The sequence below is a fragment of the Athene cunicularia genome (genome assembly GCF_003259725.1).
Source record: "Athene cunicularia isolate RWA chromosome 2 unlocalized genomic scaffold, athCun1 chr2_part1, whole genome shotgun sequence".
Classification (NCBI taxonomy): domain Eukaryota; kingdom Metazoa; phylum Chordata; class Aves; order Strigiformes; family Strigidae; genus Athene; species Athene cunicularia.
In genome coordinates, this window is record NW_020799095.1 from 145,821,437 (window position 1) to 145,893,525 (window position 72,089).

General features: G+C 41.7%; 1 long non-coding RNA gene across 1 annotated transcript; it reads right to left on the reverse strand.

Moving 5' to 3' along the window:
* Nucleotides 1-19,834: 19,834 nt before the first annotated feature.
* LOC113477109 lies at nucleotides 19,835-37,737 on the reverse strand. Its single transcript, XR_003397845.1, has 3 exons — nucleotides 37,725-37,737; nucleotides 33,297-33,300; nucleotides 19,835-19,997 (listed from the first exon to the last, which is right to left on the reverse strand). It is a non-coding gene; the product is annotated as an uncharacterized LOC113477109 (long non-coding RNA).
* Nucleotides 37,738-72,089: the final 34,352 nt, after the last annotated feature.

Sequence of the window (72,089 nt, forward strand, 5' to 3'; positions counted from 1 at the left end):
AAAGCAAAAAGGAAATGTCAATAACATTTACCAGTATGAATACTCTCGGAATTACTGCTCATTTAATTACTGTTTTGAATTTAAAAGTCACTTTTCTCTCACTCTAAGCAAACACAGGTTATTCAACCAGTAACAGAGTTCCTCTCTCATCAGAAACAACACAAAAGGTCTCAGATCTACCTTCATGGGAAGCAATCTCAAATATCTGTGAGGTCAGAAATCATTCTGGGGTGTGTTTTAACTAGGCTTTGGGCTGCTTGACTCTCCTTCCTGCCTGGTTACTTCAGCTTTCCCTTCCTTCCTAGCAAGCCCTGCTCCCATGTCATCTACTCTAGCTTGACGATTTGCCACTGCTTCTTCCACCCTCTCAGCCTGGTGATGACAACCCTGCTCCCAGGAGTGACCACAGCAGAGGCAAGGAAGCTCGGGCATGGGCATTGCTCCCATCATGGGCCAAAGACTTTTTGAGCGCTGGGTTAAAGTACAGTGACAAGAACGGGCAGCTCAGCAGCCTGTCATTTAATTGGTATGAAAGAAAAGTCAGGCTGTAACACAGCATGCAGCACAGCCACGAATGTACACCCTGAGGTTGACAACAACTTGGCACGGTCTTCTTTATTGAGACTTGATGAATGGCAGTTGCAGAGTCACCCCTACCACCTCTTTCTTGGGGATTCCATTCTCATTTAGCTTCTCCACATTCTCTTGCTTTGTTTTTGGACAAGTATGTTGTATCATGGCTGTAACCATAAGCTGAGAATGATCCTGTTATTAGTGAAGATAATTAAGACAACACAAGGTTGTCATTGCTTGTCTTGAGTTTTACTTCTTTTCTGTAGTATAAGGTAAAAGCTACATTTTCCAGCCCTTAATCTCTAGGACACTTGCTTCTAGTTCTGCATGACTTCTTCAGTGTTTTGAGTCATTAAGTCATTCATTTTTTCTCTTAGTTTCATTAAACAATATGACAAACTGTGTACAGAAAACTGCTTCATTTGCTAACCATTAATTTTTTCAAGTCTTAAAATAGTACTTGATCAGCTTCTCTTGCAACAGTTAGCTTGCCTTTGTTAATGTTTCAAGATAAAATTTGTTCTAGATGTTAGATAGAAATACATACATTTATATCGTTCTTTCTCCCAGCAGTCCTATGACAGCCCAAAAGAAGGATATAGGCAATAACTATAAATCATTAAAGGCCTGCAGAAGGTGGACAGGAACTGGTTTGTTCAGGTGGTTGTTGTTTTTTTCAAGCAAAAACTGGATTACATCAAACACCATGGAGAGGTAAAAGCACACAAAAAAATAACTACTTCTTCACACAGCATATATCTATACTGAGGAGCTCCATTCTGTAGCTGAATTTTATAACTGATACAGCCCAGACAACCACATGTTTGCACTCAGAAGAGTCTGTTCTGCTGTTGACATTATGTTTGCGCTGAATGCAAGCCACATGTGCTTTTTCTCCTTCGGCCCAAATGAGACAAAGTAAAATTCCCCCCTTCATGGAAATTTTCACATTGTCTCTTGATACAAATACTACCTGCTCTTCCTTTTGTTACAAGCCTGGACTGTGTCCCCTGGGATACATGTTTTCCAAAATTCCCAGAAAGCAAGTAACACATCTGGTAAACTTTTGCCCAATTATCAGAAAGTAGAACCGAAGATCTTTTCACCCACTGTCTCAGAAGAATCTCTGAGTATTTTCATCCAGTATCTTCCCCTTCAAAAGTTCCATCTCCACTCAAAACATTTTTTGAGCTTTCATGTTTGCATTTAGACAGGAAAATTAGTCCACCTTAGGGTTATGCAGTATATGAGGAGGCTCAGACTTCAGCATTATTAGCTGAATGTTTTTTGCATAGAAGAGAGAGGCACTCCGGTTTGATCTATTTCCTGTTTGAATTACATAAAAGCCTGAAAACCATTAGAAATGGGGAGAAATTTCAAGCAGTGTTGTGAGTTGCATTTAAGTGCATTTTACAGTAACACAAGGCAATCTCCAGGCCCCTGCTACATTATGATTTACCTAGCATGATTAGGACTGTGTAGCTCCTTCTTCACAGAAAACAGTATACCAAGAGCAATATTGTACCATCCATAATATACGTGTCTTGCGAAAGAAAACAGTTGGATCCTGATGTGAAGGAACCTTACTTGGAGTGTCCATTCATTGTTGGTCATGTTATATCGTTGTTAAAACAGTCTGCAAGCACAGAGGGAAAAGGGACAGCCTCAGAGCATCAGGATACATCAGGCACATGGGAATACTCCGTGTGTTGAAGAACAATGTGGCTCTGGGGTGCAGCAGCTGGGTTTACCACAGTGTCTTTGAGAGCTTTCTAGCAGTTAACATAGCCCATCAACACATACGGTCCTGACTCCACCTTAATGATGACTCTTAAAATATTTTGTAGACATAGTATGGCTGCCATACATCATGAGTCAGTAATTTTCAGTATACTTTGGGAAAGTTTATAATTCTAATGTCTTGTGCATGTGTAGTTGTGTGGTTAGATGAACATGCTGTAGCTTATCCAAGAAGATATTTACAAATCCTTTTGCTTCTGTGATCCCTCTTTGCCTTGAGCTGGTCGGGTTTACTGAGGACCCAGTAGACACAATACAAGGCTACCACAATTCTGATCACCTTGGCATAAATGCATATGTCCCTGTTGTCATCCTAGCCACAGCTGAGTGTCTGTGGGGAGAAGGTGGGAGTAAATCTTCATTGCATGAGATTGCCAGGTTCCATGAATCCTAGGACACCTCTATGAAACCTGCAGTGGTTGAAAAGGTCTGTTGATTCAATAGGTGGAGAAAATGGTGCTGGGACACTTTACGCAATGGAAGTGCCTGACAGAAGGTGGCTCACACTTAATAGAAAGAATCACACAGAACAACTGACTCTGCACAAGCCAGTTTAAAAATATCCATGTGCCGATGTCAGCTTCCTTTTATTTTTTTTTTCTTAGAATAGCAGTAATGACCTTGGCACAAAGCACAGCCTAGAGACAAATGACCAGCTGGGATTAATGGTCCTTGACTTAATTTCTGCCCATCAGTGCCTCCCAGCTAGTCATTAATCCTGCTGAAATGCTCTGTGCATTGATTATTATTGATTCATTCATTGATTATGACCAGGTTCTGAAGTTAGATGCTGAAGTACCAAAGGCACCCTGGAGACTCTTCTAATAAGATGAGTTTGCTTAATTCATAGACTGTTTGAGGTGCTTTAGAGAAAAGCATCATAAAAAGAGGTAGAAAAGGCATAGAGAACTTATAGGACAATAAGATCTAGACTCCTCTGGCTATTAGAGTTGATGGTATGTATCAAATTACTTTGAATAGGCCTGGTATGTAAAGCAGAAGCATAGAGGAATCTGACATGTATTATATGTGTCACCTCCCAAGGGGACAGTAAAATTTCAAGCAAGAAAATCTATCAGATAACCCGTGCCTAGGGCAGAGAAGGCGTTTGAGGGGTTGATGTCCAACCTCTCTTATTGGAGACATCACTGTTCTCTTTGCTTTCAAAACCAATGATGCTCTTTGTTTTCTGCAGATTACTTGGACCCATTTAGTTCCTTTTCCCCTTGCACTTGTTGCTGTCTGACCTCATCTGTTCTGCAAGGAGCTGCATCTGAATGATTAATGTAGTACCCTTCAGGAAATCAGATTGATTGTTTTTAATACCTGCTTTATGACAAGATTTGCAAATTACAAAAGAGAGGAAAAACGGTTTAAAAGATGATATGGCTTAATAACCTGCCACCGTCATATTTTCCTTTTCAAGTTGCCCTCCTGGGATTCAACACAAACAATAAATTAAAGTGAATAGCAGCATCTTTGGGTGAGTTCTCTCATGTTTTTTGATGTTCCAGTCTGCATCAAATGGCAAGAGTGTACATGAAAGAAAAGTTGTGGTTGACAGTGTTCCCAAATACACATTGCTGAAGTGCTTCCAAAGTGCTGACAACTGCCAGGCACCACATGGTGATGCAAACACTATCGGTCAAGTTGTCCTGCTTCTGAAGAATGTGGGTAGATCTTTTGTAACAAGAAAGAAATGGGGTAATATTGGCCTAGGAATTGCTTCTGTGTTCTTGATTTACAAAGCACTTAAAAGAAGGAAGTTATTATAAATAAGTCCCAATTTTGTTCACTACTTGGCCAACAGGAGGAAGAAGTTCAATGTCATAAAGGACAGAGTTCTAGTTCCTGTCTATCTCTACTCATTCATTTATAGGTGATTTTGTGACCCTGTTTAAGTTTCATAATTGTTTTCTGTTTCACATACCTTGCCATTAAAATCTGATTACTGTTTTCTTCTTCCACAGGACACTTACATATTTTAATGGTGCAGAGTGCACTGAGGTCTTTGCATAGGAAAAGTCTCCTACTGTGTTATTGTAAATAAGCAATAAAGGATTTTGGTGAGATTAACTGTCTCCAAGCTATAAAACTGTGAACTATTTCTTCAGAAACAATCAAATTCACATAATAAGTTTCTTATAAAAATACCTTCTTGTTTGTGAGAACAAAAAATGGACTTCAGAAAGTTGTGATCTCTGTGAGTCTGAGGTCAGTTCCCTATAAAATTTTTCTTCTGAAATTATGGGTCTATAATGAAAACTGTGATGCCTTAGAGACATTGTGGGTACCCATATAAATACATCTGTGAGAGCTCATTAGGGTATTCCTCAGTCAATGGGGAGAAATAGTGGATAAACAATTGGCTGGATGGTCACACTCAAAGAGTTGCAGTCAACAGCTCATGTCCAAGTGCAGAGCAGTGATGAGTGGCATTCCTCAGGGGTCAGTGTTGGGATGTTTAATATCTTTGTTGGCCACATGGACAGTGGGATTGAGCGCACCCCCAGCAAGTTTGCTGATGACACCAAGCTGTGTGGTGCAGTTGACACGCTGGAGGGAAGGGATGTGGCATCAGAGGGACCTGGACAGGCTGAAGAGGTGGGCCTGTGTGAACCTCATGAAGTTCAACAAGGCCAAGTGCAAGGTCTTGCACGTGGGCTGGTGCAGTCCCAAGCACAAATACAGGCTGGGCAAAGAATGGATTGAGAGCGTCCCTGCCGATAAGGACTTGGAAGTACTAGTGGAGGGAAAACTGACTATGAGTTAGCAGTGTGCACTCATAGCCCAGAAATCCAACCTTGTCTTGGGCTGCACTGAGAGAAGTGCAGCCAGCAGGTCGAGGGAGGTGATTCTCCCCCTCTATTCCACACTAGTGAGACCCCACCTGCAGTGCTGTGTCCAGCTCTGAGGCCCCCACCATAGCAAGAAGGACGTGGACCTGTTGGAGCACGTCCAGAGGAGGGTCACAAAGATGATCAGGGGGCTGGAGCACATCTTCTCTGAGGACAGGCTGAGAGTTGGGGTTATTCAGCCTGGAGAAGAGAAGGCTCTGGGGAGACCTTCTAGCAGCCTCCCAGAACTTAAAAGGGACCTACAGGAAATGTGGGGAGGGACTCCTGATCAGGGAGTGTAGTGATAGAACAAGGGGTAATGGCTTTAAACTGAAAGAGGATAGATATAGACTATATATAATGAAGAAAATTCTTCACTCTGAGGGTAGTGAGACATGGGAATGGGTTACCCATTGAAGCTGTGGCTGCCCCCTCCCTGGCAGTGTTCAAGGCCAGGTTGGACGGGGCTTTGGGCAACCTGGGCTGGTGGAAGGTGTCCCTGCCCATGGCAGGGGGGTTGGGACTAGATGATCTTTAATGTCCCTACCAACCCAAACCATTCTATGGTTCTATGAAATAGGAATTTTCAGCATGTGGTTTAGTGCATCTGTTCTGTGTATCTGTCTTAAGATGAGGTGGCATCTATGATCCACTGCTTTGTTTTCTTTTAACTCAAACAGGAGCTTGGGGTTTCTAGGTCCCTAGTGTTATTTCAAACATAGTTAGGTAGTTTATTCTCATCTATGCCAAATGGCACCAAGACATCCACAGTCTAATCATTAGAAGATGAATTAACATAACAGGGGTGCAAAAGAGAGACGGGGTCCATATTTTCTTATAGAGCAACATGCTAGCAATTCAGTTTCTTAATCCTCTATTTTTTGTAGACAATGAGTGTCCAACTAGCCTGCTGGCCTTACACCTAGATTTTCAGTCTCATGGATAAGTTTCGTAATCACTGAGCCTTTGGTTAAAGGAACAGGAATTCCATTTTCTCCTGTTTTATAGGAAAAGGATGCAGAGTGGCTGCAGAGGTTTCCTGGCAATGTTGGTCCCTGAGAGCCCCTCCCTGAAGCCCCAAATTAAACACCTTGATTTGGAGAGCTGTGACACATACAATCATATCTTCCTGAATAACTTAAGCATCCTTCCAGCTAGATTTTGTGTATCCCACTCTAAGAGGTTTGACTTTTCCTGACCTACAACAGCCTAGGTGTCTAATGTGTCATATGAATTCCATGAGGTGGAAGACACCTAAAATTTAAGTGCCATCATGACAAGCTATGCAGAATATGCAGTTTCTGTGCTTTCAGTCTTGCTTGTTTATCTCTGCATATAGCAACAAAGCCTTGCTATCTCCTTGCAGCGAACGTTTTATCTCTGTGTGTTTGGTTAGCCTCATTTCCCTAGTGGCATGGGATTGAATCCATCTGGGGAAATACCAAAAAAGGCAGGAGTTGGCAGTAATAATGTAGTCTTTGTTTTAACACGTGGAGACATCCATGCGCAAACACTGATGAGTTGTAATCCATGCTTTGTGACCACCTACTTTCTTCCCTTCAGTTGAATCTACTGAACTTTGTGTGGCTGTTTTTGTTGCTTCTGAGATACTGCCTCTGATTAATAGTAATGTAACTTGGCCATGCTCTGCAATCTCCACGGGAGTCTACTCTCTCCTCTCAGATATTCAGATAGTTTGCTTTTCTCAGTATGGCTTTCCTACCATTCTCATTTTTCAAAACTGCTGGAAGGCTTTTATAGTCTGCACAGTCCCGTACAAAGATATCAGTGATACAGGGAAATGAGTGTTCCTGCTAGTGCCATCCTGAGCAGTGAGCTGCCACATCTTACACTCAGTTCTAGTGCCTGTAAATCCATAAAGCTGTGAGATTCCCAAAGTAAACAAATATAATCTTTTTTTTGGAAGACAGAATACATTGGCAGGTAAATCTTAATGATAATTGCTTCTAATTAGCACTTCTACCAGATGACAAATCTTTCAGTCACAGCAGAGTGTCAGTTGAAAATGTGCATATTCTTGTTTTGCCTTTGAAAACATCAAAGAAAAATCATATATATTGGCTTTATTCTATTGCCATAGTTGTTCATTAGAAGCAGGGGTAAGAAATGAGGGGTGAAAGGCAGGTTATGACAAAGTGACAAGTGGTTTTGACAAAATGTGGTCTACCTTGAATGGAGGATTGTACTCCATTTTGCAGTCAGTTTCCTGCTTCTAACAGGTATTATCTCACCCTGTTCCATTCACACCCAAAGCTTCTTCATGAGCAGTATGGAGAGGTTTAATAGTTACTGAGAGACATTGGGTTCACTGCGCCAGGCTTTCCCTGACTGAGGACTGAACATATCCAGTGGGGAGTCTCCATGACTAGCAATATTGAACGAGTGTAAGGTGGGATGCAATGCAAGGGATATTTCAAAGTGAGATACCATCAATAAAATACACAAAAGACATATTTTTCTCCTTTTCTTTTTCTTACATGGAAACTAGAATGGCCTTAAAATTAATTTCTATGACAATCCGTATCCATCTGAGGTAATTCTTCACTGGGGTCAATGGGACTGAGTGGAGCTGCTGTTCTAGATGCCCATTTCACAAACAGTTGACTCAACTTACATTTCTGAGGTTTCCTTGGAAGAGTAGCTAGAATATTTTCTTTAAAAATTTGGTGAAATTGAGAAGAATTGAAAGTATCATCCTAGAGAAAACTGGGCTGTGCATTGCTTCCCTCCTGCCTCTGCTTCCACATGCACAATGAGAAATGTGGTAACGTGTTCCCTTAATGCAGTGCAGTCTACTTCTTCTTTAAATGAGAAAAAAAGGTGCCATATACTGCCTTTTTAACAGGTGCATGATTAAATACTGACATAGGTGCATGGTAGGTATTGACAGTTTTGAAGAAATCATCTTTGAATGTGGGATAAGGACTAATGAGATTCAGAGTGCTATTTTAGTTCTTATGGAAGCAATTTCCATTTAGCTAAGGACTGTTGTGCCCAAAAAATACGGTTACTGATCTCAGGTGGCAGTGTTCATGTAGGATTTTTGCCTAACCCACTTCTATCTTGTAGACTGATTATACCTATCCAAATATGGGACTTTGATCTCATCTTTAAAGAATTATTCTCTATTTTTTTTACAGCACATCCTATCCATTGTCTGAGATCTTTCTGAAGCCTCATTTTAGTCTCCAAAATGTTCGCAAACATTTTCCAGTTTTATGTGACCTGTTAATTCAATTAGGACATTCTATATTTCTTTATCCAAGTCATTAAAGAAAGCACTTAACAGGACCAGATGGATTCCTGCAGAACCCCATCTTTCAGTTTGACACTAAACCATTGATAATTAGTCTTCAAATGCACTTCTCCACCCTTCACTTAGTCTGTGCTGTACCCTCACTTCTTGAATTGTAAAACAGGGATGACAACATTCCTGTAACTCACAGGATTGCTCTGAGGATAAATCTAACTGTGGTTGTCAGATCTAACATGCTGTAGTGGGCTGAAAAACAGATTTTGTCCACCTTCTTATGATCTTGACTGCTAAAGCGACCTTTCTCATCATGCACAATGAAGTATAACACTTAGACATGTTAATTCAGATCCCTTATCTAGACCTGGAAATGTTAATTGTGGAATTCCAGCATTACTGGCATTTCCTGGAATATGTCCAGACAGAGTTGGTTTTCTTTGTCAGGGGGAACAAGTTCCCTTTTAACAGCCTAGGAAGGGGAGTTACAGAATCACAGAGTCATCTAGGTTGGAAAAGACCTTGAAGATCATCCAGTCCAACCATTAACCTCACACTGACAGTTCCCAACTACACCAGATCCCTCAGCTCTATGTCGACCCGACTCTTAAACACCTCCAGGGATGGGGACTCCACCACCTCCCTGGGCAGCCCATTCCAACGCCCAACAACCCCTTCTGGAAAGAAATGCTTCCTAATAACCAGTCTGAAACTTCCCTGGGGCAACTTGAGGCCATTCCCTCTTGTCCTGTTGCTTACTACTAGGTTAAGGAGGCTCATCCCCAGCTCTCTGCACCCTCCTGTCAGGGAGCTGTAGAGGGCGATGAGGTCTCCCCTCAGCCTCCTCTTCTCCAGACTAAACCCCCCAGTTCCCTCAGCCGCTCCCCGTACGACCTGTGCTCCAGACCCTGCCCCAGCTCCGTTGCCCTTCTCTAGACACGCTCGAGTCATTCAATGGCCTTTTTGTAGTGAGGGGCCCAAAACTGAACACAGGAATCGAGGGGCGGCCTCACCAGTGCCGAGCACAGGGCTCAGATCCCTTCCCTGTCCCTGCTGGCCACGCTAGTGCTGACACAAGCCAGGATGCCATTGGCCTTCTTGGCCCCCTGGGCACACTGCTGGCTCCTGTTCAGCCGGCTGTCAATCACCCCCCAGGTCCCTCTCTGACTGGCAGCTCTCCAGCCACTCCTCCCCAAGCCTGTAGCCCTGCTGGGGGTTGTTGTGGCCCAAGGGCAGCCCCGGGCATTTGCCCTTAGTGAAACTCCCCCAGTTGGCCCCAGCTGAATCATCATATTCTCTCATGCCAAAACACAATGAACGACAAACGAAACAAGAAGTAGGTAAAGGAATGACCAAAGACAACACAGAATAAATCAACTTTCCCTCCTACACTCTTCCCCAGATATCCAAAATGCTAAGTGCATATCTCCTGTTGGCTTACATGGCCACTGAGTAACTCAGATCTGAGAATGTATCCAGTTCTGTCTAAGTCTTTTTATCCTGACCACAATCTAGCCTTTGTTTTGGCACTGAAGAATGAAATAATTGACTGTAGTAGATTATGCATTCCAGTTTATACCATGGCCAAATTATGACATAGTAAAACCCGCAACAGTAAGGGCTATTGTTTAACTACAGAACATAAAGAGTGTGAGGGCCTCAGAGAAGAAAAACAGAGTTCTTGTTTCAAGACAAAAGAGGAATAGGTTCATCCCAATTAGAAATTGTCCATAGATCAATTTATAGCCCCCCAGGGCACTCCGCCCTTAAATGTCATTATTTATCTTGAGCACTCCTACTGTTACATGTCTGCTAAAAAGTTATACACACAAAGGTTGATTGCCAACCCATTCTAGATGTGTCAGGCTTCCCATTTGTCATCAGCCAACATTCAGGGACCACACAGACTTTGCAGTAATCACAGAGAAGGAGCTTGCCTTCTTTTGCTCAAAGCTCAGATTTATCCCTTTTTTTGGTCCTATTTTTGTTCCAAGCTACAACTCTGGTGAATTAAAATGGACAGGTATCTCCAGAGGGCAACTGAAATCTTCAGACTGCTGAATTGTCTTTAGGAAATGTCACCTTCATTCTATTGTCTAGAGAAGGAACACAGCGTAGCTCCATGTTTAATTTAGATTCCTTTGTTAATTTTTTTCAGTCTGGGTGAATGTGAGGCTATCCATAAGTGCCCTTCTATGATAGTCAACGAACTTAAAAGCAGCCAGAAATCTCAGATGATGTGTCCTATGTATCCTAAAGTGGTGCCAGGCCATTCCATCCATCAAAATATTTTTTCTTATCAATATTTATTCTTTCTGTCTCTAAATCCAGCTGGTGGGAGAGGGAAAGTCCATTAGAGCGCTTTACATTCTAAACATTTAAATTCTACTGCTTTACTAGACTGAAACATTTTTTATTGTGCTAAGGATGTCAGTAAAATAATTACATGATTTAAAAATAATGGGATTTGATAAATTTGTATTTGTGAAATTATCTTTACTGCCAGCGAGTCCTGATCACATATTAAGGGATTATCAGAGGTTGTTTTAGGATCATTTTTAATTATTGAAAATGGAAATCTGCCATTGTTACAAGTTTTTCTTGTTATTTGCATTTCACTCATTGTAATTATCCAGACTGGGATTAGACAATACCTTAAAAAAGCATGTACCCGCCTTCCCAGTCTAATTATCACAATCCCACCAGCTGCAGCAGTTATTAAACCTAAGGGGCTGCACAGGTGGAGCACCAGCTGAGCCTACCACAACATACATCCTCACTCCACGAAGCTGTCATCCACTGGGACCACACGCAATAAAAGCCACATCACCATACTGTCCATACGTCACTATTGCAAATATCTGGAAGGTAAAGTTAACCATGTGGTTCTGCTTCCTTTTCCATCTCAGTTTCATTTTCTGGTTCTCCTGATTTTTGCTAGCACAAGTCTCTATGTTGCTAATTCTCCATATGTGAACAGTTGCTTTTCTGTGAAATAGATTTCTTAAGTGTAAATATTTGAAATAAGAACCTTTCCTTCCATATTTTTATATCAGATTTTTAATTTAAAAATCAACTGACAGATCTCTTTACATTTATAATTTCCTAGTGTTTTTTCCTAGCAACAGCTAAACAGTAGCTTAGCGTACTTGTTCTTTTTGCCTAATGATAGGTCATGGTTTTTGCTTCTTGCTTAACTGCATTTTGTTAATTGCTTTTCTGGTTCTTTTAATCTTGAAACTATATTCTGTCTCCTCCTTGATTCCCTCTTACTATTTTATTCTTTCAATATCTTTGCTCTTTATTTATTTTCAGCTACTACAGCTTTGTTCACTTTCTTTTTTACACTGTGTCTGGTTTTGCTCTCATTGCTGGAGTGAAATCAAAAAATATTCCATCATAGTTTTGAAATCTTTTATTTTCATTTGGAAAATATATGAGTTAAAGTCAGTGGAACTTACTAAAAAAGAAAACAATGCAAAGTTTTATGGCTGAAGAAGCAAAGAGATTTCAGCAGTTACATTCAACTGGAGGCAGTCTTGCTTAGCTACAGACAGCTTATTCCAAAGTTTAATTTCATTTTATGATTTCTTCCTTGCATACTTAATGTTGCCTGAAAGTACACAGGGGTTTTTTTTGTTTGTTTCTTGGGAAGATGCAATCACCAGAGGTTGCCAATATTTCAAAATACCTTAAAGAGTGACAGGATTAGGAGAGCATTAATCATCTCAGTTTGGATTGAGCCTTTATTTCTGCTTATGTGCTACACACAGGTTTTTGCTTTTCCTAGTGCTTTGCTAAGAATAGATAACTTCAGACTCCTGATAAATATTGCTGCTTTCTGAAACCTCTAGGTATTCTCTCATTCTCACTTGCATTTTAGACGTCTCTCTCTTAGATTACCTCTGAAATCCTGACACAACTGCATTGTCTGATGCAGCTGCAACTCAGCTGAGTTTTCCTGTGGGCTGACAGAGAATCAGGCTGCTGTTCATGAACAGATGTGTCAAGCTGTTCAAAGACAGCATCTCTGTCAATGTAAATTCCTCTTTAGGCACTGACTGTAGTGCTCATTACCATAGTACCTGCACCTCCAAAATATTAATAAAGTAGACACTGCTCCAAGACAGAGAAATATCACCACTTCAGCTTTCATGATGCAGGAAATGGAGCTACATTAAGCTAGAATCAGTGGGAGCCTGTAAATAGTAGCCTGAGGTTTTTCCCAGATTAAAGACTGAAGGAAGTAACCAGTGCAGCTCTGTTAAATTCCTGCTCTGAAATTTGCCCTGGAGGAAACTTCCACTATTTACTGATTAAGCGTAGAGCCTAAGAGACAGTGTAAGTATAACGGTGTCATGCTGGTATCCTGAACACAGCAGGAGTCAGCAGAGAGAGAAAATTTTTCTTATTTCTGAAACCAGTCTGCCTTCCCAGTTACCTTGATGCCCAGGAGCAGCTCAGTCTCTCAGCTCACTCTCCCCTGCCCCAGGAGAGCATCTTTGCTCCGTGTTACACTATCTGCTAATTTTGCGATAATTCTTTCCTCCCTTTCCCATGTGCTCAGACAGCCAAAGCCAGCGGGTGCCAAGGTCAACCCCTTGGGGTACCTCTGACACCCTCATCTTGGATTTTGCTGTTCAGAGCAGCTCGCAAGTGCCGCAGGCTGGCACCTCCAAGCTCTCGTTCATCGATGCAGTCACTGTATTTACTCTTCTGATTTAGCCCAAACAAAATGTGTCATTTACGCCACTTGACTTTAACCAGGCCTGCAGATGATCTGTGCTGAAAAAGGCAGTCTTTGAAATATTCCTGCATAACACTATAGGCAAGATGTTACTTGTGTGAATGCTAATGAAATTTAAATGTCATGAATACAAGATCTCAATTAGAAATTGCTAAAGATTCAGAACAATCCAAATCCTCAAAGGCATTTGAGTACATAATTCCTTGAAACCAATAGCACCTATGCAGGGACAGACACCATCTATGCCATTGTGGGATGCTGGAATGAATGGAGACCAGGCAACTTGCTGTCAGGCCTAAAGGAAGCTTATGTTGCTATTGACACAGATGTATTCCAGTTTTCTCAAGAATTATCTTTCAGTCAATTGCTCAGGATTGTGAGTCTGAGCAGTCCCAGTGAGTTTCTAACCCTCACAAAAACCAAAAACAAATCTTGAAAATAATACCAGGCTACTTGGAATATAGGATACAGGCCCACAAGAAAGGGAAAACCTCTTTCCCATCTCATGAGTATTCCTGTCTTTAGTGAAATAACACTCACTGACAACCGCTTGTTCTTGCACTTCTTCCTTTTTTGGGTCTTTGCCATCTGGGATGTCTAACTGTTCCTTTTCTAGGAGAAGACATTAACATCTGCTGACATTGACCTTGACCTTCTTTACATTGTAATGTTCTTGAAGCATTGCAACTGCAAGTACTTTACACACCAAATCCCAGCAGATGTACACTTAGGTTTCTTCTCTTGGAAACTCATATTTTATGACTAGTCAAGTCCTTAGGCTTAACTGTCTAGGAGAATAAAAATAAATTATGTTTATGTCACCAAACTACAGTCCTGATGTTTCCTAGGCTGTTCTGTGACTCTCTCATGCATTGTATTTCAGAGTTGGGTGTAATATGAAATGAAAAATAGGTATATGAGAGCTTTCTTATTTTAAATGCATACTAGAGGTGACTGTTCTTGCTGTGCTTCTTCACACCTTTTCCAGGATGCGGTATCAGAGTAAGCAGCCACAGTAGGCAAAATCTGTTTATTTTTAATTTACTTTTTATTGTACCAGGCTGAAACACTTGGCACTCCATAAAGTTTAAGACAACAACATCAAGCACATCATTGCTCAGCAAACATAAATTAAACAAGCTTATAAATCTCCAGGTCGTATTCCACAGTCAGCTGAGATCAGCTCACAAATTGTTGGGCTAACTGCTTTATCTCTCCATGTCTTTACTTATTCTTCCTTTCTTTCTCTGCCTTAGATAAGTCAGATCTAGGCTTTGAAGCAGGAAGTTCCTCTTCTTGTCATTTGTACAGTTCCGAGGGTAATTCAGTCCTGATCTCTTCCTTGCAACTTCCACCACAGAAGGCAACAGCAGTCATGAATGGTGTTTCACTAATCCATAATGCCATAGCTGGCATCTATCTCACCTGCATTAAGACATCTCCACTGTAGATATGTCCATCTGAGCTGGTCAGCCTTGGCTGCCTTTATACTCAGTATGGAGAAGCAAGTACTTTGGGGATATTAATTCCTTTGGCTTGTTTTGGCTATCAGCTTTAAGATAAAAGGAATTGTATCTTAAATTGTCTGTACAATAGTAGCCAGATCTTAGCAGTTCAGAATAACCAACTATAGCAGTTCAGAATAACCAACTCAGGCAGAAGTGACTGGTTTTTGTCAAGAGAAATTATGCCATTTACAGCTTAGCAATCATCTTCTGTTTAGAGGATCTCCATCCATTTGAGTAAGGCAGTTTTCTGCCTGATTTGCACCTCAGGAGAAAACCAGAAGTTCAGCCAAAATGTTACTCAATTACTATGAGCCCTCCAGGAAATCTCACAGACAGGTATGAAATCAATTCAACTTGACTTTGTTATTTTGAAGGACAATGGGGGCAAAATAAGATGAACTTGAGGATGACAGCATCTGATGGTTTTGTTTCTCTGCATTAACACTACAAATAGAAGGAGGAGGAGGAGTTACAAAAGAAGATCTCATGTGAAAGGTGAGGTAGATTCAGTGCACAGTGAGGACACTGTCACCACAATAAATCCTTCAGAAATTGTGATTCTTGCATGGTCAAAATAGTCATGAAGGATGACAGGAGGGTGCCTCACAGTGGTTCCAGCTGTCTGGGACGTGACCAAAGGTACAAAAACTATTTCTTTTTTTGAGACTTCTTTTTATTTTGAATGTGAAAAAGATTAGAGACATGGAAGCTTTGCATCTAACAGAGCCTATCCAAGCATGGCTCTTCACCTGGTACTAACTGGTGTCACTCTTTCTAAACAATGAAAATATTTTGCATTAATCTCTAAGTTAGTGCCTTTGTTTTCAAGTGGATATGTTTTCAGGTTAGAGGAAAGGGCAGAGGATGCCAGCTGAATAAAAAACCATTCCAAATACTGGCACTTTTCATGGTATCATGTCTATATTCCACAAAGGCAAGCAACAGTATGATGGGTGTAACATTTGGATTAAACCCATACTTTGTCAAATCCTGTATGAAATTTCATTATTTTAAAGATAATTTTACTTTTTTAAGCACATGACTCAGAATTTTTGTGTCTTGAGAATATAATAATGTACAATGAAGGAATCTGAAATGCGCTAAGACTTGGTGTTACAACTACTTATTTGTGCAAAACTACCAAAGGAGAAACCATTTGCTGATGATCAGTGCAGTGTATTTACTGCACCACAGAAGGTGACTCTCCATCTAATTTCATTTTAGCCCGAGTTTAAATTTCACTTCAATGTTTATTTGTAAACATCAAGATGATATGGACCAGATCTTTCAGATGATACTGTTCTTGAAACAATAACTATGTGTGATTACAGGATTGAATTATCTTCAACTGCATCATCATCTAACTTTACTGAAATGTATGAATATATCTCCTTTAATAATAGCTTGCATCAGTCATTTCCAGGCATTGTCTTTTTATTTCTGAGATTTATTTTTTTTTTCCGTCTTAAAGAATCAAGATGAGAAAGAAATACTTCTCTAAACAGCAGTTATCTTCAACTGATATCTCTTAGTTCACAGGACCAGGGCATACACTCTGCTTCCTTTACCAAGAAATATCTCCTGCTCTAAACTGACAGCTTACATGCAGTCTACACACACATGAATAGTGTCACAACATTTTATCAAGTGCAGGAAATATCCATGACACATACAGTCATGGCAATATTCATGACCTTACAATAGGGAAAGGTGATTTTTCTTAAAATACAAACTGAAAGAAAAAAAAAGTTTTCACTGATTCATGTTCTCAGTCTCACACTCATGAGCAGCAACATGTTTGTGGTGACCTGACATCTGCACAGTAGCCATACATCACAATGCTTGTGTCAAAATATTAGATCCAGGAACAATTGCAATGGCATGGAGGACAAGTAACACTAACTGTCAAACCATTCTTGCGTCTTCTGAGTTTCTCTCAGGATGTGTAGGTTTTTGATATACATTTTTGTTCTCCTTTGGGTCTGGCAGTGATCAGTGTCTCCATTCTGTTCCGCTTCTGTGAATTACCAGGTCACCACCATTCTTCATCTCCAGGTCTGTGTCTTGTAAAGCTGGAGGTAGATGTGCTGGGGTCTAGATGACCTGCTAATCTGTGTGCCCTTAACACAGTCCATTCTGAGAGCCCTGTCCCTGCTGTATGCTCCTGCCTCCGCACTCAGCCATCCCCACGCATTCTCCATTCACACCAAGCTTAGTCTTCCTATTACAATTCTGTACAGCCTGACCAACAGAGATCTGTGATTAAATTGTAATGTCAGGTTACACTGACTGATAAAGAATCATGCTTTGCTTCTTGATAATCTTTCAGCTCTCCTGGTGCACTACATTTCAATCTAATACAACATGCAACCCAAGACAAAATTTGATTATGCATTTTCTACGTGTCTAAAACCACTGAGAGTTTGCTTTGATTTTTCAGGTAAGGTAGATTTTAATTATCTTTAGCTATCAAGAATGAAATTTGTACTTAGTTTTTTTCCAACTGGACATGGTTGCTACAATAAATCATATATAAGATTAGCTGCCCCATCCTAAAATAAATCTTTGAGGTAGAAGAAATCATCCTCTCATGAAAAGTATGTTTCCTTGTCACTGACAATAAGTTAGAATTGGGTTGCTCCAGTCAGTTGACTTTTGATTGGTTGAAGCTGCATAAGAGGAATCCCACTTCTAACAGAAACACAACTGGAAATGCTTCTAGATGTTCAGAGAACTATAAAGACCCAGAGCATATTCTGACCATCTAGCACTCACCAGAGGGCCATGGCTGGACTGAGAAGATACAGAAAATCAATGGAATTCAGGCACATAAGGCTGTAAATAATCTATTTAATAAATTTTAATAGTTTGAGTCTTAGAATGCTTGAAATGACTAATCTACAAAATAAGATCCTTCCTGCCTTGTTTCTGCTGTTCTAGCACTAGAGAAGAAAGACAACCCACTCCCCCAGACACTGTGGACAACCAAGGCATGGAAAACCTCAGCCAGAACCTACACCTGCCTTTCAAGAGAAAAAAAAACCAACACAAAACACTATCCCAGTTCCTAAAACTTTAGGAAGATAAAGGTCTGGATCTGCATTTTGATCAAAATGAAATTCACCTGACAGTTTCTGGTTTTGGACCAAACACAGGAATTTGATTAACTAACCTATAATGAAATCTTGCTATTCTTTGGAGATGAGGGGAACAAGCCACTACACTTGGTTTTTTTGTGGTTTTTTTTGTTGTTTTTTTTTTTTTCCTTTTATCTTTCCTCGGGTGTCCAGACACTTTCTGTTCAAGCTATGTACTGTAATGGCCTACAGTATGCTCAGCATTGTCTAAGCACAGAAGGGAACATCAGGAATGCCATTTTTGGAATAATCTCACTCTCTTACTACTTGTAATCTGACAGTATTACCAACTCTTGGAAATCAAAAATGAATTTTGTGTTGGATACACAATGTATGAAGTGCTGTTGCCAATACATGTTTAGGGATAGATGTCCCACAGGAAAAATAGGCTACAGATTGAGATATTTCCTTACAGAAGAACTGATATTTTATGTTTCCTGATGTGATGGAAATGAACCTCTTGTAAAGCTGTCATTGCATTGTCCTTATGAATGGCAACAAGTAGTTTACATTTATGGAAAAAAGACTCAACCTCTCATTTGTAACTGCAAGGCAACACAAGCACCATGGAAAAGCAGTCTCTGAAACAAAGGCAAATAACTTTTGCAGTGGTGACCACTGACTCGAAAGCCTTATGGAACAGCTGCTTCTGAATATCCTTTTAAGTCCATTGAGCCTTGATCCAGCTGTTAAAAATAACAATGTTTTTCATCCTCCATAGTAATCGGATATAGCAGGGCAGTGCTGGAGGACCAGTTGCATAAAAAAGCTTTAGTTATATAACTAAAACCAGGAAACTATAGGCCTGTCAGTCTGACCTCGGTGCCAGGGAAGGTGATGGAGCAGGTCATTTTGGGTGCCCTTAAAAATCATATCATGGAAAACCAGGTTATCAGGCCTAGACAGCATGGGTTTATGAAAGGCAGGTCCTGCTTGACAAACCTGGTCTCTTTCTATGACAAGATGACCCGATTGTTGGATGAGGGAAAAGTTGTGGATATTATCCTCCTGGATTTCTGAAAAGCATTCAACACGGTTCCCCATAGGATTCTCACAGAAAACCTGTCTGCCCATGGCCTGGATGAGCAAACAGTCTGCTGGGTCAAGCATTGGCTGGCTGGACGGTCCCAGACGGTGGTCAGTGGAGCTAAATCCAGCTGGTGGCCAGTCACAAGTGGTGTTCCTCAGGGATCAGTGTTGGGACCATTTCTGATCTTGATAAGGACATGGAGTGTATTATCAGTAAATTTGCAGATGACACCAAGTTAAGCGGGAGTGTCGATCTGCATGAGGATAGGGAGGCACTACAGAGAGACTTGGATAGATTGGATCGGTGCGCCAACGTCAGTGGGATGAGCTTCAACAAGGCCAAGTGACAGGTCCTGCACTTGGGCCACAACAACCCCCAGCATGGCTACAGGCCTGGGGAGGTGTGGCTGGAGCTGTCTGGAAGAGAAGGATCTGGGGGTTCTAAGTGACCAGCAGCTGAACATGAGCCAGCAGAGTGCCCGGGTGGCCAAGAAAGCCAACGGCATCCTGGCTTGTGTCATAGTGTGACCAGCAGAAGTAGGGAGGTGACAGTCCCCCTGTGCTCTGCACTGGTGAGGCCACACCTGGAGTGTTGTGTCCAGTTGTGGGCACCTCAATACGAGAGAGATCTCGAGGGGCTGGAGCGACTGCAGAGGAGGGCAACGAAGGTGGTGAAGGGCCTGGAGAACAAATCCTATGAGGAGAGACTGAGGGAGCTGGGACTGTTCAGTTTGAGGAGGAGAAGGTTGAGGGGAGACCTCATCACTCTCTACAGGTACCTGGAAGGACATTGTAGAGAGGTTGGTGCTGGTCTCTTCTCACAGGTGATTAGTGACAGAACAAGAGGGAATGGTTTTAAACTGCAACAGGGGAGGTTTAGATGGGACATTAGGAAAAATTTTTCACAGAAAGAGTGGTCAGACAGTGGAATGGGCTGACCAGGGAGGTGGTGGAGTCACCATCCCTGGATGTGTTTAAGGATTGTTTGGATGAGATGTTGGGGGATATGGTGTAGGGGAGAACTTTTTAGAGTAGAGCTGATGATTGGACTCGATGATCCAAAGGGTCTTTTCCAATGTGAATGATTCTATGATTCTAAAATGGATCATAGCTCCCAAGTCACAGAGATGCCAGGCGAGTCTGTGTGACAGCCTCCAACCACCCCATTAAAACTCAGTGTGCTCCAGCAGCATTTGCTGAAGGACTGACACTGATGCACCTATGCAAACAGCTGCAGAGCATTCTGCCGTGCCCAGATTTGGTTTCCTCTCTGCCCTTCTGTGTAGGAGGGTCATGGAAAGAGGCTGCATGTCTGTACCTCATAAGCTTACTCCTCTGGTGGCACTGGGTTTGTAAAGATATTCTGGACTTTGCACTGGGGCACCCAAGTCACTGCTCCACTCTCTGTGCTGCAGTGTCCATTGGAGAAGCAGGGTACATTGCTGAGACAGTTGCATCTCCTGATGTCATGGATGCATTCGCAGTGGTCACCTCTCAGACCCCCTGGGTTGTTGTCTGGACCTCTGTAGCTTCATGCTAACAACCACCCTGAGATGATGCTCCACTTTCCTTTCTCCTGCTTCCCCAGGAGCCAAATTGGCACCCACCTGGGATACATTCCTCAGGTCACATTTTGAGATCAAGAGATCAGAAGTTCCCCAGCAGCAAAGCACTTAAGCATAAGCACAAGCTGAAATATTCAAGCAGTCCCTCTGGAAGTCAGTAGGACATTTCACACTGTTAAGAGCTTCTCTGGATTGGTCTCAGACTGAGTTTGAACTTTGCTGTTTTACTTACCATAAGATTAACTAAGGATGAATGAAAGCGGAAACAGATAAAACTTACCTTTTAAAGAAGCTGAAAATGAAGACAAATATTTCCCTGAGGATTTACCAGCAGTAAGGTTGGAGAAACTGGCGTGGAAAAATGAGAGACCTATTTCCACAGAGGTCTGCTACCTATTTTTAGCAGCAAACTTTCAGCTGATATTTCTTTGTATGCTTAGAACTGCACTACATGTTGCAGTTCGGGTTTGCAGGATGTGAAAATCCAGAAGTCCCTGGCAAAGTAATAATCGTCTTAATTAAGAGAAATTAATTCAGCTGATCTTAACTCAATGCACATAGGCAAGATGGGGTTTGTTCTATTATTATCTCATGCCAGGAAAACTCCAGAGTTGAGAGAGAAGAGACTTATCCAGTAAAACACCTGATAAATGCATTATACCTCAGGGCATAAAAATGTCTTTGAAGTCACATCAACCCTGGTTTGCACAAAACGCAGTAGAGATTGACATTGGTAGGCACTCAGAAAACATTTTTCCCTCCTCACTATAACCCTCCTTTTCCAGCGCTGACCGTGACTGAAGCCAGCCTGCTGCTATGAGAGTGGGAATTGCTTCGATGCGGGCCCTTTGGGCAGATGCAGTGTGTGTAGAGAACATTCAGGCATTTTGGGTACTTACCCATGAACCACAAGAATGCTGAAGAGTTTCCAGTTTGCAAAGTACATACCAGGTCCAGACCTCTGAACATCTTGAAGAATGATTTTAAGGAAAAGAAGTTCATTTTCAAAGACTTCATATTAAGCCAAGCAGAAATCCTGAGGTTAATATATTTGTGTGGGGATTTGACTTTGGCTAAACGCCAGGTACCCACCAGGTCGCTCTATCACTTCCTCCCCTTTTCCCCTTCTCAACAGGGCAAAAGAGGGGAAAGAAAATAAGATAGACCAACCCTTGTGGGTAAAACAAAAGCAGTTTTAATATAAGCAAAGCAAAGCAAAGGTCTGCGCATGGAAGCAAAAATAGAATAAAACAGATTTAGTCTCTACTTCCCATGAAGAGGCGATGTGGGGCCTTCTCAGGAAGCGGGGCTCCAATACGCGTAGTGGTTGTCTCGGAGGACCAAGAGTGACCCCCACCCCCTTCCTCCTTTCTCCCAGCTTTATACTGAGCAGACGTCATATGGTCTGGAATATCCCTTTGGTCAGTTTTGGTCAGCTGTCCTGGCTGTGTCCCCTCCCAAGATCTTGCCCACCCATCCCACAGGGGAGGAAAAATGTCGGAAAGAGCCTTGGTGCTGTGTAAGCACCACTCAGCCGTAGCCACAACACCAGGGTGCTACCATCACCTGACAGCTCCCAGTATAAAACACAGCACCGTGAGGGCTGCTGTAGGGGAAAACCAACTCCCGCTCAGCCAGACCCAGTACAGTCTGTTTTCCTCAAAGGCGTCCTGTCTCTGACCTTATGTGGTACCCACCCATGGGTACCAGAGCCTGGAGGAGGATTGCCAAAATCTGTGTGGCTGAACATGTAGTAGATAGAAAGGCCGTGCTTGAAGGAATGGTCAGTCTGAAGCATGTACCTTCCGATGGGTGAGTAAGATTGCTGCTTGTCTTCGGAAGACTTTGGAAGAAAGAACCATTGGAAGCTACTCAGCTCCAGGAAATATCCAAGTGAAGGTAAGAAGAGCATCCTAAAACTTGCTGAAAATGCATGGTAAGTCTCACCAGTACAAAGATGCAGCTGGTAAGTTCACCAGACGTTTTCCTTCTCTTTTCAGCTGTACATGAGGTGCTGGGCTCTGCCTGATGCTATGGCTTCAGTGAGACCTCAGAGAAAGCAAACCCACCTCAAATAAAACCTCACAGGTTTTGATCTGTCAAAATCATGAGAACTTAAATTGGCATATTTCACACAGCTCTGGTATTTCCCTTCCTCCTGCCTGCAGTTTCCTATCATCTAGGGTACCATTTGCTCAATCTATTACAATGCACTCTTGATTTCAATCTCCCACTTTGCGACCTTAGAGCATTTTCTTCCCGCAAAGGATCACAATATAAATCACTAGGTCAGGGAATAATGAGTCTAGTATTTTTAAAAAGCCTCCCACACACAGGCAGGATTTCGACTGATGATTCAGCAGGTGATGGGCTGTAATAAGGGGACATTTTTTTCCTTTAATTGCTGTTGAAAAAGAAAAAAGGAGTAAGAGAAATACTTCATTTTCTGAGACAAGGATCTTAACTTCACTGGGCTTTGGTTCACTAGAATCACCTAATAAGCTTGAGCATAAAGAGCTGGACAAAGCTGAAAGGATAAACAAACTAGTGAAAGACTCCAGCATGACTTTCTCTTTCAAATCTGAAAAATGGATTAAATATGATTCTACCATTATGTAAAGAGACAGTGAGAAAAGGCTGACCTAGTGGTCTGTGAACTGGATGGGGTGCAGGATTTCCCAGAATCTAACCCTGTCTCTGCCAGACCTGTTTGCCCCTGACTGCAGGGGTACATGTTCAAAGAATCGCAAACACAAAGTCCAGAAAGGACCATATGACTCACCTCACTGAACTGCTGCAAAAACTATCAGGCATTTTTGCCCAGTAACTTCTGCACTGAGTTAGCTAGTTCTTTGAGCAAGGTGAGGGTCACCAAGGACACACTTGTGTCAAGCATGGCTGACAGGAGCTGTGTGTGGATCATGTTTTCTTTTTTAAATTATTGGTTAAAGATGCTAACATAAGCTCTGTGGAAGGCAGTAGAAGCTTTCTCAGAAGCAATATGCAGACAAAATTTCTGCCAGCAGCACCTGGTGTCTGCATGAGAAGTGAACTCCCAGTTCCTACCCAGCAAGCAGTGGGAACAGAACCATCTCCTCTTAACGATCTCATTCCTAACCATAGCGGCTGCCAAGTCCATCCCTGGCCCAACCCAACTGCGTCACCCAGAGCCTGCACACGTCATCTCTGGCTGTTGAACCTACAGCAACCCCACAAGATGTCAAGATTTGGCAAAGAATTTACAATTCTTGCAGGTAGATTTTGTAATAACTAATTCTTTCACTTTACAGAGGAGGAAAATCAAAGAGTCAACCTGGTGATTTATGGTTTCTTATAACGAAACCTTGTTTTTAGGTCTTCATATTCCTTTAAATAAAAGTTAATAGACATCACGCTGCCAAAAGGGCAGAAAAATTCATTGGGTAAGAGGTGGGATGACCTTGAAATTAAATGTTGCAGAAGTGAAAATGTTTCGACTGACAAAAAGTAACATTTTAAAACCCCCTATGCACAGATGTTAAAACATCTGAAGGAACTGAGTGACCATTTCAGTGGAAAATATGCTAAATCGTGGTAATCTACAGCATCTTAATGTAATATGCTGTTTACGGTATGTAAATCCAAGGAATTCCCCTTCTTCGTCAAATATGTATCAGATATACTCAAAAACGCCCCTGTTCACCTATCACTTTACAGAAGTTTCTTTATTCCTTGAAACAAACAAAAACTCCTCCAAACCTAAACCACACAACCTCCTTCATAGAAAAGTTCAACCAGACATTCAGAAATTAAAGCTCAAGAACAAAGAATGTATTTTTACTGTTTGTTTCTACCCTGACCCTGTGTTTTCTCCTCATATTTTATACTCCCTCCTACCTGAAGCTTTCTTATCTGAAGCTCATTCTCTCTTCAGTTTGACCTGAGGTCAAATGTATCATTTATTTCCATGATACCCTTCAGCATTTTGCATTTCCCTGTGAAGTCCTCAGCCAGCTTGCTCTTTACTAAAGATTAAAGAAGGTTGTTTTTCATGCTGTTTTGAATAACAAGAGTGTAAATCTGCAAATGCCTCTAGTACATTCTCATGCCAGTCTTGCCATCTGCACCCTTTCCTCTTCATTTCCAGGAGAAGAAACTGCCTTCAGAGTTTCTGTGGTATTGGCCTTTTGTACACCAAGGGAGGTGAGCACTTTTGCAGAATTTACAGGCTGTGATAACGTCCCAGTGATCTTGAGAGAGTTACTAATACACTCAGAGACAACAAGTAAGATGACAGATAACATACTCGAAATACCTGAATCCCCATCCGGCAATTCCTGATTTGCAGAGACTCAATTCAGAAGTAAACTCACAGTCAACCAGTTTACAACTCCCAAGCTGAGCAGAAGGGGAAATCTGATATGAATCTTGTGTCAGATGCTATCTCCAGGTCAGTATCTTCTCCACTAACAATGGATATAGAGTGCCACAACTCAGGGATTCAGTCTGTTGTAAAAAGTGTACATGGCTTTCAGGATGAAAGAGAGATGTTTACTAGGATACTGCTTTAGAGAATCATAAAAATACAGAATCATAGAATCATAGAATGGTTTGGGTTGGAAGGAACCTTAAAGATCATCTAGTTTCAACCCCCCTGCCACGTGCATGGACTCCCTGCACTAGACCAGGTTGCTCAAAGCCCTGGCCAACCTGGCCTTGAACAATTCCAGGGAGGGAACATACACAACATCTCTGGGCAATCTGTTCCACAAATTCTCTGGTGAACCTGTTCCACCCTCACAGTAACTAATTTCTTCCTTAAATCTAATCTAAATCTACCTTCTTTCAGTTTAAAATCACTACCCCTTGTATTATCACTACCCTCCCTGAGAATGTCCCTTCTCATCTTTCCTGTAGGCCCCCTTTAAGTACTCGAAGGCTGCTATAAGGTCTCCTCAGAGCCTTTTCTAGGCTGAACAACCCCCCAACTCTCTCAGCCTGTCCTCACAGAAGAGGTGTTCCAGCTCCCTGATCATCTTTGTGGCCCTTCTCTGGACCTGCTTGAGTAGGTCTATGACCTTCTTATGTTGGGGGCCCCAGAGCTGGAAACAGCACTGCAGCTGGGGTCTCACGAGAGTGGAGTAGAAAAGAAGAATCACTTCTCTTGACCTGCAGGCCACACTTCTATTGATGCAGCCCAGGATAGGGTTGGCCTCCTGGGTTGTAAGAGCACATTGCTGGATCATGTTTGATCTTCTCATCAACTAACACCCCTAAGTCCTTCTCCTCAGGGCTGCCCTCAGTCCACTTGTTGTCCAGCCTGTATTTGTGCTTGGGATTGCCCCAACCTGCAGGACTTTGCACTTGCCCTTGTTGAACATCAGGCTTGCACAGGCCACCTCTCCCGCCTGTTCAGGTCCATCAGGATGTCACATCCCTTCCCTCCAGAGTGTTGACCGCATCACAGAGCTTGGTGTTGTTGGCAAACCTGCTGAGGGTGTGCTCAATCCCACTGTCCATGTTGCCAAGAAAGGTGTTAAACAGTACCAGTCCCAACACCGACTCCTGAGAAACGTCAGTGGTCACAGCTCTCCATCTGGACATTGAGCTGTTGACCAGAACTCTTTGAGTGCAACCATCCAGCCATTTCCTTAAGCACTGAGTCATCTATTCACCAAATCCATGCCTCTCCAATTTAGAGACAATGATGTCATTCAGGATAGCGTCAAGTGCTTTGCACAATCTAGGTCAATGACATCAGTTGCTCTTCCCTTGTCCACCAGAACTGTAACACTGTCTTAAAAGGACATCAGATTTGTCAGGCATGATTTGTCCTTAGTTAAGTCATGCTGACTGTCACCAGTGACGTCCTTATTTTCCATATGCCCTAGCATAGTCTCCAGGAGGATCTTCTCCATCATCTTGACAGGCATGTGCCAGGTGAGACTGACTGGCCTGTAGTTCCCCAGATCTTCCTTTTTTCCCTTTTTAAAAATTAGGGTTATGTTTCCCCTTTTCCAGTCAGCAGAAACTTCACCTGACTGCTATGACTTCTCAGATATGATGTATAGTGGCTTAGCCACTTCATCCACCAGTTCCCTCAGGACCCATGCATACATTTCATCAGGTCCCATGGCCTTGTTCACCTTCAGCTTCCTTAGATGGTCTTGAATCTAATCTTCTCCTACAGTGGGTGATACTGGCCTTATATACTAATGCCCATTAATAGAAGAGTAAAAATAAATATTGAACCCAGCTAGCTACAATGATGATATTGGGAGCTCAAATGGATGTGCATGAGGAAAATATTCTGGAGAGGATTTTTGAGGTGTGCAAGGGGATGGAGTTGAAAGATAAAACAATATTTTCTGGACTGTGAAGGAGAATTAAAAGGTAAAGTTATACAGGAAGATGGCAGGAGTGGGGAGTTCCATGGATTAGTATGTTATCTGAAGAAACATCTTGCTTTTGTTTGGTTTGGTCTGAACCTGCCAGATGGTTTATTTGAAAGCTTCTAGCTGTCAGCTGACAAGGACTGGGAAGAATTTTTCCTCTTGTCACCAATTCAATGAGACTCATGATATTATAGATCTCTCATAGTTCCCCCTTAACTGTTTCTTCTATACTTAGAGCTTGATGAGCATTAATCTCCTTAGTTCCTATCCATTTCCTCAAATCACATTTTCCTTCCCCTTGAACATTTTCCACTTTCTAGCAAGTTTTTGCACAGTCTCTACTCAAATGTGCATGGCGGATCTGTGTTGTAACATAATAATATTCTTTGCTCTTTCACCTATTTCTTCTCTAATAAGTCAACTTTTTTTTTTTTTTTTTTTTTTTTAGCATTGAGCTGCTTTTCCCACAGAGTTCTCGATGACCTGGGGCATGAGTAAGGGACAGTACAGAGAAAGAAGTGCAGGAATGTGATTGTCTAGGGTGAAACATATGTATCTGGAGAGGCACTGATTATCCTGGATGGGAAAGAGCATCAGACACTGAAATAGAAAAAGTAGGGTCTGAATATGGCACCAAAATCACACAGCTTGGGTGTCAGGAACAACCTGCTCTACTCTCCTTCCTTTCCACTTTTCTCTTTTTTTTTTTTCAGTTGCTCCTTTTCTCCTCTCCACTCCTCTATCCCAAGCAAACTAAAGAAGCAGGACAGCCCAGCAGTGATGGAGGGCTTATGGGAAGGGCTAATTGCTTTCTTTGCTTTGTTCAGAAGTACAAACAGACCATTACTTACAATCATTACCCAGTCATCATACATCATACAGACCAGTTCTATTTTCCATGCACTAAATATGTCACAGGCACCACATTTGTCACTAATTGTACAATAGGCTATGCAGGCCTGCTTTAGGAGCTAGTAATTTGTTAATATCAGACATAGGGCTTTGGCTTTATCTCCAATTTCCAAATGTTATTGAGGCAGTTAAATTCTTATTTGTTTAAGAGGCACCACAAGCCTCACTTTCTGTTACTTTTATGAAACTGTGTATGAATAACATCAATGCCCATGTTATGACATTGCATTCTGTTATAATAATGGTAGAATTACTAAGTGCAATTCTGAAAAAGAGGACGATTTCTTCCAGGCATATTTAATTTTTTTCACTCTAGTTTTCCTTCTCTTGTTAGTTCCCAACCAATTTAAACTGCATTTCAGAGTTACTAATTTTGTCTTTCATTAGTGCATGATGCTTTGTCACAGCAGAAGCTTAAACAAAAAAAGTGGAAACCTGAAAAGAGGTCCTACTCCCACCCTCAGTTAGATTTAAGCAATGACAACAAATGCAATAGAGCTGCAGAGACACTTTAGGGGTAGGAACTGGCCTCAGATAAATCTTTGCAGCCAGAATATCAGTAGCTGTTTAATTCTTCCACTCTCAGCCTCTAGCAAATGCATACAGCCAAAATGTGTGCTTCAGTCCCTGCCCTGCTTTGGGCACTGTGGAAGCTGTGGGGATGTTCCAGCTAGCAAAATGCCCTAAAAGTCTAATGATTCAACCTAGTTATCTTTATATTCCCATATGGAAGGTATTAGTTACACAGCCAGCTACACTGGCTAACCGATAGCTAGTGTGAAAATGGGACAACTTCTTGACAATGTCTCTTTGCTTTGGGGATATTTTACACGTTGTCCTACAGGTTTTGGAAAGCACAGGTATGTGGTTGTAACACACTACTTGAATCTGTAAGTTTTCTGTGACTAGTTGAAACAGTGATTCAAATACACACGTGCCAGCTACCAACCTAAATTCATGTACAAGTGAAAACTGACTGTATGTCAGCTTCAGAGAAGTGTAGTGATCCTTGAGGTCCTCGAGGTTGGTCTGGGTATGAGCAGCCATTGTGCAAAGCTCTTTCTGGACCACCATGTTCCCCCCTGACTTTGTACTTTCCTGCAAGGTATTTTATCATTGGACTCGGTGTTCTTAAAGGCCTTTTCCAACCTAAATGATTCTATGAATGTGTTAGCCTCCCTGGGATCCATACCCTACGATTTGGATGAAGCTGCAGGAAAGAATCCAATGGGAAAAGTTCTGAGACAGCACCAAGATTGCTGGGACATCCACACAGTGCCATGCAGCACCATGAGGAGTCTAGCTGTGATGTGGAAAGTTATGCAACCTCAAGCATTTGCTCATAATCAGCTGCCTCTCAACAAGTCCAATTTGTTTCAGTAGAGATCTGCTCAAGTTATTATGAAGTGTCCCGCTCCAGTAACATCTTGAGTGTGGTGAGCTTGGGTAGCTCTGCAAGTAGCTACCCAGTGTAAACATGACCTGTAAACATGGATAACATATCCAGGCACATGAGAAGGGGATGCAAAGATGCCCAGACAAGGAGCTCGTGACTCCACTCTTGTTGCAAAATCTGTGAAATGCCAGTGAGCAGAATTTAAGCACTGATCTGCAACCAAAGCAGACAGCTAGGCGGGCAGTACTGAACCTCCAACTATCCCAGTCTCTGTGTAATATAAATTGTCTGCCATTCCCAGAGGTCTTGTCAGTAAACACAGGTATATACCTGCTGTTCCCTGTAGGACATCTGAGAGGGATTACACATCAGTTAAATGTATTTTCATACAGGTTAAAGAATGACTTTTCACCCTGAAACTGCACATCCACCCTGTTGGCCTGGTGATGACTTCAAGTCAACTAAAGTTAGAGCTGTTCTCCAGCTATCCAGTTTGGGGTGGGAGCAACTTGTGTTTGCCAGCACAGACTTTAGAGTCTGACCTAACTGGACAGGCTTTCCAAATAGGTTTTTCTGTCGGTGCCAAATCCAAGCTGTTGCAGCCAGACTGCTATCAGTACTGAGGTAATGTATTTAAAACTACATTATGCTGTGGTCAATGATGGAGGTACTCAGTCATGGCATAGTAAAAAGCATTAAAAAGTAAAAAAGGTAGGGGTACCAAGAAAAATTACTTTCCTTTTATTTTGTGATATTTTTGGAAGACTTTAGATTTTTGGGGGTGAGAAATACTGATTTTAATCCTTCATAATTTTAAATACTATGCTTAGTGCTGCTTAGGATGGATGGAAGGGAGGAAACTGCTCAACTCAGAGCCAGGAGAGAGGATAGTGTCTGCCAAATGTCCCAGCTCCTGCCCTGTACAAACACACACACACACACACACACACTGGGAGAGCGACGACATCCCTAGTCCCTGGTAAAATCCACCTCAAATCTACCAAGATATGATATACAAGGCAAGATCTGTATGCTGAGCACAGACTCTGCTTTCTGTGTGGTTGGTGCAGCACAAACAACAGTTTTGAGCACCCATACTCTAAGGGGACAATAATTCACATTCCTCCTTGCCCCTTGCTTTCTAGATTATGCTGATATTTTTTTCATCATGTTTGCTTGTGTCTCTATCTATAAGTCATGTATATGCTGCCAGTTACCTTTCAGAGATACATGCAATGCGACAGAGATTCACTGACTGAATGAGTGCTGTCAGAGTAGACAAAATCAAACCTTCTTCTCCTGGCCTTCAGCCATGTCACCATGATGGATGGGAGGTGTGCAGGTTGATCTCTTCCATTTAACAGTATTTGGATAATGCCTACTGTATGCTCCAGGGGGATAGTTTTCTACCGTGTCCTTCCAGGTAGGGATGAAAAATATATATGTCCCCAAATGAACCCCCCCAAAATAATCTAAAAAATTCCAGTCTTCAACAGTGCCAACAAAGAGAAGTTGAAGAAAGACCTCAAAAGGACTTCTATCACTGCATTTACTCCTGAAACCTGAGACCCTTTCATGTCCTCAGTGTCACGCCCCCACCAGAAACTCCTTTGCAAGCCCAGAGATGCTACTCCTTGAGAGCCCTGCTCTGTGCCACAAGCTACCTTGAACGTGCTCACTTGCTTCCTGATCTGAAGTGTACACCCTCCACAGAGAAAGCCATTTTATTCCAAATGCCAGTACAATTCTTTCTTTTCCTTCCTAAGAAGATAATCACCAGGCAGTTGTGACATGGCACTGTCTGAATATACAATATACTTTTGAGTTCAGAGCTCTGTTCTTGCCTTATACCTCCATGTTTGGTAATTTTTGGAGAAAGTCTAGTGGGAAAGGTCCATACTGAGCCTGTCAATGTGTGATGTTTCAAGGCCAGCACAAGGATAATGGAACCTAAAATCTCTCCTTGCTTGGTTCAGATGTCTAAACACAGGCATCTAATGTAGTTTTGCTCCCTGATATAACCTCTCTGTCTTCCAACTGCCCCTCCAGGAGGTCATAGGTTTTCCATGGGTCCTATGTCTTATCTGCCAGACTTGTGTGAGTATCTAGGATAGCTGAGTAAACCTAAAATAGATGAAAATTAAGTAGAATATCCTGAGATGTATAAAATGGCACTAGCCACCCTTGTCAAGGCAGCTGGATGTCACTTTTCATGCCTTGCAAGTGGTGCTGTGCATGCCCAGGCCGCTCACCTGCCTCCCCCGAAGCAGGGCTGTTCTGAGAGTGCAGGTGGTGTCTGGTCGCCAATTGCAGCACCATGAGGATGGTCCCACTGTGTGATATGTCATGGCATTTCCTCATTAATTTCTGTGTCGACCTTTCAGCATCCAGCATGGGAAGCAAAATACCTCTGCTTTTTATTTTTCCAGCCCCATGATCTCACGGTCATCTGCTTTTCTCTAGCTGTTTTTGCTTTTGAACAAAAAATGCACTTGCAGTGATTTGTGCTTTAAGGCAAGTTGGGATAGTTAGAGTCACATTTTCTAATTGACATTTGCATTGTCCTTGTTAATCATAATTTGTTATATGCTATTGTTTTTAAGTGATCATAATTATAAAAAAATAATTGGTTACAAACTTTCAGGAGCTTGCCAACTCATTGCCAATAATTAAGAACATTGTTTAGTGTAAGCTCGACAGCTGGCATACACCTAAAGGAGCATTCATTTCCCAGTCTATTGCTGGTGTTGCTGTTGTAAACTGTGCATAGGAGACCCCCACACTTTTTATTCCTCTTTTAAAGAAAGTTTGTTTCCAGGCTGAAAACTCACTTGTCATTGGTTCAACAAACCAGGAAAGGGGAAGAGCAGGCAAAGAGGGGCAGAAAACAAGATAATGTTGCAGTTCATGCAGCATCCATGTAACGTTTGCTTTGCCTTCTTTTCCAGCTGTGATATTTTCACAGACTTTAAGAGCTGTTTTTTAAGAAATTCAGGTTCTACTGCCCTAAACTTCCCTGTCTAAACTCAGGCAAATTAAGCTTTCATTTTCTCAGCTACTTTTTTTGTTTGACCAGATGTAGCAAAACATGATTTTCCACGAAAAGTGCTCATTTTCTGGCGAAGAAGGGTGTGGTTTGCACTCCCAGCTAATGCAGTCATTTGAAACTCTTGCTGAAGATTACTGCCTTCCTCACATCATGTGCAGGAGGAAGACTTAATTAATTGAAGTTTGTAAAGCACAACGAGTTTATCAGATAAAGGATGCTATTTAATTGCAAAACCATAATATATTATTATTTCTTGTTGTTATTGCTTTAATACTGTAATTATTCTTGTAATAGTTTGTGGTTCACTCCCTCTCTCCTGGCTGTTGGTGTGTTAAAGAAAGCTCCATTTAGCCATGTTTTGCCTTGCTTTCTGCCTGTAGCTTATCTACCCCCTAGTAGTAACTGCATTTAGAAATGCAACAAGATTTATAGAGGGGAAATCTATCTGAACAAAATAATTCAAAGTCTAAAAAAGACAAAAGAAAAAAATAAAAGAGACAAAGTAGGGAAATTCAAGTTGTGTCCTGATGGGTTGAAAGCAGAAACTTTTCAGAATTTGCTTCATCTGTACCGCTGCAGTTCAAGGGCTTGGATCAATAGAAAATCATTCACTGGCTCCAGTGGGCTTTTGGTCAGGTCCTGTGTGCAATTCAATTGCCTAATGAGCTCTCAGGAAGGGCAGCAAGCCGTGCAAGCAGGATACAGGGGACAGGCTCTTGTTGTAGTTCTCTCAGATAAATACAATGAACAAAACCTTTGCAAGTTTGAATAACCACTGGGTTCATATGAGGACATGTTCCGCACATGGAATGTATGGGCACCACATAGTCTAAAAGGCCCTCTATTTTTAACACGGGCTCAAATTTTTAAGGAAAACAAGACTCACAGTTACATACCTAACAGACCTTGAGCCAGGGGTGGCTCAAACCCTGATGTGAGAATGCACATTGTTTAAGTGCTTGCTTCTACTACCTTCCAGTAGGCAGCACAGGAAGAACTGAGATGCAAGGACTGTGCTCATGGCAGGATTTGTAGACCTCTTCACAGTGCAAGTGAAAAGAAGTGAGGAAGTGCACCCCTTTTTTGAAAGATCCCCACCTGTCTTGTCTCTGTGCAACAGATTGCACGGAGACATACAAAGGAGAGGACCGAATGCAATTAATTTTACCACCTGGAAGAAGAAAAAAAGACATGTCAGTATGATGGCATATTTTATAACCAGCCTGTCTCTAAGTCCTGTCAGAACTCAGATGCATAGTCATGTGTAGTAAGAGCTGGGGCAGGCTTGGAATTTCAAGTGAAGTTTAAAGCACACTGCTGAATCGAGACTCATGTGGCAACAAGCACCTTGCAAGGGCTTCACAAAGCTGTGAGCAGACCACAGGACACTTCTGGGGTCATCCTGATTACAGAAAAACTAAATGCTTGATCACCTGTTGGAGCAGCAAGGGCACCAGCTGTGCCCAAGGCTTTGTTGTGCTACTGCAACACTAGATACCATTGCAGTGCAGAGAGGTGTAAGGGACAAACCCAATGACATGTGGCCATGAGCAGGCAGCAGCTGAGGTCATCTTCATAGAAGAATTTTTCCCTCCAGTTCTTCTTTTGTCACATAAATTGTTCTCACCTTTAAATAACACAATTCTATTACAGTTTTTATTATATTGTCAACCTAATCTGAAAGCTTTTTGTGACTTAGGATTCATCCTGAATTTATAAGGTCAGAATCTGGCTTTCAGTTGACCTCCCCTTTCACTGCCATACTCACAGAATGGCTGGGGCTTTTGCTAACAAGGACAGTGGGGATGTAGGGACCCATCATCGCTGGTGACAAATAGTGGAGGGTTGACCTTGCCTTGGGCAAAATATAGTGTTCTCTCCTCAATGCTCTTTTATAATCCTTGAAGCTGGAACAACCTGGTGAAACTCAATCTTTCTGCTTTTCCTCAGACTTGGCTTAGTTTTGATGCCCAGTTCTTGTGCATGAGTGTACTGGGTTTGACTGGGATAAAGTTGATTTTCTTCAGAGTAGCTCATATGGTGCTGTGTTTTCGATATGTGACCAAAACAGTGTTGGTAACAAATGAATGTTTTAGTTATTGCTGAACAGTTCTCACACAGAGTTAAGACCTTTTCTGCTTCTCACTCCACCCCACCAGTGAGTAGGCTGAGGATGCACAAGAAGTTGGGACACAAAGGCAGGACAGCTGACCCCAACAGACCAAAGTGTTATTCCATACCATGTGATGACATGCTCAGTAATTAAAGCTGTAGGGGAGAAGGAGAAAGGGAGTGATGTTTGGAGTTATGGTGTTTGTCTTCCCAATTATGTGTGATGGAGCCCTGATTTCCTGGAGATGGTTGAACACCTGCCTGCCAATGGGAAGGGGTGAATGGATTACTTGTTTTGCTTTGCTTGCCTGTGCAGCTTTTGCTTTACCTATTAAACTCTCTTTATCTCAACCCACAAGTTTTCTCACTTTTACCCTGCTGATTCCTTCCCCATCCCACTGGGGGTGGAGCTAAACTACGTACTGGGGTTAAACCACAACACTTTAGGGAGTTTTCTGTTGCCCAGCTTTTGTATGTGCATGTGCCACCTCAGGGACATGAGCTCAGGAAAGTGCCAGCACTGGTCAGGAGCTCAGAGCCCCTTAGCCAGTATGGCTATCAATTACTGGATGACAAAATTGTACAGATCATCACTAGCATTTGTGTACTCAGTAGTTCACATCACAGTCAGATATGATTGAACACAGCAGTTCAGATTGCTACATATGAAGTAAGCAAATCAGGCTTTGCACACAAAGCTAGACGGCGGGTACTCACTTCCAGAGCGAGCCAGTCTTTGAGAGAGTACAAGGCTGCAGCTCGGTGCTCTGCCACCTAATGAGTTCACGCAGTGTTTCATCTGGCTGTCGGATCTGTGTAGGATTGAATCAAACCTCTTGACAGAGTCTGACTAATGCTGTGTGAGCTGGAGCTGGGAAGACTGAGACAGGCAGTTGATACCCAGTCCAGATCTGGGAATAATAGTGGCGCTCTCACTTTCCCTCCTGGTAGTAAAAGAGAGATGTTACCTGCTGGCAGGAATTTGCTACTGATGAATGACAGCTGTTCTGGATAACTGTACCCGTGCCACAATACCAGCTGCACTGAAGACTGCATGTGAAAGATGTACATGTGCGTGCTTTGAAACATAACATGGAGATTTGCACAGTTGTCTGGCCTCATGGTTTTTTTTTTTCAGTCCACAGTCATGTAAAGATATAGATACAGCTTCCCTGGAATTTCCTTCCCCAACTCCTGTCACCTCCTCCATCATCTCATGCTTCCCTAGGGAAGTTTGGAAAGAGCCTCTGAGGTTCTGGTTTGCCTGGCACAGCAGCGTCACCAGGGCTGTGATTACAGAGCTGCCTACAGGTCAGGGGATGAGAAGACTTCGCTTCCGAATGGGTCTTTGTGTTGTTTGCAGAAAAGCTGAGCTTTCAGAAGGTTTTTCACTGGTTTCTAATGCAACCAAGCCAGGTGGGCTTCCTAGCTGTTTGTATCCAGACTCTAAGAACAAAGACACGAGCAATAATTTTGAGCATGATATATGAAGTCATTCCTCCTTGCTAACCCCAGCAACTCAAATCCTACTCTTGACTGGAGCATAAAGGACAGCTGTACAATACTGATATACAGTGGGACAATCTGGCAGGTCAGGGACTTCCTACTTTCTGCTCCTCTGTGTCATCTGTGGTGACACAGGATGGAGATGTCAGTAAGTCCTTAGCAAACCAAACATCACAGAGGCAGGTAAGCTCTGGTCCTGCCAACAGACACCAGACCTGTGATCCCACCAGCCTCTGACCCACTCATCCCTCTTGTCCTTCCTGGTGCTCCCTTCTGCTGTGGTGGCCTGAAAGTGGCAACATCTGTGAGCTGTAAGGACAGCTGTGGTCAGGGATGCATCTGGTTCAAAGAAAATTGGCAATTATGTCCAGAAACTACTTTCTGGGAAAGCATTATGGGTTACAAAGTAAATAATCCGCTTTCATTACAATGATAGTTTTAATAAGATAGCATTATGTTTTAACAGTGCACACTTCATACACTTACACTACAGATTATCTCCCCTTTCCTCCCACCCCCCAGATTCAAAATGCAAGTGCTGGCAGAACATGACTGACTGAAAATCAAGTAGTATGTTGTGCTCTTTAATACCCACAGAACTCAAATTGGCACTAGAAAAACCTTTGCACAGCATCCAACTGATGTGCCTTGGAGCTGATTTGTAAGGGACTCCTGTTAGATGGGAAAGAAGCCTAAATCCAAAGTGCTTTGAAATCAGAGGATCTTTGACTCGCTTTAATGGATTTTGAATTATGCCTCTGCCCAGGCTGAGGCTGCCAGAGGGAGACTGTCGCCACTGCTAAGCCATGCTGCAGGGTGTTGCAAAGGTGGTCACACAGCCTTAGAAAAGGGACTGCGATGGTGGCATCCTATCACGCCTTTTTTAGACCAGGCTTGGTGAGAGAGGAAAAATATGGGGTCTTAGGGTTTACATTTAGAGAGAAATAGGGAGAATACTCTTCCTTAGTTCGCAGGGGGAAAAAACAGGTCTAAGAAGGTGAAGTGTTCAGCTGGCATGGCACTGGGAACCTCATGGGCTCCCAGAGGGCTTCTGTGCTAGGGTCAGCTAAAGTCAACACCAAGCACTGAATGATTCACATCAAGGCACATGTGTTAGGAAAAGCCCGAAGCCTATATACTCAGGTATCAACTAGCTTTAGAGGAACATCTACCCGAAAACATGACTGTGGCGTAAGCAAATGAGTAGATATATTTCAGCTATGCCTTAGTAAATGCCTGTCAGCCTGAACTTACCCTGATGCATCAGTGGTGATCCCCTGTAATGAATCATGGCTGGGTACCTGAAATGGAAGAGATGTTCACTAAGCACTAGCTTCAGTGCTGAATTTTTCCTCCTCCTCACCTTGGTGACCTGCAGTTTGTGACTGAGATGTGATCTGATCCAGAGTCCTTTTGCTGCTCCATGTCCATAGGGCAATAGTTGATGTGTCTTCCTGTCTGAGGGTATACTGGCAGGATCAAATGTCCAGATAATGAAAAGCATAGTGACCGTGCCGACTTTGTATATAAGCACATCTTAATGCACACATTGTAATTATTCAAAATCCAGCCCCTTAGAAATTTTCAAGTTTTTCAGAATTCTCAGGATTTTTTTTTTTCAGCTTGGAATCTGAATGCTTTCTCCCTTTCTTTAACATCATGAAAACCGCTTTTTTTTTTTTTTTCCTCCCATCCCTTTCCTTTCTCTGGCAGCAGAGATAAGGAAGGCTCGCAGCCCTGTGTTAAGCAGCCCCAGGCAGCACGGCTGGCCCCAAGATGAACTGCATGGAGGGCTGGGAGCTGCTCTGAGCACCAGGCACATTCCATCAAGTTCCTCGTCCGAATGAAAAGCTGAAGTGGCTTTTCTGTGCAGGGAGGATTGAAACCAGATCCTGTTATTAAATTTACGAAATGGGAATGTAAGGATTTATGGGGGAGGTAGTGAACCCTCAGAAAGTATTAGTTAAGAATAACCCTGGGTGAACAGCAGCATGGAACAGGCTTCAGAAGTAAATGTTCTATTAAAAAAAACCAACAAAAACCCACAAAAAAAAAAAAAAACAAAAAAAACCCCAAAAAAAACCACCAAAAAACAAACCACAAAACCAAAACCCACATTTAAACAAAGCTACTAAATGTGAACCAGATAAAAACTTTAATTATTTCTAATGACATCAGCAAACAAAGGACTGAAGTGGGACTCATCTGATACAACCAATAAGAAGCACAGACAATATCGTTTTACAGTCACGCTTGAGAAGTTCAAAGCCATGCAATGTATTTAACTGCACACCAGTACTGCTTGCAGATGTGTAACTAAATCCTAGGCATTGTTTTAGAAAAAGAAAAAAAGAAATCAAATGTCTCCATAACTTTTTATTTTTCTGGAACACATGTGGCAAAATTCAAAGGGTTCTGAAGGCAAGCATTATATTGAACACTTCAGGGTCTTAGTACCATTGAAAAAAATTTGGCTTATTGATGCAAACTTTAGCCTGTTTGGAAAAGCAACACAAGAGTTTGTCTTATAAGAAAAGGGGTGAGGATGCCTGTTCATGGGTTTGCATATGTTTAAAGTTTATTCAAGAGGGATATCTCTTCACTTGTTTAAAAAATATATGTAATTTAAAGAAAATAGAGGGAGGCCACTGCACATTACTCTGCAATGTGTCCTTGCCACAGTGGAATCACAACAGTTAATGCCACAGACCAAAGCGGGGCCTTATGAAATGAAATGCTCAGAGTTGCAAACAAGCTGCTTGTGTGAACCTTTCCAATTCCAGTCCAGCCCCTTATTTCCCTGGGACAACAGGTAACTCACGGGGTCATTCTGGGCAGGTCCTCAGCAAGGAAATGAAACCCAGACCCTAAGAAAAGGGGCAATAAAAGAAAGCAAGAGCTCTGAGACAGTAACCACATATTGCTCTTAGCTACAATAACACAACGTGTATAAAGATCTGGTTCTGTCCGACTCGGGGAGAATTGCTGTGATCAGCCAGACTCACTCCTGGAAAACAGTGGTCGCCCACTGCAAATGGAAGGAAACATTTCTATGGGTTTTATTGCTTTTCTAAGGAAGGCAGGATACCTCCCCTTGCATTCCTTTGCTTCTGTGTTTTTTTTTTTTCATCACTAGACTTTTTATATTAAACTACATCACTTTCCCCGCAACCCCCCGTTTTTTTTTTTTGTTTTTGTTTTTGGGTTTTTTTTTTATTTTTTTTATTTCCTGTTAGTTGATTTTATTTCTCCAGCCACTCCACACTGTCTAATAATGTGTGTAAAACGGAATATTTGCTTTTGCAATGCTACCTGCCCCGAGAGCGGTAAGGCATCCCACATAACAGCTGTGGCCACTAATTCACTGCAACTGCAGTCTGTCTTCTCAGCATCAGCTACATTTCTTTTCCATATGCTAACTCCCTTTTAGCTTAATTTTCCCATTACCCAGCAGTAACATTGAGTAACTGTGTTGGGCTGTATTCAAATGCAAATTAATATCCCTTTCTGCCCATTAGCTCTGCTGTTTCTTGTCTAGCCAAAGCAACTGGAAACAAGTGAGGAGCTTGGTTCAGTGGTCGGACAGAGGGGCCCTGTCTGGGCTGGGATTGCTGTTCATCCCCGAGAGCAGACACGGAACAGCAGGCTGCAGAAAGGAGAGGTCCTTCATCAAGATGTTTCCTGTCAAATAACCCCTGAACTCCAAGCATTCAGCATACGCCGGAGCTCTCTTGAACTTCAGCGTTTGACGTATATAATTCACACAATGCCTATGCTGTGCTCTGAATTGGAATCATCCGGTAGATTGACACCGAGAAACCTTTAAACGAGGTGTGGGGGAAGGGGAGCTGAGGGGAAGAGATGTCACTGAGCAGACCACATGACTCAAATCTTAAAAATCATTAATGAGACAGGCGGTTAAGCTAAAGAAACCTTTAAGCAAAACAGCCTGGCATGAAGCAAGTTCCCCAAAAGAGAGGATATAATGCTGATGCTGATAGCATGAAGGAAAGGGAGAGGACGGAAAGAAGAAAATACAAGGAAGGAAAACATTTTTTTTTCTCATTCTAGGGAAAGGGTGGGGGCCTCTTTCTTTCTCAGCTTCTTCTTTTTCTGGATCGCATGGGACTAGAAATAGTAGCACCATGCTGGGCGGAAAAATGTGGTGTAATTCCTCTGTACCCCCACCCAGAAAATTAAGCTCCACCCACGTGAGTCACCAACCCCCCAAATGTCTTCATTTCTTTATGCCTGTGCAACTCTGAGCTTCATTTAAATTTGTTTTCCACTCTGATGCTTAATCTTCAGTCACCTATTGGTCTCACCTTTCCCTTTCCAGCACAAGCATGGATGGTGTGTGCAAATAGCATTACTCCACGGCAGGCAAATTTCCTGCTTTGTGAAGAACATTGTTGCATTGCTTTGCAAAGAACTTTTTAATAATTTTCTATTTTTTCTGCCTGCTGTTTGGAAAATCTTTAAGTTGATTTCTTCCCTTTGAAAATCCCCAAACAAGAACAGGAATACCATCCATCACTTAGAGGGCTTCAGTGCATGATAAGAAACAATATCAGGAAGAAAATCTATGATGCTTGAACCCATGATGAGGCTAGTTCAAGCTCAGTAGCTGGAAGGCATGCTGGTGTGGACAGCGTGCACTGGTTAAAAAAGGGTAGGCACTACTTTTCCAACCACAGTTCCAGCTGGCTCAGTTAGTAACAACAGTCATTCAGTCAAGAGGCATCAAAGAGAGCATCCCCTCTCTCAAAGGAATCCCTGTAATACTGATTGGAAATATCAGATTTCTGCAAAACTCTCGCAAAAAGTTATGTGCAAAATGTCTTGTACACCAAAACCAAATGAGTAAAGATAAGTACTTAGCACATGAATAATGAATAGCTAAGAAATAATTGTAATCTGTTCACAAATAGGAAGGGAGGAAAAATGTCCTGGAATAAATTACTTGCCATGAAAAATCCACTGCTCCTTGGAAAACCCACACCTTTAAGGTAATGATAGGTAAAAAGAGAGCAGTTTAAGTTTTCCATTTCTGAGTTATTCATAAATTTATTTATGTTCATATATGAGATCACTTCATGCGTAAGAATTCTGTTCTTCCAGTGCAGTATAATGAACGTGTCAGCCCAGATAACTGCTGAAATTCAGTCATCTGCAAGATGTTACCATGAAAAGAATCCATTGCACAGGAGTTTCTGACTGTGGAGACTGTTCTGGAAATAATTTTTTTGGTACAGGACCTTGTTTTTTTGATCCCCTTTGGAATGAATAAATTCCATGGCAGATCAGTCTTGTTTAACCTTAGACACACGAAAAGCAAAGGCAACACTCCTTCAATACAAACGTGTGAAACCAGGGAAGGAGAGGTTTTGTTACAAGGTGATGAAAAAACATTTTTTGGACAAAGATGTGAGAAGCTAATCCACCAGTGACTGAAAGAAATCAGACAAATGTTACATGAAACAGATCAACTTTCATCTCTGACCTACCTACAAAGGACAAGCGCAAACTAAAAGCAAGCAAAACAACCCTTGTCCTGCTGACCTTTCTTATCTTTTAAGAGAGGCAGCAACTGCGTTCCCAGCTTTGAAGTAAATCAAATGATGAGCCTACTAAAACTGATTAGCACATGCCTGCATGTCGGGACATCATGAAAAAGAGTTGGGAACGCAGTACTCTGAAGTGGAAATGGCTGGAAACCTCTGAGGCTGTGGGATCACAGAGGAACATGTAGATTGTCAGCTGCAGCAAAAAGGGTGAACAAAATGCAGGGATGGTATTTCATGCTGCTGAATGTGCATATTGTATTGCTCTTGCTTTTGCATCTGCGGTGCTCCCCATTCTGCTGCTCTAAGCGCATCCTGAACCCCTGAAGTCCCTCCGGTCCAGAGCCTAGTTGCTGACAGAGCCTAGCATCAAATATGTCAGATGAAGTGCAAAAAGCCTCATCATGAATGATAATGGCATAACATGCCAGAGGGAAAGTTTCTCCCTAATAGCTAGGGATTGGTTCAATAAAAGCAGAGCAGAGATCAACAAAAACAGAGAGAAAATTGGCAGCAGGATTAGCCCTGCTATTACTGCAGAGATCCAGATACCAAGGGGCAAACAGATCAGCAGCGATACCAGGGTGCTATTCTCCCTCTGCAGGATACAAATAACTCCCATTGAAATCAATGACATTTATTCATGTCCTGTGGCAACAAAATGGAACCTCCTATCCACTTTTCTCAGTGGTGCTGTTGCAAGCGAGATCAGTGAGGGTGAAGCATGTGTGCGTGTGTAATTTGTGCTCCCTGTTCGAGAACGCTTAACTGTCATGACAAACTGCAAATACATTGCCAGCATATAAAAGAGTCTGCAGGTCCCTCTCAGAGGTAGAGACCGAGCCGTAAGGCTGTGTGCAGGCATTGGGACTGCTTGATCCATTCCCGTTTTATTTCTTGCTGGCAGATCAGTTCATTCAATGAAGCACTCTCAAGTGCTCTTCCTTGGTGTCTCTTGCATTTTGGGGCAGAAAGTGCTTATTCATTCCAGTTTCCTCTCTTGGCCTATGTCCCAGGTACCAGCACCACTTTAGGATGTGGGGAATGCCCAGCCTGCAGCCAGAGCTGAGGCTGAGGGAACCTTGTGTTGCCTCTGAAAAGGCTGAAAGCTTCACTCTTGATGGGTTTGCCCACACCTGGGAAGTGGATTCTCTAAGGCTTAACCTGGGGAAATGAGAGTTGGGGGTACATGCTGGAGGGCAGAATCTGAAGTCAAAGCCTTCTTGGCAGTGGGGGAAATGGTGGGAGAAAAAGGGGCTTGAATCCAGAGTAGCATGTGTGTCAGGGATATTCTGTTGCAGGGTAAAGCGATTGCTCAGGTAGTTTTGGAAGAGGCTACTCTTGGGTTTTGAGCAGTCAGTAGGGCTCAGCTAAAATCAGATCAAGATTTGACTAAAAACTTCAAAACAGGGAGGATAAAATGTGTTATGGTAAACACCTCAAGTTTTTTACTGTAGCAGAAAAAAGTCTAAAAGCTTTTGCCTACACCTGAAAACCAATGCTGGTGCTTTTTTTGTTCTGCTCAGTGAAGAATAAGTTCCACTGGAGATATCGTTTATACCAGTTACTAGTTAATTTGTCAATACCAGAGAGGCATAGGCTGCACTCGAGCAAAGCACTCGTTCCAGGAGAGCTGTACCTATACATGGGTAGTTAATCTGGTCAAAATAAATACTTCAAGAGAGCTGCTACATCATAACCAGCCTAACTCCTAAGCAGATATGCTGCAAGATACAGAAAATGGAACTTCCCTTCTTGCACTGGATCAGAAAAGGTTGTGGTTTTTTTTCACCCCTCCTTTTTCCTCCTTTCTGAAAGTCCCATTAATTCACCAGATAGGAGCTGTGTAAGAACTGTTACATTCCAAGGGGATAAGATAAGTGGAATGGAGGAAGGGAAGGAGTTGCTGAAAGGTCTTGGCAAAACTCAAGAGCCTTCTCCCCACACCTTTTCCCCAGTCACTCATCTGCCTTGCATTTCCCTGGTACTGAATTGCATAAAAAATAATAAAAGTCTTGAATTCAAGCAGACACAAGTTGCAGACACTTGCTGCAAATCCCTGTATGCCGACATCTGTTGCAGAATTCATAGCAGTGGCTTGAATCCATTTAGTCAATGTCAGCTGGAGACTTTCAGAGTTTTTCAGGTAGAACAAAAAATCTCTGTGTAGGGACCCTTGAATTACTATAGCACTTTTTAATTAATTTAGCCTCATGCACTGAAAAAAGCAAAGTAAAAGTCCCAACACTCTGAAGAATAAAATGAGGACTCAGACACTCTGAAACTGTAATAGGTTAGCTGGAAGTAAACCAGTAGAAACCCTCTTGTAAATATTATTATTTCATTTTAGATTAAGTCATCTAGAACACTGACTGATGTAGGACATTTCATTGGAAAAAACATGCTTCTCTCACATATAATGTGACTCTGAACTGAATTAAATTTTTCATAATCTAGGAAATATTAAACTGCATAAAAATTATCTCTGTTCAGTCAAGAGAGTTTTGGCCAAGGGGGTTGACTATGAATTATTTCCTGTTGAGGTTTGTCCTTTATCTTGGGGCAATTCTGTTATTGTAACCCGAGATTAATTTATCGCAATTCACCTTGAAAGGAAAGAACAGTGTCCCCATGGCAGGTTTTTTTTGGTTTTAATTAGTGCCCTTATGAATCTGGGTTCCACACGGGGCTTTATCCAAATTAAAATGGAAGATCTGGCTGCAGTGATGTGACCACAGCAGAAGGGCGTGGGTACCTCTCTGATCTGAAAGGAGGCCAGTGTAACTATAACTTTGTCACAGAAGCGCCTGCACAACCAGCTGGTGTTAACATCCTTATCATCCATGGAATCTGCAACCAGCCAAGATGCAGTGTGAAAGACTTCAGTGTGGCTGGGCACCTGAAGGCACCTTGAATGTCAGAGTGACTACTGCAACCTGGTCTAGCTAGATGTGTCCTAGTCTGTCTATGCATCCCTCCTGCAGTCACGTCTCCTGATTGGTAGAGATGCTTCTTACACTGGTTTAGGGACTTACTTTAATCTTCTTCCATAGGCAAGATCTAGTTAAATCCACTTTAACTGGGACAATTTTGAAAGGAATTTTGGAAGCTTAAATGAGGATAAAGTCAGGCTTCTACCAAAAAGAAATCCTAGCAGGTCTGCTCTAAATTTCACTAAATGAATCATGATTCTAAGAACAAATCTACCTGGCAACTTACGGGGGTGACTAAGTCTGAAATTGACAGATGCAGAATCCTTCTTACTTTCACAAACTATAACAACAACAACAACAACAACAACAACAACAACAACAACAACAACAATAATAATAATAATAATAATAATAATAATAATAATAATAACAACAACAACTGTTTTTCCAAACATCTAGCCACCCCACAAACAGGAAGAATTTGTCCTTTATTGTTTATAGAGCACTACAAAGTTAGAATAGAATAGACTATTATTTCAGTTGGAAAGGACCTACAGTGATCATCTAGTCCAACAGCCTGAACAACTCCAGGGCTGACCAAAAGTTAAAGCATGTTATTAAGGGCATTGTCCAAATGCTTCTTAAACACTGACAGGCTTGGGGCATGGACCACCTCTCTAGGAAGCCTGTTCCAGGGTTTGACCACCCTCTCAGTAAAGAAACACTTCGTAATGTCCAGTCTGAACCTCCCTGGTGCAGCTTTGATCCATTCCCACATGTCCTGTCACTGGACCCCAGGAAGAAGAACTCAGCGCATCCCTCTCCCCTTCCTCTCCTCAGGAGGCTGGAGAGAGCAATGAGGTTCCCCCTCAGCCTCCTTCTCTCCAAACTAGACAAGCCCAAAGCCCTCAGCCGCTCCTCACAGGACATCCCTTCCAGCCCTGTCACCAGCTGTGTTGCCCTCCTCCGGATGCATTCAAGGACCTTCACACCCTTCTTGCACCGTGGGGCCCAGCACCGCACCCAGTGTTCAAGGTGAGGCTGCACCAACGCTGGATACAGCAGGATCATCACCTCTCTTGACCAGGCGGTTTCGCTGTGTTTGATCCACCCCAGGGTGCAGGCTGCCAGGGCACACTGCTGGCACAAATCCCCTTCTGCAGGGCTGCTCTCCAGCCCCTCCTCTCCTGATCCATACTTGTGCCCAGTGTTACTCTGTCCTAGGGGAATCCAGCATTTGGACTTGTTAAATTTCATCCCATTAATCTCATGTTCCTATCTATCTAGATCCCTCTGCAAGGCCTCCTGACCCTCAGCAGAATCAACAGCACCTCCCAGTTTTGGTATAATCAGCAGACCTGATAATCGGGCATTCAGCTCCTACATCCAGAGAGCTGATAAATATATTGAATAGAACTGGCCCTAGAATTAAACACTGAGGAACACTGCTGGTGACCGATTGGCAGCTAGATGTAGACCCATTTACTACATCCCTTTGAGCTCTGTCTTTCAGACAGTTCTTCACCCAGTGTACCATAAACCTGCTCATCCCCATCACTGGAGAATTTTTGATAGTTTAGTTTGGGGAAAGGGGTTGTTGCTTTTTCTTCAACATTCCTGTATAGTTATTTCCAGAAGAAAGGACTGTTCGATGAGCACCAAGCATAGCCAGGTTAAAAGATATACTGGCATGATATATCTGTGATTCTTTTCATACATTCATGTGCAAGCATTTCATCACCAGACTGAAAGGAAAGACAAGTAGTCAGCTGGTGGCTGTAAATCTATCTATTTGTGTAACTCAGTCATCACATGGATTTGCAGAGCAAACTCTGTCCTGTTTTAAATAGTATCTGAGTGTTGTTCATATGTGCCTTATCAATCATACAGTCTTAATGTAAAGGCATCCATGCTATAGATGGAAATAAAAAGACCAGGCACTACTAGGACTGTAGTTTGCAGACAAGTAAGTGAAGTATTGGGCATTTTTATTCTAAAGAGCACAGAGTACCAAAAGAGTCAAACTCATTTTATTTCTACATTTAAAGGTCAATTCCTGATTCTTGTCTAAATCCTCCCATGCAATTTTTGCTCTCTGAAGGTAAATGTTCAGGGTCTTGACAAGACCTGAGGCTTTATCTCACCTATCTTCAGCCACCTGTAGAGGAGGTACCTTATGTAAATTGATCACCTCATTCTCTTCCATAATTAGCAAGAGAAGCAATTCAGCAAGTTGCCCCCTGTGGTTCCTTTTCTCTGTGTTGATGGTGGAGGGAACCCATATTATGAATATAAACAACCTGCCTAAATTTTAGATGCTCAGTGCTGCCCAGCACATGCTAGGTTAGGTTTCAGCTACACCAAACCTACTTTTCTGACCTCTGGGAAGCCTTTGCATAACCAACACCTGCCTCACTGCAGCTGTGGCAGCTGGAAAGAGGGGCTGTAATTAGGGCACTGTCACTCTAACTGAATGTGCACAGATGTCGTGGTTTAACCCCAGACAGCAACTAAGCACCACACAGCTGCTCACTCCCCTCCAGCAGGACCAGAGGGAAGAGAATTGGAAGGATAAGAGTGAGAAAAGTCATGGGTAGATGTAAGACCAGTTTAATAGTTAAAATATAATAACAATAATAGCAAAAATGTAATGAAAAGGAAAATAACAAAAAAAGAAGAAATGAACCCCAAGAAAGGCAAACAATGCTAATAAAAAACAATTGCTCACCACCAACAGACTGATCACCAAGTCATCAAGCAGTAGCCAGTCATCAAGCAGCAGCCCTCAGACAAGTTTCTCCCTAGTTTATATGCTGAGCATGATGTCCCATGGTATGAAATATCCCTTGGATCATCTGGGGTCAGCTGTCCCAGCTGTGTCCCCTCCCAGCTTCTTGTGAACCCCCAGCTACTCGCTGCTGGGATGGGGTGAGGAGCAGAAAAGGCCTTGATGCTGTGTAAGCTCTGCTCAGCAGTTACTGAAACTTCCCTGTATTATTAACACTGTTTTCCACACAAATTCAAAACATAGCTGCATACTAGCTACTATGAAGAAAATTAACTCTATCCCAGCCAAAACCAGCACAAAAGAGCAGTCAGAGGATGAAGTGCCTCAGCACACTTGTGTCCTACTTAACTCTCATCTGAGACACTGGTTCTTCCTCTGCCTTACTTTCCACTAAAACTTAAGCACTTTTCAAAAGGAACTTTCTTCTGAACTGTCCGCATGACAGTAAGATGCCAAGTCAAGACGTCACTGAGAAACTTTCTGGGAAACACATGCCACTCACTCCCTTTTGTTCTGCAAGATTTATTTCTACCTCCTTATTCTCCTGCAATGCTCTGTGATGTTCAAGGGACAGAAGAAATTTATAACTCTACCTCTGGCAACTTGCCTCTGTATGTCCAGTTACGAGCTTAGTATTTTCCATAATATGCATGGTATTGTTCAAGCAATTACTATTTATATTATTTCTTTTAGACCTATCAAAATATGTCCCGTCTATCAGAACTCACAAGGAAAAGGTGGTGTTATGAAACTGCCTTTTATAAATTCTCTAGAATCTGCACTGTGGGAATAAAGGACAGGGGAGGTTTCTGACTGTTCTTTTCAGATAGCAGAAAGGAATCATGAGGGATAAAGAGGAGAGAAGTGCTGGACAAGTTTATCTTCTGCACTTTTGCCTTTGCCACCTCACAAAATTTAGTCTGTGATTTAGTCAGATTCAAGATCCATCATGTATCCCATCATCACTCACTTTAGTCAGCACAAAATGGTGGGTTTCCACCACATTTACTTGTTTTTCACATTCCCACCCTTGAACCTCATGCTACCAATTCCAGACACACTTATTTCCTTTTCCTGTTATTAATCCTTCATAATCCTTATTCACGCACTCCTACTCACTTACTGCTTCCACCTGGGCCACAACTATGGCCTGACGGCTCAATTCCTGCTGTGCCCTGCACTTCTCAAAGAAACACGAAGCTCAAGTTAAAAGTGCTTTCTTTCTCTATCCATTTGTGTTTTTGCACATTGAAACACACAATTTGTATTTCAAATCGCTGACAACCAGTGACTGCATTTACTACAGTTTGCATCTCAGAGTTTAACAAATATCATGGATGAAAGCCCTGCATGTCCAATTTACATAAGTGGGGAATTCAGATGCAGTTGCCCTGCGTCTTTATGAACTCCATGAAGTGCCAGATGACCAGTCACTCTAATTGCTACATGGGTTTGGGAGCATTTGATTTCTGAGGAGTGATTATGCCTGAAACAGATTGTGCCCAAAGAAAAATGATCTGCATGAAAATGCACTTAATTATAAACTGCCACAGCCAAAAGGGAACCTGACAGCCTAGCTGCCCCATAGGACTTCTGCATACATCATTGAGCAGAAGAAATGATGCTAAGAACCAAGCTCATAAAATCCACTGACAGGCACCAAAATAAACTCTGATTTCCAGAAACAGTTGGTTCCCAAATAGCTTTCATAGATGCAAGGGGAAGTACGGGGTATGAAGGGCATTTGAGAGGAGAATTTGGTAGAGTCAACATTTGCAACCATTTACAACCTTCCAGAATCAGAGGTCTGATGTACATGGAGGTATACATGTGTGTTGCAAGTTCCATTCGTAGAGAATGGGACTATAATAAACAACGCAATACATCTTCTACCATGTGTTAGGGATTTACACTTTTCTCTTGCCAATTCCTTTATGCTGCAATTAAAGCAGCTAAGTATTGAGTTCCTTGTCCTTTCTTTAAGAAATAAGATGCCAGATACCATGAACGCCTGGCACATCATGCACAGCCAGCAGCAGATTAAGGGAGGCATATTCTTCTACTACAAGATCTGTGCCATGAAAGGTAGTTGCACATAAGGCAACTACCCTTAACAAGGTAGCACATCACTGCCTGAAAGTACAGCAAACAAATATCATGGTAGGATCCTGATCACCAGGATTCATCAATTCATCAAAAAGAAAGTAGAGCTAAAGTTTTATTATCTCTACCAAGGGAAAAAAAAAGGACAAGAAATTAAATATGACAGAAATAATGTCTAAGCTACTGACATGATAAATACTGTGGATGATGATGGAGCAAAGGTAGTGGGAGATATTGTTTTGTTTTGAAAGAAGCCAATTAGCAAAAGGAAGAGATGCTTGTGTTAAAGATCAAAGATACTGAAGTAGATACAGGTCTGTTAGTGGAACTTCTGATTCTAGCAGATCAGACCAGATCGAAATCCTAGAAAAATGAAGCAAGTAATAAGTACAGTAAGCATCTGTGAGGAAGGCATCAACACAAGGACAACCATTATGCAGAATAAGAAAACAAGTACCAAACTAAAGCAATGGGACACACATAACAAGCAAGTTAACTGAGGATGGTCCAGTGCTTACATTAACAATAGCACCCTGACAGACAAAAAAGAGATTCCAGGCACCTATGCAGGGCCATGGAAGCTGTGGGAACATCAGGTGCAGTATAGTTCTCAGCAGGACTAGTTATCCGCAGTAGACTACTGCTCTAACATAGTTTAACTGTTTTTGACACCCAGCCTGATCTGTTCGGAGCTGAATGAAGCCTCAACACGTGGAAGAATGCAGCATTGTGGAAACATCTTTTATATCCCAGCACCCAAGTACTCCAGGAAGTAAAACCAGAGGATCCTATAGACTCGTTGTAAAAACAGGGAGATTTCTAGAGAACAGGAAAAGATCAGTCATTCTAACGTGTTCTAATGGTCTCAGCACACAGACGCTGCTGAAGGATGCCAGCCCTTCTCCTGGTACATGAGCATCCAAACCAGCCTGATGCCAGCTAGACTAAGGATCAGTCACAACAAAGAGCAAATTTCTATTGGAGGCACATGGCCAAGGTCTGAGGATCATAGCTTAAATACAAAGGGAAAATACAGGCTGTCAAAAAAAAAAAAAAAAAGAAGCCCAGAAAATGACATGTTGTAGCTTGTCATTTATACTAGTTGACATGTAGAATTATTAACTACCGTGGGACACCAGGGAGCATGACACCAGAAATACTCCCAGTTTCAGAATGGTCTCTGTCTATAAACACATCTTTGAAAGCATTGGGCATCTATGAGACAAATCTGAGTTAGCAATAGTGCAGCGCAGTCTAAGCCTGGTGAAATGGCTGTATCCATTTGATCTGCTGGTGTCAATGGAAAATGGGCTGTCAGGACCGCAAAGGTAAGCTAGCACTGCAGTGTAAGAAACCAGCAGGTAAGCAAATCTGAACTGGCTTAAAGCTTCTGCAGGCAGCAGTGTTAATACAGTTAGTAAACCTCACCAGGATCTAAGAACACCACCAGTCTCATCAGCATGCTCTAGCTGGATGTTCGAGTTTCACTGGTATACGCCTAAAGGGCAGGTGCTGCTGGATATATATGACAAGGAAGGTAAGGCTTTGTGTTACTATGTGATCAAATATCTCATGGATCTCCCAAACACAAAGATTATAGCTGATGGCCTCTCTATTATCAGAGCAAGTAAGATCCAGACAAGAGTATTGGCCTATTAAAACCACCATGTGGGAGAGCCTGAAAAGACTGCATAAACACTTCAAGGTGGGATAAAGATAAGAGTTTTAAAACAGCAAGGTCCTATTGGACTTTTCAGGCTCTATTACTAAATTCAACAGTATCAGGGAATGTTCTTGAACACTGGGACATATTTGTCTGTGTTGTTAAACTGACAGATTGGTGCCTGGCATGGTTTTGGCCCAGGCAGTCTGGTACTCTACCGAGTAACTTCCAGGAAGAGTTTGGAAGTTAGCACTGGCCAGGTCTTTCCTCAGTAGGCAGTTTGGATGTGGCCACACTATCTCAAGAATAGGAGAGTTCTGTGGTACAGGCACGGGTTGTTCTGTTTCTGCTGGTTTCCATGCCAGGAACTTTTTCTGGAAATGTTACATTGCCATAGATATAACTTTGAGACTCTCTAGGCAATCCAGTGAGGACAAAGTGTTACAAACAGTAAAATCACTCTATAGCTGCTCTCTTCTCCAGAAACGTGGAGGCTGTGTAGTGCATGCAAGACCTGTTGAAGGGGAGTAAGCAGTCTTTCCATCAGACCTCAGATGTAGCCTGAGATGGAGACATACCTCATCCTGAGGAGTAAAGGCATTTCTCTAACAAGCCAGGGTTTTTCATATGGGCAAAGCTCAGTCTTAAGATAGTTAATAGAAAAAAAAATGTGTGAAAGGTCATGCTGCAGAGCTGAGCAGGTCTGAATGTAGCAACAAAGACCTCACAAGCTGATGGGAAATGCAACAGTTAGGCTAGCTAAATGTGTGAGCTACAGACTCAAGGCAGTGGATTAATCAAAATTTAAGAAGAGGGGCAGTGAACAGAAAGCATGTTGTGAAATGTAGTGCGAAGTCTAGAGGCTAGGAAGACCTAGACAGATCCTGCATGTCCATGAGTGAGCCCGACACGGGGAGAAGTGGGACAGAGCAAACACACGTTTGAAAAAAACCCCAGAGCCCACAGGTTGCCATGCAACAGAATGAAAATAGCAACAAGGTTATAATCAAGATACCGAAAACAAGAAGTAGGGGAACTGGTTTGAAAATGAACTCATATGAAAGTGTGTGACTTCAAAACATTAAAAAATGGTTGTGGCTAAAGCCACATCTGTAGGTTCAGAAACATGTTAATATCCCATTGCCTTAGTGGCAACTGATCCTGTAAAGCACCCTCAAGTTAAATTGTTCAACACAGTTGTTTACTCATTCTTGTGTCACTTAGAAGGAGCATATCTTTCAGGAAGGAATTCTTTGGAGGGTGACTGAGGAGTCACTCTGTACAAGGCTACATACAGTTGCAGGATCTCTGCAGAAACAATAAATGTCCATTTTGTGTTGCAGACATCTCACAATGTTATCAAGCACTGAGAACATGGAATGCCTCTTAGTCTTTGAGTTGCACACTTCCTTCTGCTTTGTGCAGCCCCACACTACTGTAAGCAGTCTTGACCCGGTTAAATGAGGAAAGAAAACAACAGAAACTGTTTAGGACATCAGTGTAAGGCAGTGATCATGCTGGTCCTCAACCTGCTTCAGATGACTTAAACCTTTTCTATTTCATACAAAAGCAAGATCTATAAGTAGGAAAAGAGCAAAAGAGGGAGAAAAAGTAAGGGAGATGGATCATCTCAGAGACCTTTCATGTCTGTATAAGGTCAATTTATGATGGAGAGGTAAGGGAGATTTCATTGTGTAGAAGAAAGCTGGGAATCCTCTGACTAAAAATGGAACATTAGTGTGAAGGGAATACAGCTGGAAGGGAAAACAAATACTTTATTTCTGTCCTGGGATATTTAAATTGTGTCAGGCTTCAGCTAAGATCCTGAATACACTTCAGAAATCAAAACCATATCCTAACCTCTTAATCTTGCAAGGTGTGCAAACCAGACCATACCTAAACAGTTTCCTGCTCTGTGGCACCACCTCCTGGCACAGAATGACAACACAAATCCGAAAAGAAGATCAAAAGCAAACTTTTTTGTGCAGTTGTTTTGTTTGATCCGTTATTGTTAGAACTTCTTGTATGAGGGAAGAAGAGGATAATACCATATATTGACGCAGAGGGCTAAATACATATAATTGCAAGTAATTACATCATTAATGCTACAGAATTAAATCACGAGTGAAAATAATAGTGTATTAACACACCTTTACATGCTGTTGTATCACTAATCTTTGGTCTTTAGTAGCATGTACATTCCATGCCCACCCACCCAAGGTTTCTTGTGTCTTTCAAATTTACTGTATAAACATAGAGAAAGCAAGGAACTGCTCAAGGGAAGAAATCACAAAATTGTCTCTATGTCATGTAGCAACAGGAGGCCCTGAAATAAGATCTTGTCTGCACAGGCTGTTCCGCCACTTCTGAAGCCAGCAGAAAGCCATGCTGTTGCACTGCAGGAAAGATTTCAGTTTTATTACGCCTGAATCACCACTGGATGTTCAAGGTGAGCTGCACTAACAAACACCTCTCACTACAAGCCATTAAGCAGGAGAAGACTCTTTAGAATGAAAGCCTGGAGGCATTTTTCAGAGGCAGTTCTTGGTCTCTGCCCATCATTCTCCCTTCTCCCCAGAAGGGAGCTTTGCCTTCCTTCCATCTTTAGATAAGGAATGATGTGTGAAGTTACAAACAGGAAGGTGGGCACATGGCTACAAATAAAAAAGTTGTTATTTTTGCCTCCTGTTGCTTTTTAGTATGTTTAGTCTGTAAATTAAAGAAAAATCGGCATTTGTACTTCCAGCAAGCTGAAATGTCTATTTTCTAGTCATAGACTGATCAGCTCCAGTCTTACCCTCATTTCCATATTCAAAAACTTGTCACAGTAGACGAGTTAATGGTTTTAGGTGGAAAAGCCGCCTGAATATATTTGGTACACCTTTATTAAAGATTTAAAAGTGAGTTGGCACAAAGCTCTTTTCAGAAAAGTAGAAAGAATTCATTTAGGAAGAACTAAAAACAGTAAACTCAGTAAATGGGGGGAAGGTAGAATTATATTCTATTTAAATAAGACATTCTTGCATTTAGGAGGACTAATCAAACAGGTAAGCATAAATAAAATTTGTAACTGATCTTTCAAGATGCTATTTTAAAAAAATTGCTTAAACAATCACAAAAGAGGAGGGAAAAGAGTTGCTGATCCTGTCACTTTCTAGGTGCATAGGATCTGGGTGAAAGAATAGAGACATACAAAACTGTTACTTGACATCTTTATTCCATGTACTAGAGGAAAGGAAACATATTCATCAGTACAGTGGAAAAGGGGATGCTTTGGGAAAAAGATTCCTATTTAGCTCGATCTGTGTTTTCGTCCTGCTACAAAAAAAGAAAATCTGAGATTTCCTTTCTTGCTACGGTGTTTACCTTGATCACAGGAAAGTTAGGCTTAGTTCTTCATCTTGTCCCTCCCATGACTGTGGTTTTGTGTCAAAAACTTCTCTATCTGGTCTGTAAGAGGAAAATAATAGTGCTTCCTACCTATGTGACTGCAAAAAACGTTGGGAGTTTCTGCCAATACCTTCTGTACATAGCTGTCAGGACTGTTTGCTAGATCTGTATCTGAACGTCATGAGTCTTGTTGCATTTTCAGTGATCTTGTAGTCTAAGAACAGTACTGTTTTACAGTAAAAGTGTTTCTTGCTTAATAAGGAATAATAAAACCACACTCAAGAATATTGTAGAGGCAGCATATAGAATGCAACTCTTGTTGCAGTTATCAGAATCTAATTACCCAGGGGGAAGGATGCGAAGTTGAAGTCAACTTCTGATTTCAGAACTTCTCAGAAATTTACTTTTCAAGATACTAAGGAGTCTGAAATCCAGACACTAACTTTGGACCAATATTTCTGTGTTGTTAATAGGACAAGTTTTATGATGACCTACTTCCTGCAGGATCTAACATAAACTTGTCAATGAAGAAAGATTTTTGAGCACTAAGATGTCAGACAGCTTATTCAGCAGGTATTTATATCTTCTGTCCTAGAAACGAGAAAGGTGCCATTGTCTTTGAGAGAATAAAACTGGGTGCTAACTCTATACATTCACTGAAAAGTCCTGAAACAGCACATACCAATACTCTTTGAAGTAGAGTAGCAACAGCAATACAGCAGAAAAAGAGAGGGTGTGATCAAGACATGGTTTAGTAACTGATACACCAGTGCCAAAAATGTGGAGGTCTAAGAGTCCGGGTCTTTTACCAGCCATGGCAGGAAGGAACTGAACCACCGAGGGTTCAGAAAGCAACCGTGTCAGGCAGCACTGTTGGGTCTCAAAAGCATTTAGGAATTCACTAAGCCTCTTTTCTCTCTCTTCTGTAGTACAAACCCACCCTTTTTCTCCAAGGTGACTCAGAGGAAGCACACATCCTCTTCTTTCAGGCTAAAGGAAAATTTCTCATGCATGTTTATTATTTCACTCCTACCTTCTTTTTCCTAATGTACCTCCTTTACTTCCTTTATTCCAAATAAAGGTATAATGTTACACAGGTGTAAGAGGATTTTTGGACTTAATTCAAGCAGTATTTTCACATTTCACATTCATTGACATAGTGCTTTCATGTTTAAGCACTTTTCTCAGTACATTTGCATAGATACTGAAAAAGTTAATTCTTCCTCACTTTAGAATCAAGGCACCCAGTAACATAAATAACACACTGAAGGAGGAGGTCTCCCCAAATAAATAGGGACCTCCCTAAAAGAGTAGTAATAATAAAGACGTACTTATATCAGCTTTCTGAGACTGGTCTCAAGCAGATTGAAACATCTGTTCTCCAGGGTTCTTCCTCTTATGAGCAGCAGCACTGAGAGCAAAATTAAATTGCATGTGTTAGAACTTCAGTCTTCTCTCCAGGTTACCAATGCACCATAAGATTTAATTTTTGCTAGTAAATAGTGCCAAAGAAATTGCAGCAAGAGACATGGTAAATCTCCTGTTGGAAGAGCTGGAGTCTCTTACTTTCAAAAAGCGGGTGGCTGCATTCAGCTCACTTTTTGGGAACAGTCCCAGCTCCTGATATCCCCCAAACTGTGTCCAGGCCTTGCCTGGGAGAGGAGTGGAAGCTGTGTCAGGGAGCAACCTAGTAATTACCCAGTCCAAAGCAGACTTGCAGCTGTGTGACCCGCTAAGTTTAACAGCGTAAGCATAGCTGAAGTTTCCAGAAGTACCTAAACCAGGACAATGTGCTGCCTTCAAAACGTGTGAAAAGTGGAATTGCATTATGCATTTTATAATTTCACCAACTGGAAAATAAGGGTTTTAACCCACAAGGCACTGGAGTCCATTGTCGGAAGCACAAGGACAGAGACGGGGACTGTGGATGTTTGTTGTGCGAATGCAAAGGAGACTGCAGTACATGGAGACTAATTAGTGTCGTGACCTGGCACAGTAGCCTGGCTGTGTGCTTCTGGCTGTGGGAGCTCTCTAAGTTCCTAATTGCAGACTGGAATCATTGTGAAGTTAAAGAGCTTGAGAGCCTAGCTCTCCCGTTGCTCATATGCAACAGAGGTTCACTGCTACCCAGGTCCCAGAGGCATTTCCACCCACGTGGTGACCACACAGTGGCATTTGGACAGGAGTCCTACTCTACCTTCTCACCTCTGATAGACTCAGACAGTGTCCAACGCCAGATGACTTTGTACAGAGGGTCATTGGTTCTTGCAGAGGGCTGATCCCACTTTGCAAATTGAACTATAGATGGGCAGATCGATCAGGAGAAAAAGTAAGGAAATGAAGTCTGGGTAGGGAGAAGATAAAAGAATCAATATGGGACTGGTGAGGAACAAAAGTCACACCCAGGTCTGGCCAGAGACATGAATTCTTCCACGCAGCTTTAGAGTGAGGCAATATATCTAGAATTTAACAAGTGTTCTTTGAGGCACTTAAGAACATTGTGGCAATCACTGCAGAGCTGCGTATTTGCAAATGGATTATGGGACACCTTCAACAAATACTTACTATTTAGCAACTGTTTAGTCCTTAACCTTTTGAACCCAAACCAACCAGTTTCAGTAGCTTACCTAAGAAGTTGTGTAGTTCAACACTCTCCACCTCTGTGCTAATATTTTTCTAGCAAACAATTTTCCTAACAATCTCCTTCTCCTTGCATGCCTTTATTCAGTTGTCTTGCTACTTGGTAACCAATGAATACCTTGACATCCCATTCCGCTGTTAATAAGTGAAGTCAGCAGCTCTGGACACTTTGACATGGTCACTACTTACTAAAGTAAGTCTTCCCTTAGTTGGACTGCAAAGCTATGTCGTAAAGACATTTTCATATAGTTATTATGTCTTCTATTTCTTTGGGAGGTGACGTCTTCACTGTTCTTTTAGCCATGGAGAACCAGACATGACTCAAAAATTTACAGCATTGGGCTCAGCTTTGGGGTACAATAGTTTTGTTCATTATGTTAACAGTAGTGTTCAACCTAGTAAGGTAAATGGCATTGAGAGCCATTGCTTTTCATAAATTAGATGGAAAGGAAAGTTCTGTGAGAAACTTGTTCCCTGTCTCACACAGGCATTAACCACAGATAAAAAGGAGGTGGGTAACTATTGGGCAGTGCCTTTCAGGGTGTTTCACGTACCAGGATAAACAAATTCTCAATGGCTGCTGTCCCATATTCCAGTTCCAATCTCAAAGCCTTTTCATAACAGTGACATTACTTGTTTTCCTAAAATAATAATACAGAGGGGAAAGATGATGGAATGGGATGTGTGTAGCTTACCCTGCTATTTTACCACAGAAACTTAGCAGTGAATTTTCTTTATGCACTTCTGCTAGCCTTCAACTCTGCTGTGTGCATCTATAAATTTAATCATGATTGAAAACACACCAAATAAACACACAGGTACATGAACTGACTTCATCTCATTTGAAGAAACCCAAGCAGACATAGAAATAAAAAGAAATATTAGCAGGAGTTTCTGTAGAAAGGCAGATGCAGGTACAACTGAAAACTACTAATGTATCCAAAATATATTCTTCTTGGCCTGACTGTAGAAGAAATCAAGTAGTGCCTGGAAAAACTGTACAGTTCCACAGCATGAGACCCCAGGAAGTATTTGTTAGGAAGATTCTCCAGCCAAAAATACATTAAGCTGTTCACATGTTGGGCAATTGACATCATAGGTACTCTGGGATGAGTTAGCTGAGATCAGTTCTATTGCACCGAGACTAATGATCAGTTAGACATGATCATGAAGCAGATCTTGGGAACAGCAGACGTTTTTGGCTCTGAGTGATTTAAGACAGAACACATGGTTGATACAAGTAGGAAAATATCTAGAGTGGAAAGAATGGGGCAATCAAATGCCTCCTGAAACATAAAGCTCTCTGAAAATGTAGAACACAACTGGAGAAAATATGAGCAGGTAGTCATTCTGTCTGAGTGAGAAATATGGTTCTGTCAAATGGGACATGATCTGAATGTGGCCCAGCTGTCAGGTGCTCTTGATTACAAAACCGTTGGGTTCCTTCGGAGGAAAAGGAGGAAAAGCAAACAGTGACACAATCATCTCTCCAGGACTCAAAGGTAGAAAGAGTGAGCCCAGACAATTGAAAAAAATGATAACTTTGCTTTAGGGGACAGAACAAAATAAACTTGGAAAGGGCAGCATGTGTAAGAAGCCCCTTCCAGGATATCTTGGCAAGGTTCTGACCCCAGCACTTCCCTCGAAGTGTCAGCGGCTCAGGAGGGAGTACATATTTAAATAGAAGTGCAATATTTATGTGTAATATTTAAATAGATGCTATTTTTCCCTTGTTATTCTTCACTCACATTTATCCAGGGTCATATGAGGTCAGCTTTTGTAGGAGGTCCATCTGTTGGCATAGAGGATATAATAATCCCAGGATTCCCTGGATACCCTCTGGCTACCCCAAATGAATTGACACTGTTCTGATGTTGGGTAGCGATATGCCTTTACAGGAATATTCGATAAAATTACTCTTTCTGCACCTCCAGCCTAAGCTGTTTCAGCTCTGCTTGACACCCTAAACTTGCCTGTTCACTTTCTCACTTCTGCATGTTACTTCAAAACAATCTACATGTGTTTCAGCTTTGCTTGCTACTTCAAATCTATTGCTTGATGCCTTAAAATCATCTCTACACAACATCTCAACTATTGTCACCACTTATATGTTACCTTTGCTCCCTCTTAGCACTGCCACCTGCTCGTGCCCTCAAAGCTGACTTTGTATTATTGTTTGAAGGAGGACTTATGGTACGTAAGATATCAACAGAGTCTCTGTAAAGAAGCGCAGTCATGATAGCCTCTTTTGTTTCCTTTGTCATATCCAGTTTTCTTACCCTGTTAGTACTATTGTTGCTGAGGTCAGGTTCATCCCTCCCTAGGTCCTCCTGATATGGTCCCATCATCCATTCAGTATGACATCAAAAGCTGACACAAAATTGACAATGAACATAATCTGTCTAGTTAGTTCTTGCTTTGATAGAGATACAGGGAAAACAGTCAGAAATCTGCTGGGATTTCTTTGTCCTCATATGCATGAACCAAGATGTAAGTTCAAGGCCAGGTTGGACGGGGCTTTGAGCAACCTGGGCTAGTGGAAGGTGTCCCTGCCCATGGCAGGGGGGTTGGAGCTAGATGATGTTTAGGGTCCCTTCCAACCCAAACCATTCTATGATTCTATGATTCTAACCTTCTCTGATTTCCCTTCTCTATAGTCTTTACAAGGTTAGTCTTATTTCTCACAATAGATTTTGTCACGTCCTGCTCAGATGAGGGAGACAAGTGACTTGGATTTGTAAATCCCCAGCAGAGCAGACAATGGCGAGACAAGTCTCAAAGTCCAAACATTTATTAACTTCCCACAATGTACTAATTGAATACACTATAATTGGCTAAGCATATATTGAGTTGTGGCAAGCAATACAGTATGCCTTGCATTTCTTAATGGTAGTGAAGAAAAAGGGGGAAAAGGAAAGGAGGGAGATAGAGGGAAGAGAGGAATAGAGTTAATGGGTCTGGATTTCTATGCCAGTGAAGGTTCCAGGAGGCATCCGTCTTCTTCACTTCATTGCACTCTCCGCCCCCCTCCTCCACCTCTTTCTTGCCCCTCAATTTACACCCACTTGCCTTGGGTCCATCCCCTAGATCAACCCACAGACCTACATATCCCATGTATGGGGAGGGGTAAGGTGTTTCATGGGATGATGTAACATGTAGCATGATCACGTTAGCCTTCATTGGCATATTGAGGGGTGTTAACTTTAATACGCATTTCATGGATAACGAAGCAAAACTCATTCACTGGACAGATGGCCCTTGAAATTTGCCCAGGTGCCCCAGAGCAGAGCCGTTCTGTCTCCACAGGGCTCCCTCCTCCAGATGCATTCTGTGTTATTCAGGCAGCCTTATCAGCTTCGACCTCCACACTACCCACCCTGTGAGTATGGTTTTGTCTTGCAGGTGTTTGAGGCGTTCCTTAGCTCGGAGGGCCTCCACTTCCCCTGCTAGCTTTTATCTCTTTCTCAAGCTGTTTTTCTCAGTCCATGCTTCTCACAGGCCTGTTTTTACAAGTCATCTCTCACAGATGATTGGAGCAGACTGAAGATTTTGATAGTTTTCATTTAACTTGAACATAATTTTTAATGAGACTCTACAGAAGGAGTGTGGGAAGTGAGGCGTTTCACATCAGAAAGTAAGTGACAGTTATTAATTCTAAGTTGAATACACAACCTGAAGGGAGGTCAACCAACGGTAACGTTAGCAGGACAAACAGGACAAACAAGAAACTCTAGCCAGTAAATGGGTTAAGTTTAGGTTATACAATACTAAACTCATTTCCCATTAAGGCAGTTTGCATAGAAATCACAAAGGCAAGAAACATATGAAGTCCTTTGTTTCATCCTCTGGAAGAGTAAGGGACCAATGGCACTAAAGGAGCATCCTTGGGGTAAGAAAGCTATTGACAGAGTACAGAGCTAAACTGAAAGACCACAGTTGTCCCTCCTATTAAAGTCATTATCACAGTTCCTGTCCTAAGGCAGAGGCTGGCAGAGGAGCTTAATTGCTTTATTGCTGTAGGGCTCACTACAGTTGAAAATAATAAAATCAGCAAAACCGGTGAACTCATCAGTCATGCGAAAGCCTCTCCAAACAAACAAGTGCAAAACATCCCATCAGTACGGACCCCAAAGAATTATATAAGTTTATAACAGAGACTCACTTTCTCTTCCCTACCTGGGGAGAAATTCCAGGAGACAAGGTTGAAGTAAAATATTTTTTTCTGCACTTGATGTGTCAGCAGAGTTCTGGCAGGTTCCCTAAGAAAAACAGAGTGTACTTTTGTGAACACTATGTGAGCCTTTTGGGAGACATTGTGAGTTGGACTGTACTGTGCACATAAGGTGTTTCACAAGAAAATATATTCTTGACACTAAAACAGATTCTGAGATTTTCTGGGTAAAATTTTGAGCTGTGAAAAGATAGTAGACAGTATTAGCAAAGCCTCTGAGGAGATCAGGACAGTCCCAGAACAATGGTGGTTACTGCAAGTTCCTCGTGTCAGATGTGACTTACTGGGGACTGTAATTAGCACAGCAAGGTTACAGGTAAATCACAGCAAAGATGAAACCCTGGCTCACACACCTGGTCTCCAGAGGAAGGATGGGCACAGAGACTAAAAGGAAGTTTTAAAGAGTTAAAATTTCATGGGAAAGTCAGTAAGTGAACTACTAGTATGAAAGTGTTCCCCTGCAAAGGCGATTGAAGGACATTAAGTGGAAATCCTGCTGGAGCATGAGAACATGGTAGAGTTAATCAGAGGCTCTCATTTGGAGATCCCCTCGTAGTAGGTACAAAGCTAAACTCATCCAGGGACACCTCTTAGGAGGTATTGGCAGGGTGGCCTTACAACATCTCAGTCACTTGTGCTAGGAGTGCCAATAAAAAATCGATGTCAGTACAGCTGGAATGGAGAAGGATACAAAAAGTTTAATTTATTTCTAAGACAGAAGTGTTGGCTGCAATTGACGAGCAACCACTTGTTTGGTTTTTTGTTGTTTGTTTGTTTGTTTGTTTGTTTGTTTTTCCCCCCCCATTGCCAAAACGGTGCTGGCAAACATCTTGCAAATATAGACATAGTTTTGGGGATGTTTCGTTTGGTTGTTTGTTTGTTTTGTTTTGTTTTGTTTTTTTTCCCCAGCTACAGATCTGGTATTTTTAAACTGAAAACTTGAGACATATTTGAATTACAGACACTCTTTAATGCCAAAATCCTTAGCCTTTTCATACCAGTGATGGGTCCATGGCAAGTCATGCTCTGTGTGTGTGGTCTTTGCTTTATCTGTCTGTTGCCTTCAGGCTGGCCTTTTACTGTCCATCAAACAGATGTCTGCACAACAATTCTTGAGTTTTGCACTGGCCCTCTTTAGTTGACTGCTGTAGAAATAGGGTCAGACATGTTAAATCACATTACCTAAGTATGAAAAGTCACCATACTACATCCAAATAAAATTTCGTCTATCCCAACAGTCTCTCATGACAAGGACTACTAGTAGATGTTAGGTGCAGAGTAAAGAAAAAGGTAAATATAAGAGGCATTCTCCAGTCTTCTAGTGATCTGCAGGACAAGGACTTCCAGAGGTATGCCTTTGTGTCTAATTTCCTTTTGAATTTAGGTCAGCTTCAACATCCACAGGATCCACAGTCTATTCATGAACTTGTGCAGCCACTGGTTTTGAGAGAGTTTAGCATTTCTCGTTATGCTACTGTTGACTGCTAAATTACTATTTTCTCTGTTTTTTGGTGGATAAGAAAACATATCTGTCCTGAGTATAGCAGTTAGCAGGTACTGAGTGATGCAGACCACAGGCAGGCCCCTGAGATCTGCATTAATGCTGAACAAGACAGCCATTAACAAGGTAAGAACCATTTCTACGATGTCATTAATTGCAATCAAACTTTCAAGATGCTCCTGGGTAGACGAATATCACCGAAATACTTGGAGCTAGGCCAGCCACTTGCAACAGTTATATTTTAAGTGCTAAGAGGAATAGTGAGTTAATTATATTTTGATGCATAATATGTGCACCTTAAGACTATGTAAAAAAAAAAAAAGAAGACAAGAAAGAATAATGCTACGGATTAGGTATAACCTCTTCTTTCAAGGATTTTAAGATTTTATAAGGCTTCTTTATGGAGCTAGTTAGCATCAATGACAACAGTTTTACTTCAAGCACAGACATAAAGCATTGGCCCAAGCAAAGACACTTGTAAAGCATGCATGAACAATGAGGATCAATTCTCTATTTTTCAGTAAGGTTTTTGGGTCTCTGAGAAGCCAAAATATGATAGAAGTGGAGAGAACAGCCAGAAGAAAAGTGTCAGGTTTAGGAGGAATAAACTGTGGGACCTAGAGGCAACACGGGCAGAGTAGTCACTGGGGTGTGTGATGGGGATAATTTTGGGGAAGAAATTATCACAATCACAGAAATTGTGACATGTTTCTGCAAATAAAAGGGGTTCCATTAAAGAGGTATTTGTCGCTGTCAGCAGTTTTTCCTAACTGAAAAAATACAGAAGACCACACTGTTCTAGTTAAGTGTTTGTGTCAAAAAGGGTGGCAGGAAATGTTCTGGCATTGCAGATGCTTGCGCTGAAAATATTTTACCATAAACCATGGATAGATAAAGAAGAGAGAAGAAAACTTAAGAGAAGACCTACCTAGATTTTCAGCAATTATAGTTCCAAATACTCTTTTTTTTCCCCACTCTTTCACTTTCAATACTCTTGCATTTGCCACTTCTTTAGAAATCACTGATCTGGCCCATCACCCAATTATCTTCAGGCTGAAAACACTCCCCAGTAAATCTATTCTAAGCTGTTCCTGCCACAGTTTCAGTCTGTTAGCAATCTGGTCATTTTATTTTCATTTTGTATTTGTGTGTTACCTGACACAAAACAAAATCTAGGGGAATGATTTTCAATTTGTATTAGCATCCATTGGATGTAACTCTGCTGGCATCAGTAGCGTAATGTTGACTTTCCTAAAATGTGCAAGGCCCTCAGATGGAGGAGTCCTTTTGTGGTGCTATTGTCTTTCACAGGCTTTGGAAAAGCTCACTAAAACCTACAGCCTTGTGTTTGGTTAGTCTTGGTGTAGGGCCAGACTCCCACTCAGATGCTTACTAACTGCCTCAGTAGGACAGGGGGAGAAAATATAGTGTGAAACCGCATGGGTCAGCAAAAAGACTGGGAGATCACTCACAAGTTAGCATCACAGACAAGTCAGACTTGACTTGAGGAAAATTTAATTTATTTTATTGCCAATCAAAATAGACTTGGGTAGTGATAAAGACAAAAACTGATATAACTTCCCCCTCCTCCAACTTTTCCCCATACACAGCTTCAGCTCTTCATGCATTTCAGAGCAAACAGAGAGGTTTCTTCATATTTCCCTTCACAGTGGTCCCCTGCTTTCTGTTTTTTTTGTGGTTGGACAGGGCACTAAGGGAGGTGAGGTAGCCACACTGCTGGTGGTGTCGCCGTTACTTGCACGTGTGGTGTGCTAGGTGGGAATCAAAGTCAGCTGAAGGTCTTGACAAAGTAAATTAGCAGCTTCTGGGCTTTGCTTGTTGTAAAGCACAAGAGCAGGGGCATGTTCAACAAACAATAAGCGTATCAAAACCAATAAAACCATGTACTGTTTTATTTGGAGTGGCACTAGGAGGTTCCCAGGCTGGTAACTCACCAAGGAAGGAAAGGGGATCAAACTTTTACAGATATTGAGGATGTTCAGAAGCAGAGCAGTTCAGGCTAATAATGTTTTTTTTCAGTGGGATATCACAGTGCATGTGGCAGGGGTGAAGTCATTCTTTAACAAACTGAGATTAAAATGAAAACTGCAATGCAGTGGAGAAGAGCAAGTAATCCCACATCTGACTGCTAGTTTCCTCCACGGAATATAAGATTCTCCATATGCTGGGTTTAGGGTACCTCCAGTCTGGTCCAGCTCCACAGCCCTGTGTCTGGCAACATTATAGCTTGTTTGTTGAGATACTACACTTTTAGGGAAAGGTTTTGCCTGTTAGCTTTGGTTTGCTGCTCATTAGTGTGTGGGAAGCAGATTAACCACAACCCAGGCTGTTTGGGAGTCACTTTCATGGTAAGAAACTATCTCTTTCAGATTTCTTCTGGCTAAAGCTGGCTGATTTTAAACAGAACAGTAAAAAAAGAGAGGGGGAGATAAATGCTCTCTGTCTTCCACGTACTTTACTCAGTGAAGTACATGATCCCAGTCATAAGAAGACACAAGTCCCCTCCTCCCTTTCCTGCTCTAAAGTAAGATGTGAAAAAATCAGTACAATGGGGAAAGCAGCTCAGAACATAGACAGAGACCAGAGACCATGATATCAGGACACAGTCACATTATGGCACTAATAAGTACTTTCTGCTTATGATGGCAATTGGCAACCTGATGAAGATGCCTTTTGATAAGGCAAGTTCACATAGCTTTCCATCTGAAGAATTAAGGGTCATTAAATTACATTAGGAGCTGTTCAAAACGAGCAAGTAGATTTTGTTCATGATGGGTGGTAGACCTGTGCAACTCATAGTTAAATGACTGTGTAGATGCAAAGAGTTTAGATGGGTTTGAGGGGAGACAGGAAAAGGACAAGGACGATTGGAGATTATGAGTAGGCAAAGCACATCAGGCTTAGACTCCCTGAAACATTCAAAGGCTGGGAGTGTGCTTGGGGGAATTTATACATGTGTGTCCTGTTTTCTTTTTTCCCTGGTCATCTGTTTTTGCACTGTTTGCCAGAGATGTCAGTAGATAGGGGATTAGCCTGACCCTTATGAGGAAGGAGTATTCGTATGCTCTTATGAGGATAGCTGTTACTCCATGATGCTGTAAGTATGCCTGCCAGCTAATCTCACTAGAAATATTGAGATGAGACCCACTTTTGACAGTCTATAGTTTTGGAGACAAAACTATGGTCCTCCAGTCTGGTTTCCTGCCTAGACCTTCACCCAGAAATTCTTTCTGGAATAAGAAGGAAGACTCAAAGGATAAGCATCTTCTTGTTTTGAGGTCATTCTAATCCATTACCATAGTCATTTTGTGGCTTTCTTGGAAACTGTAGCATCTGCTGGTTCAAAAAAAGTTGTTTGGCTTTCCTTGAGTGAAGTTGCATCTTGTGGCCTTTCAAAGGTCCTTCCTGCCCACATTTCACTAGTACAGAGAAGTTTTGAACTGGCTCTGACTCCATTGGTAATCCCACATATATTCTGTCTAGGGGTCCAGCTGCAAATTCCTCATCCCCCAGAGTGTGAGAGCCAGAAAAAAAGTGATTGTTAGTCAAGATCTCTGTATCCATCTATCCCCTCAACAGTAGGTGCCTTTACATCTCCTCAAATCTCATATTTAAATTCCATTTTAAAACCTAGTGCAGGAAAGTTAAAATATTTTTACCAATAGATATAGACTTTGACTTTGGAGTGTGATGGAAAGCTCAGGCAAGGCACAGAGGGACGTTAGCTGTTTCACTCCTCTCCACAAGCTAATGCCTATTACAAGTGCTTCAGGAGAGGGTGGGGGGTTGAAAGGTGATATCCCCAAAGAGTCAATGTGTTGTGTTTCTTCTACAGCAGCCTATTTTTTTTTTTTTTTTTTTTTTTTTTTTCCCCCTATCATCTTCATGCCTACATTCCTGTGGTTTTACTCAAAAGGAATACATGACATAAATCTATACAAGTGCCAAACATGCTCCCAATTGCTGAGCTGAGTATTTCTGGTTCAGAATAACAGAGAATAGGTTTGGAATGGACTTAGAGGAAGAGGGAAAAAAAAAGTCAAACTTTACATAATTCCCATTGAAAAGCCTGTAGATGCAAGGGTGACAGCGACAAGAGCTGACTTGTCTTTGACACTGTCACCAAATTATATTCACTAAATATTAGAGTGATACAATTTTTCTCAAGGGAGCTGCCAACCTCAGTCTGATACTGGGAGAGTCCAAGCACCTTCAGCAATGGATTGTGAGGCGTATGTGTGTCTTGTAGGAACGTCTGCTCCCCCACCTTTTCCTTGGAAAGTGAATACATTTACAAAGCTCTTCTGTTGGAAACAAACCATTCATACTTTTTATTAAAAGACTGAGTCTCCATTGTTTGAGCTTCCATACAAATAGTACTTTAATTTTGCATGTTATAGCAAAATTTGAGATAGTGGTCTGTCCCTTCACTGTCTAAAGTGTTCTAATTCATTTTGTAACAGCTTTTGCCTTCTGGAGGTCCCCTGAGCAGTCCCAGCACATTGCTCATGACACATACTCACAGCTTGATGCAGGCTAACACTAAGATGCAGATCTAAGTGGCTTGCCAACATCTGAGAAAGTGAAATGTTATATTAGGAATATATTTTCTATACAGCTCTTCTTATGTAATCTCCTGTGACTCACATTCTCTAGGAAGTTTTGAGGGGGGAAAGTGACTGACAAATGACTTGTCGTCTAGGTATATAGTGGGTTTGGTGCCATTGGTTTAATACTCAACTTTTACATGCAAAAATGTACACTAAATGAATATTAAGACTGCAAATTCAAGCACTAAGAATTTAGGGACCATTCAGGTTTAATTATTCTGTTCACTTTTCATTCACACTCCTTATTTTTACACATGTGAACTCAGTCCTCTGACAAATTAGCATGCTATTTTTAATTTGCATCAAATCTTTTCAGTGACTTTATAAAGCATTGAATAAATTAACAAAAACTTCTTTCCCCCATATTTTTGGTTAGTTTTCATATGCCCAATCTACTTTTTGTTCTTCTATGACATTTACCACTACACTTGCACACATACACATACAAATAAAGAAGTAATCTGTTTTCTCAACACTGAGATTAAAATCTGGTGTATATATTCATTCTGGACGTCCCTTACGAAGCATTATGTCCTTGATTTTCTAAGCACCACCAGTCATACAACTCCCGTGCCTGCAGCACAGCTTGATGTTGACTTAAGATACCACTGGACATACCAGGCATTGCTCCAAAGTAGATCCTCAGTGCCTCAGTTAGCTGAGTGCTTGAGTGCAGAGAATGAGGAAAACACAATAGTGAAGATTGTATTGAAATTTAATTTTGAAACCTTATATTTCCATCAAGCTGGGAACCTTTAATTTTTGCCAGCTTTTTTTATAGGGACAGTTTCCTTTGCATTGATGAGGCATACAGGTAATGGAAAGACTGATGAAAAGAAAAGCATGTGAATTAAACCAAACTCAAAAAAGATGATGGGTCTTCAGGTTTCTTCAGTGATTAGATGAAAATATTTTCCTTTTTTGATTAATGGAACTTCTTTCATTGACTGTAATGATAGGTAGATGAAATCTCATGGGACATAATGCCTCATTTCTGTGCAAAGTTCATGCTCATTTAATTTAATAGAGACTTATATTAGAAAGCAAAATCCCCTATAAAGTTTTCTTAGGAACCTTCCTACCCGCCATCCCCGTAATTTCTTTAATGAAGCTTTTCAAATTACCCTTTTCAGAACTTCTCAGACTGAACTGTCACTCTGCTTCCCAGTGATGAATCACATTTTGGTACAATCTTTGAAGGGAAAGACATCCAAAGCACAAGGGCTATAAATTCATGGATATAATCAGCCACCCACTACAGTGTTACTTCACCCTCCCACTTCCTCCAGACCTGTAGTTTATCAGATGTCTTGGCCAAAAACGTAGGGCCTTGTAAGTGTTGTCTCTAATGCGTGGAGAATTAGTTTTTCAAAGCACATCTTTTAAGTGAATCACTCTCTTTTTGGAGAGTTTCAGGTCTCCATTTGAAGCCAGGATGTGCTTATTGCTTAAGGCCTTGGGCACTTTAACTTCTGCAGTGTTAGCTTGGGCAGAACCTTGAAGTGGGATGCAGCCTGACATGGGTATCAGCCTTTGCTGAGGGTTTTTTTTTTAATCACTGTGTCTTCCATTCCTACATTCTCAGAGTTAGCACTCAACTGTATTTCTGATAATTCAGCTCATTTCTCTGCTCATTTTTGGACAGATGTATGTAGCACTGAAATTAAAGATGGTTTTAAACAATCAGAATTTTGGAAAAGAACCCTGCAGGAGAGAGGAGAGGGTCAGCCTGGCCTTCCTTCCTGATTTGTTATCTTGCGACAGAGGAGGAAAGAATGACTGTTGAAGCTGCACTCAACAACTTTATCAGCCTTACTCTGCCCCTAGCCTTTACAACTGCAATGAGCTCATCCACCATTTGCCAGGATCTAAACAACAGGAAAATTTTCTGCTGCTCTAGTTTGAACTTTTTGTTTTTACATCAACATTAACCTGAAGAGAATGACAATGAGGCAGCAAGCAGGGGAATAATTGTGTACATGTACACAGACACACAAATGTGCATGTGGGATTTTGGAGACATGCATGTGACTACGCGCTGGACCAAAGTTTGCCACTGAAGTTAGCCACAGAGTGAGCAGACAAAGGACTGAAGCCATCTGACTGGGAGAGAGACGTGAGTCAGTGTCCAAATCTTCACTTCTTCATAGAGAGACCTATTCATTTTGTGGCCTTGGACGAATCACTGAGGTCAGACTTTACTCCAATGTTTCTCCAGTGTGCAAGAGGGAGAAAGAGCAGTAAAAGGAGACACTTGAGAAGGTCAAAGCCATCAGGGAGTGACTTGAAAGAAGAGAATGACCAGCAACCCTGTAGAAGGGAGTAGAGTCTTGTGACATCATTTGCTTTGTACCTGGAAAAATAACCAGCACCTTCTCTCTTCTGCTACTGCTGTATGGAATATATGTATACTTCTGAGACAGCCTTTATCTCAGACATACTTAAGTTAAAGTTAAGTTTTAATAAAAATAATTTCCTTTAATCTAGGTGGCTGTGACACAGAAGATATGCACAAAGCCATTCCATCTCTAAAGTTTTATTAACTTTAAAATGTTGACATATTAAAACCAGGCTTGAATGTAAAATCTGTCATAAATACTAAAAGACTAAAGCCTGAAAGAATAAAATATTCCAGCTGCAGTTGCAGCAAGAAACATGTTTGGGCTCAAGGCATTCCTGTGTGAGATAACATGTAAAAAAGGAATGAAAAGTGATCCCCAAGCAGGCAGCATTCAAGTTGTATTTCAGAGAGGAAGGGACACCCAGGAATGAGGTAGATAAGCATTCCATGAAGTTTCTGTAGCTGAATAAAAAAAGCAGCAATCACCAATGTGCACACATAGATCTTCTGGGGAAGATGGTAGCTCGTCTGTCAACACCGATCACTGACCCCACACCAGGCAGATTCTGGATCTAAACCAGAAATCAGCCATAATAAGAAAAAGCCAAACATATGAAGCAATGCTATAAAGAGATGGAGATGACTGGTTTATTCTGGTTTTATTAGGCACATGTGTGCAAGCTGCTGAGTTGGCTGACAGGACAGGCACGTGAACCAGAGGCTTGGGAATGAGGTGAATGGGGTTGTACTGTAAGCCAGGCTCTGCAGCTGGGGCCTATCCCAGTTCTTATGCTCTGTGGGCTGGCACAGGTGGGACGGTGTGTAACTCAGCAGTGAATTATAAAACTGTTAAATGAGCCGTTCAAATTTCCCGTTTATTTGGAAGGGCGTTGAAATGAACAGGAAACATGAACCAAAAATCCGAGATAAGGATACAGGCTTGAAGTATTTTAATCTGAATACCAATGGTCCCCACACTCTTTCCTCTAGCTTACCTGACTGCCTTTATCCCTAACAGTGGCCCGAGCCATGATTCCTGTGAGATAAGACACACTACACGGAAAGAAACAGTCCATGAGTGATGTGCCCCACTTTGCACAATAAGCCTGTGTCATGCATACACAATGAGGACTTTGTTCTCAGCATCTTTCCTAGGCATGGGTGCACTGTCTAGTATAAGCATATATATATAGACATAAATGGCACCAGACCAGAAACATCCTCTGATGCTACATTTTGATATTTCTTCTCTCAAGCCCAGGGTAGTCCCCGAAACGGTTTTGACCCGTTAAGCAGCACGGACACAAATCCTTGTGCAGGTGGGAGGTTAGTGGGGCTGGAAACTGCTCTCAGAAGACACTGTGGGTGCAGACATTTTGCTCTGAAGGTGAAAGGAGTCCAAGAGTCCAGTTTGGGGCCAATTTATGCCAGCTCACCTTGGTACCAGAGATTGGTCCTGGAAATATTCAATATAGATATAACTTAGACAGCACTATTACTCCAGATTCAATTTATTCTGTCATTGTGGTTGTAGGGCCAGCCAAAGCAGGTAATCAGAGCCACAAATAAATTATCATATAAAGATCTGTATTAACTACTTATAGAAAATATCCTCATGCCTGTGCAGTCCCCCTTAGAGGATGACTGGTTAAATTATTTTTATTAAAACTTAACCTTGACTTAAATATGTCTGGGATAAAGGCTGTTTCAGAAAGTGTGTATTCATATATCCTCATACCTATCAGTTCTGCTTAGCCTGCCTTTGTATTTGCTTCTCTGGGTCCATATTATCCCTTACCCTGTTATGCTTCTACAGAGAAAAAATTTAACAAAACGTATGCTAAGACTGGAGCTGAACAAAAGGTCCCTTGTTTCTGTAGGTATGGATTAATCCTTGCAGAAAGCAGAGAGATGAAAGCTGTTGTACATGTTAAGAGGATTTTTCGGATAATACTTTAGAGATGCATGTACATATGCCTTGTGAAATGGAATTTAGTGTTAAGAATAAGAAGCCTCAGAAACAGAATTCTTCCATTTATCCATAGATATGCAATTGAATAGGTTTCCCATACAGCTTCAGTGGTGTGTCATAGTCCTAAAGGGGGTTAAAAGTCCATCCACACTTTTCATTCCATTCTTTTTAAAAGAAATATATAAAACACATTGCACAGCGTTGTTTCCAAAGGATGTTTGCAGAACATTTTTATTCCTCTCTAAATATCTCAGTTAATTCAATAGAAAGATATTTTCAGAAAATAAAACCAGTCCCAAACCTATTTTTTAGGTATTCAATGAAAGACAGCTATGGATAAAAACAAAAAGCAAAACATTTATTTTGGAAAAAAATTTAACTCCCCAAAGGAGAGATTAACGTTTGCCAGTGGGGTCCCAGATGGGCAAGTTGTGGAGTTGTGCAGGTTATTTGAAGTTTGGTCTCAGTGCTGAGCCTCTTTTCCTATTCTGCAGTGGGCTGAAGATCTCTGGTTCC